General features: G+C 33.7%; 4 protein-coding genes and 1 long non-coding RNA gene across 10 annotated transcripts; 3 read left to right on the top strand and 2 right to left on the bottom strand.

Moving 5' to 3' along the window:
* The first annotated feature begins 24538 nt into the window (after positions 1–24538).
* On the top strand, positions 24539–26697 carry LOC108661527 (uncharacterized). The gene is made up of 3 exons (XR_001927373.2): positions 24539–24668; positions 24973–25053; positions 26406–26697. It is a non-coding gene; the product is annotated as an uncharacterized LOC108661527 (long non-coding RNA).
* A 5304-nt stretch (positions 26698–32001) lies between these two features.
* On the top strand, positions 32002–36345 carry LOC18601505 (uncharacterized). Its single transcript, XM_018120468.2, has 5 exons — positions 32002–32574; positions 32668–33878; positions 34896–35312; positions 35532–35767; positions 35853–36345. Exons 1-5 carry the CDS (start codon positions 32405–32407, stop codon positions 36105–36107), a joined length of 2289 nt encoding a protein of 762 aa, XP_017975957.1. The 5' UTR covers positions 32002–32404; the 3' UTR covers positions 36108–36345.
* A 1749-nt stretch (positions 36346–38094) lies between these two features.
* On the top strand, positions 38095–39651 carry LOC18601504 (large ribosomal subunit protein eL34). The gene is made up of 4 exons (XM_018118772.2): positions 38095–38264; positions 38348–38427; positions 39145–39254; positions 39367–39651. Exons 1-4 carry the CDS (start codon positions 38186–38188, stop codon positions 39458–39460), a joined length of 363 nt encoding a protein of 120 aa, XP_017974261.1. The 5' UTR covers positions 38095–38185; the 3' UTR covers positions 39461–39651.
* Positions 39652–58494: 18843 nt separating this feature from the next.
* Positions 58495–61468, bottom strand: LOC18601503 (uncharacterized). Of its 6 annotated transcripts, XM_088805256.1 has the most exons (9): positions 61215–61468; positions 60788–60859; positions 60512–60580; positions 60089–60334; positions 59899–59982; positions 59702–59767; positions 59317–59382; positions 58826–59125; positions 58495–58709 (listed from the first exon to the last, which is right to left on the bottom strand). In XM_088805256.1, exons 1-9 carry the CDS (start codon positions 61296–61298, stop codon positions 58599–58601), a joined length of 1098 nt encoding a protein of 365 aa, XP_088661382.1. In that variant the 5' UTR covers positions 61299–61468; the 3' UTR covers positions 58495–58598. The 6 variants fall into 6 exon arrangements, with proteins under 6 accessions (XP_088661382.1, XP_017974836.2, XP_088661379.1 ...); XM_018119347.2 differs by having other exon boundaries at positions 58495–59125; positions 61215–61467; XM_088805253.1 differs by lacking the exon at positions 59317–59382 and having other exon boundaries at positions 58495–59125; positions 61215–61467.
* A 2716-nt stretch (positions 61469–64184) lies between these two features.
* On the bottom strand, positions 64185–69628 carry LOC108661577 (uncharacterized). Its single transcript, XM_018119010.1, has 3 exons — positions 68761–69628; positions 68543–68691; positions 64185–64829 (listed from the first exon to the last, which is right to left on the bottom strand). Exons 1-3 carry the CDS (start codon positions 69626–69628, stop codon positions 64185–64187), a joined length of 1662 nt encoding a protein of 553 aa, XP_017974499.1.
* Between the last annotated feature and the right edge of the window lie 2461 nt (positions 69629–72089).

The raw sequence follows: 72089 nt of genomic DNA, 5'->3' as shown, positions 1-72089 counted from the left end.
CGCTTGATTCTTTGATGTCGGCCAACATCGTGAGACTACCATGGCATGTGGGATCCGGTGGAGCGAGGCTCCCGGAGGTTATTACGTGGTAGCGATACCACAAATTTTATTTGATTTCCTACTCGAGACAAAAATCTCTTTGGGTTTTTAGACTCTTATTTCTTGCATGGTGAAAACAAAATTTTACAGTTTCTAGTAACTCCCTTGGTTTTATTGTTATATGAATTTTATCCTTGCGTGCGAGGAGATTTGGGAACTGTGTATAAACCTGGTTACTATTTGGTTTCGCGGGAGCTTGCCTAACTTTATTGATTTGATTTGAGTATTACCTGAGATAATTCGACTGCAGAGATCATTTACTAACACGAGGTTTAAAATGATTATTCACTGATTTAGTTTGAAAATGGTTATTAACTTTCTCGCTGCACAGAAGTTTACTTACTTGATTTGATATACATTATGGTTGATTACGACTTACAAGAGATTTTTGATATTTATATATATATATATATATATATAAGGCACAAATCTCTGTTTGAACTACATATTTTTATCTACTCTTGCAATTTTTATTATTCAAAATCTCTACCTTATTGCTTGTTTCCCATCTACGTCATACTCACGAAGCCGATGATCACTGAGTCTATGAGACTCACACCCCTCATTTTCCCCTTTTGCAGACAAAGATCGACCTAGCATGTAATCATCGGTGCATTCGGTCCACCACAAATAGGTAAAGGCATCTCATAGCATTTTATCCCGAGTCGCTCCGCTGTTAGAGATTGAGTTGCTGTAGACACTAAAATTACAAATAAAAAATGGAGAGTGCCCCCTCCAGAGCCCAGAAATCGGGTATAAAGGGGAGGGGGATCCGAGCAACCCAGGGGGGGGAAGAAAATAGCAACAAGGAACCTGCAACAAAAAATTCCAGCAGCCACACCAAAAAATCCACAAAAGAAATCGGAGGATCTGGCGCAAGGGGAAGGAGCACCGAACGGAGGAAGAGAGAGAGGAGCGGCGGCTGGCGCGGCACCAGATCTGGAAATGACGCAGTGCCAGCGACAGTGAGGATCCACGCCGCAAGGAGGAGCTCGCCGGCGGAGAAGGAACCAGACCATCGATGCCGCCAGATCTGTCGCTGGAAGGAAGAGCCGATCCAGGACAGCTGCGATGCCACCGGTTGGGGGAGAGCCGACTTGACCCACGCCGCAATGAGGAGCTCGCCGGTGGAGAAGGAACCAGACCATCGACGCCGCCAGATCTGCCGCTGGAAGGAAGAGCCGATCCAGGACAGCTGCGACGTCACCGGTTGGGGAAGCCGACCGTAAGAGTTCGCCGGCGTGAGATTTCCTGCAGGTTGACAGCCAAGGGGGAGTTCGCCGGCGTGAGGAGGGGAAATCCGACAGAGGAAAAGTGTAGAGAGAAGTCAGAGAGTTTATAGGTAGAGAGAGAAAGTGAAAGGGAGAAATGGGAGGAAAAGGAAGAATAGGGGGGTTTTATAGTTAGTGCTTAAAGCTAAACGGTGTCGTTTTGGGGAATACGTTTGGGCAGCTCAAGGACATTCAAAACGACTGCGTTTTGGCTCAGGAAGGCTGAATACTTGGGGCATGCTCACGGGCTTTCTGCCGGACTGATGCGTACTGGGCTAAGTCGGGCTTGAATCTTGGGTAAGTTTTAAATATTGGGCTTTTGTTGGTGTTGGTTATGATTATTTTTATATATGTAGCCTTTTGTTAGTAAGATAATGGGAACATAGTATAATAAACATGATTATGTAAATATAAAATAAAAAAATCAAAAATCAAAATCAATTAAGATCATTAAAATAGAAAACATAAAAAATAGGTAGATAACAAAAACAATAATAATAAAATAATAATATAAATGAATGAAACAAATGGTAGGCTAAAAGATTAAATTAAGAAATTAAAAATTATTAGGTTAAGCGTTAAAATAATAAAATAGGTATGAGAATCAATATTAGAAAGTTAACTCTTTTAAAAATATATATGATTAATAAAATAATAGCCGATGATGGGATAATCGATCGGGAGGCGAGAAGTCGCAATCCCGGGCCGATATTCCTTAGGTTCAGAATCCGAATCAAGGCTCCACCAGTACGATGGGAGGGCCTCGGTTTCAAGGTTCCGAAATTCTTAATAAGTGAAAAGTTTGACTATACCAAAAAAATTACTTGATAAAAATAATAAATAAATAATAATAATTCGAACATATAATAAATAATTAATTTGAAAATATAATATACATGACATTAAATAAATGAAAATAAATAAATATATAATAGTAAAAAATAACTAATTCAAAATTAAATATTGAGCATTAAGTGGCATAAACTATAAGAAATGTAAAAATAAAGATAAAAAAAAAAAATAATAAATATATATATATATATAAAATAAGATCTTAAGCATTAGGTTTGAATAAAAATCGCTTATGAAAAATATAATAATAATAAAAATATAAAAATACATAAAAATCGTACGATAAAAAAATATATAATTTTTACTCACTAAAATAACATAGAATTATAAACAATTTGTCTAACTATAAGTGAAAAACAAAGAACTTAGAACAAAAAAAGGTAAAGTATAAAAATAATAATAATAATAAATAATAGGAAATATGATAATGAAATATATAATAAAATAAAAATAATTAATAATAACAAAAAATATAGATAATTGCATTAGCATAGCATATATGTATTACATCATGCATATCATTGCACATAAATATTTCTGTTTTCGAGTCTAAGCCCCGATGATGGGATCTTTCGGGGATCCTGCGAAGGCGGGTATTTCTCGAAAAGTTCCTTAGGTGAAAAAATGTCCTCGGGTCCCACCAGTATGATGGGAGGGCTCGAGAACCATCTTTAATAAAAGGCTTTTGCCCGAATTAGGTTCATTATACATAAAACATTATTTTAAAAAGAAAACGTACGATGACCCCGAAGACGGGAATTATTCGTCGAATTTGCGAAGGCGAGTTTCTCGGACAATTCCCTAGGTGACAGAATATCCCGAGTCCCACCAGTATGATGGGCGGATTCGAAAAATATCCTCGATAAAAGGTTATTTGTCCGGCATTTTTATCTCACGCCATGCATTTCATCTCGCCACTCATTTGCGTTCTATTTTAGGTTAAATAATAAAAATAATAATTAAGGAAATCTAGTGAAATTAAAAATTAAAGCCCAATAGGATAATCTAAAAATGGTACCGTTCATGGAACGGGCGTCCGAGGGGTGCTAATCATTCCCCGGGCATAACCGTACTCCCGAACCTAGATCCAGAAAATTGTAGACCGGTTTAAGGTTCTTTTCAGTGGGCTTAAAATTAATTTAAGTTTGCATCGATTAGAATCGAGTCAATAGGTGGCCAATCACACCTAATAAAAAAAAGGATTGGTGGCGACTCCTAGTTTAATTTTTTAGTGAGTTTTCACATTCACGTCTAGCGGTCGGGTTCCCGGACCTGCACGTTACGACAGCTGGCGACTCCACTGGGGAAAAAAGAGAGTCGAGCCATTAAAAAAAATAGGTTATCCAAGGCTTTAAATAATCCACTGTTTCCTTAATAATTAATGATTTGTACTGCATATTTTGTTTGGTACACTAGTTTATTTCGCGTTTATTACTTTATTGCTTCTAATACTTGCGGGGATTTAGGGTAGAGGGATGTGAGATTGTTACTTTGAACTCATGATTTCCTTCACACACACAGCACATTTTACATTCATGCATAAACCCTCCACCCGGGTTATGTCCTTTTTAGGAGGGAGTTTAGTAGCTACGCTCTCGTGAGGTGATAACCTCCGCACGGGCTAGTGAAGACTCCCACTCAAATCGAACCTAGTCCGTTTGAAGCCTGTAATGGGTGAGGACCGGGGTGCCTTACTAGTCCGTGTGGACGACAGTGAGGAACGATTTGGGAACCTTAGCTCTGTTTATAAACCCCGCTCAGCATATAGAGTACCGAGAGCAGCTTAACCTTAGAAAGGGCCATACCCGTAAGGACATACCTTATAAATAGGTACACATGAAGGAATTTCTTCCACTCCCTCTATTTTAAATTATGCCCCGAGATAATAAAGTATCTTGGAGTAGACAATAATACCCATGATATTGCTTGTTATTCTCTCATTATTTTTAAACATTCCATTATTTCTTTTTACCATACTAACTTAAGTTTATTTGCTTGTCATGCGCATGTTACATGTTCATTTGCATACATCGAAATTGCATATAGGAGAAATATTGGCTACACAACATTCAACCTAAGAGATCCCAGTTATACCCATGGCATCGTCATCAGCAGGCCCGCTCAACATATACAGAAATGACTATGAGATAGAGTTACAGATGAGGCAGATTCAACAAGAAAAAGGAGATTGTTTGACCCAAGGACATATCTCAATTTTACCCGAGAGAATTCACTTGGATCTTCAGCAGAATGACTTTACAGAGATGGTAGGAATTTGGGAACAATGGAGACGTGCTCACCGAGACAATTTTCAGAACAAGTATGGACACATTGCATGGCTCCTATATGTACCAGTCGATGACCAGATGCTCCGAGCCATTGTCCAGTTTTGGGATCCCTCATATCGTTGCTTTGTCTTTAACAAGGTGGACATGACCCCTACCATAGAAGAATACTCCTCTCTGCTCCGGATAGACCATATGCAGCCTGACAAGATCTATTGGAGGGCCCAGAAGACGGGACACCGACGAAAGTTGGCCAAGTTGTTAGGAATGACTACGGTGGAAGTGGATCAGCATTTGAAGAAGAAAGGAGACACAGAATGCCTTCCGTGGAGTTTCTTGAACGGATATATTAAAAAACACATGGAGGATGAACAAGGTCTCTTGGCTTTTGCGATGGCAATTTACGGCTTAGTGGTCTTCCCGAAGGTTCTAGGTCATGTGGAGGTATCAGTCATAGACTTCTTTGATCAGGTGACAAGGAGCATCAACCCGGCCCCATCCATCTTAGCTGAAACCTTCAGATCCTTGAATTTCTGTCGACGCAAAGGTGAGGGACGATTCATTGGATGTGCTCAACTCCTAACCATATGGATCAGAAGCCACTTCGAATGCAAAGAGAGCAAATTTCGAAAGCTTTATCTGTCTGCGAGTTGTCCTATCCTTGAGTTCTGCGAAAGTGAATGGCCCGACTACAAAAGGAAAGAAGAGTGGGTCGCAAGGCTCCAGAGGTTAATGAGCATTGAAGTGACTTGGAGAGCTCCATGGATGCCACGAATGCAAGTAATGTATAAATGTGGGGATAAGCCATGGGTACCACTGATGGGACCTTGGGGAGCCATCAGCTATGCCCCAATAATGGTACGGAGACAGTTCGGATCTGAGCAGTTCGTGCCCATGACTCACCAGCTCGACCAGTTAGAGTTTACATATGGAGAGCCAGAGACGCTAAAGAGAATTGAGGAAATTGCTCAGGACTGGAAGAAAACTTGCCGAGTAGATCAGGGAAGGGTTACTGATGAAGTCACCACAGGATATCATACTTGGCATGACCAAAGGGTGAAAAATGTCATACATCCCCCGAAGAATCCATCCAAACATCCCGTAAACCCAGAACCTCAAGACGTCCCGTTAGAGAGTGAGTTAACGAGGAAAAGACTTGAAAAGGAGATGATGAATATGAAGCGAAGACATGAGGATGAGCTAGAAGAAGTAAAGAAAGAGACTTCAAGAAAGGTACAGGTGGCTTTTAAAGAGCGGGATGAGTGGCAAAGCAAGTTTGAGGAAGTGAGCGTGGCAAATTCTTCTCTGTTGGCCAGAATACAAGAACTCCAAAGTGCCAACAATGCTTTGCAGCACGAGGTACGAAGACAAGGACAAACCATCCAAGAGTTGAAAAATGACTGCGACATGTTGGAAACTGCCATGGAGGGCTATAAGGCACAGTATGAAGCAATAAGGCAAGAATATTTCCAAATGAGGGAAAGAAACAATGCATGCACACAAAGCCTTCAAAGGAAAGAAGCTGAAATGCAATGGATACTGAGACAGATGAGAGAAGTGGCATTTAGAGCTCGAGTAATGGCAGACAAGACCGAAGAACTCAGGCGAGAGATCCTTCCCAAGGATGAATTGAGTGAGCGTTTGATCAGTCACCTCAAGATGGTTAGGGACCAATATGACAAAGTCGGTTTTTCTTTTTGATAGTTATGGATGGTTTCAGACAATGATGTAATTGGATATTTAAGTTTTATGGATGCGGATTTTCTTATGGTTAATGTTGGATGGCCAATATTTTTCCTATTCAAATACATTTCATTTGCATCATAATGCATGATTCAGATAAAAATAATAAATAATAATGCACTCAATATAAAATTCTAACTTATTCCTTGAACTAATAGAACAAAATTCCAGAAAAACAAATTCTCCACAGATACAACACAAGAGCCCGTTCTAAGATCATGGGGGACGAGCATTCAGAGAGGATGGATAAGATTGAGAAGAAGCAAGAAGAAATCATGGGTCAGTTATCAAAAATTTTGGAGTTAATATCTACAGATAAAGGAAAGAAAGCGGCAGGGAGTTCTGGTACACTAGAAGACGTTCAACAGACAGAAACCAATACAGACCCCGTGTATCCACCAGGATTTACACCTCCACCTGCAAGGAACTCTTCTATTCCCATGCCATCCGTGGGTCAATATCCATTTTTTGGGATGCCAATAGGACCACCACCGACTTATGCTCAACAAAGGCCAATTGGAGGGGCAAGTCCTTCAGATCCCATCTCTATACCTGATTTGGATGATCCAAAGGAACAAGAGAAGCTCAAATGTGGATCCGTTGAATCGAAAGATAATCCCGATACTCATAAAAAATTTGACCTTTTTGAGGAAAGACTGTGCATGGTAGAAGGAATGGGAATGTATTGTTCTATGGATGCAATTGAGCTTTGTCTGGTTCCAGATGTGGTTATACCCCCAAAGTTCAAAGTTTCAGACTTTGAGAAGTATGATGGAACCAAGTGCCCGGTCACACATATCACCATGTATTGTAGAAGGATGGCTGCATATGCTCATGATGACAAACTCTTGATACATTGCTTCCAAGATAGCCTTACTGGTGCTGCAGCAAAATGGTACGTCCAACTGGACCGCAATCGAATCCACACGTGGAAAGACCTTGCTCGGGCGTTTGTAGCTCAGTATAAGCACGTTACAGATATGGCTCCGGATCGCCTTTCTTTACAAAACATGGAGAAGAAAACCACTGAAAGCTTCAAAGAATACGCTCAAAGATGGAGGAATGTGGCCTCTCAAGTTCAGCCACCATTGACTGAGAAAGAAACCACTGTAATGTTTGTTAACACCTTGCGAGCCCCTTACTATGAACGATTGGTTGGTAGTGCCACAAAGAACTTTGCTGATATGGTGATTTCGGGAGAAATGATAGAAACTGCCATTAAGCAAGGGAAGATAGAAGGAGGTGATATGGCAAACACAAGGAAAGGGGGAACTTTCAAGAGGAAAGAAGGAGAAGCCCAAGCCATTACTTCAGGACAACACCAAGGAGGAACATACAACCCTTACCAGCCATACCTACCATACCCCTATTACCCAGCTGTGCATAACACTTCACAAAGCCCATACCCATACCCGCCTATGCCAAATGCCTTCCCTAACCCGTACCCATATAATCCCATCCAACGGACACCTTACCCACCTGCTTCCACACCTGTTACAGCTTCAACCACACAACAAACAACACCTTCAAACAACCATACTACCGGTGAATCAAGAGGATGGTGAAACAAGCAAGAGAAAGTGCAGTTTGACCCAATCCCAATCCCTTATGCTGAACTCTTCACTCAGTTAGTTGCAAACCATCTAGTAGCACCCTTATACATAGAGCCATTAAAACCTCCGTTCCCGAGATGGTATGACACTTCCGCCCATTGTGATTATCATTATGGAATCGAAGGTCACTCGATTGAGAATTGCACGGCATTCAAGCATAAGGTGCAAGGGTTGATCAAGGCAGGAATCCTGAACTTTGAAAAAAAGACAGAACAGAATGTTAACAACAACCCACTGCCAAATCATGCTGGGGCAGGGGTAAATGCGATCGAAAGGGAGGTGTATGTCAAAAGGAACATTCGGGAAGTGGAAACCTCCATGGAGAAAGTATTTGAAGCCTTGGTAAAAGCCGATATGCTCGAGGTGTGGCCTGAATGTCCTAATGTGAATGACTCACGAGATATCCAAAGACTATGTTGCTTGTATCACAAAGGATGTGTGGGACATTCAATCCAAGATTGTAGTTCTTTCCGGAAGGAAGTGCAAAGAATGATGGACGAATCAAAGATCGAGTTTTATACGAAAGCTTCAGAGTCAACAGTAAACATGATATCCAAGGAGTCCACTCACCCAATGAAGATAAAACCTTTGACCATTTTCTACGAACCAAAAGGAGAGTTTGTGGAGGACAAAAACCGTGCCAAGATGATCATCGAAGTCCCTAAACCCTTCCCCTACAAAGACAACAAAGTTGTCCCATGGAACTACAACTGCAATGTACAAGTTTCGGAAGCGAAGAAATGGATAGCTGAATCTCAAGATGATGCTGCCAATATAACTGGTGTTGGAGGGATTACCCGCAGCGGACGCTGCTATTCACCGGAAGCATTCGAGAATCTCAAGAATGAGAAGGGAGAGGAAAAAGAGCAAAGTCTTAGAGAAGAAAAGGTACAACCTTCGGAATCGACAGATGGCTCAAAAAGATCGGTGACAGAAAAAGAAGCTGTCGAGTTCCTCAAGTTCATCAAACATAGTGAGTACAATGTAGTTGAGCAATTGAACCGGATGCCCGCTCGTATTTCACTACTATCTTTGCTCCTCAGCTCAGAACCACATAGGAACTCTCTGATGAAGATTCTGAACCAAGCATATGTGGATCATGATATCTCAGTTGAAAATTTGGACTACATTGTTGGGAACATTTCGGTGGGTAACATAATATCCTTTAGCGATGAAGAAATCCCTTCTGGAGGTAGAGGAAATTACAAAGCCTTGCACATCACCACCAAGTGTAAAGGTTGTACCGTCACAAAGGTACTGCTTGACAACGGATCGTCCTTAAATGTGATGCCCATGAGGACCTTGGCCCGTTTACCCATCAACATGTCCTACATGCGAAAGAGTCAGATGATCGTAAGAGCTTTCGATGGAACAAGGAGAGAAGTAGTAGGGGACATTGAGATACCGGTAGAAATTGGCCCATGTACCTTTACCATTGAATTCCAGGTTATGGATATTGCTCCTTCATACAATTATTTGTTGGGAAGACCTTGGATACACATGGCTGGGGCCATACCTTCATCTCTTCATCAGAAGGTCAAGTTCATCGTGGAAGGGAAGATTGTCTGTGTTAACGGGAAAGAGGACTTACTCATAAGCAAGCCAGCAGATACGCCTTATGTGGAAGCGGCGGAAGAAGTGCCTGAATGTTCCTTTCGATCCTTCGAGTTCGTTAACACCACGTATGTGGGAGAAGGAACCACACCGCCTATTCCGAGGCTTTCCAAAACCACCAAGATGATTGTCAGTCAGATATTAGGAAAAGGATACCGAGTGGGGGCAGGATTGGGAAAAGAACTGCATGGCATTAGAAGTCCCATGCGTACTACCAAAAATGAAGAAAGGTTTGGCCTGAGGTACAAGCCAACTAAGAAGGAAAGAGAAGAAATGATAGCCGAAAGAAGAAAGGAAAGGTTGGCTCGCTTTAAGGGGCACGAGTTGGAAATCCAAGGAATGACATACCCTCATCTTTACAAGACATTCCGATCTGGAGGTTGCATCTTTCCTGAATCACTCACCGTTGGGAACCGAGAATCAGTGTCAGCTTTAGGAGGGACCTTTTCTGATTTATCAATATGTGCAACGGAGGAAGGTGAAGAACAGCCAGGAAGTGTGGATGAGATTCCTACTACATACCTTGGGCCACCGAATCTAAAGCTGAGCAACTGGACCACCATGAGTTTACCAGTCACTTGTGATTCAATTTCAAAGTAATGCAAACTAAACATCCATGCTTATGCCCAAAAGCATTGGAATTTTATGTATCGGGCTTTTTATCACTTATCATTTTAATAAATTGACATGCGTAGTGCATTTCTCATATCTCTTCTCATAATTAATCATTTCCATTAGTGTCTTTTCATCCCTTTATTTTAACTATTTACCTATACACTAGCTCTACATATTTCAATTTCCCTTTACCTTCCAGGATTCTAAATAATGAATGCGAAGATGATAATGACAGTAGTTTTGAAGTTGATTTTGAAAAAGGTACAAGTGTCAGTGAACTTGACAATACAGAAAACGTGGAGGATTATGATTTAACTCCGGACTTGTTAAGACTAGTAGAACAGGAGGGGAAACAAATTGTCCCATATCAAGAGACACTTGAAACGATTAATTTGGGAGATGAAGAAGATAAGAAAGAAGTTAGAATTGGTATGACGTTGGTGTCAATGGAAAAAGAAAAACTAATAAAGCTACTCCATGAATATGTAGATGTGTTTGCATGGTCTTATCAAGATATGCCAGGACTCAATACAGACATTGTAGCCCATAAACTGCCTTTGAAGCCTGAATGCAAACCGATTAAGCAAAAGTTGAGAAGAATGAAACCTGAAATGCTTTTGAAAATTAAAGAAGAGGTGAAAAAGCAGTTCGATGCAAGATTCTTGGAAGTGGCTAAATACCCTGAATGGGTCGCAAATATTGTCCCAGTTCCTAAGAAAGACGGGAAAGTGAGAATGTGTGTGGATTATCGAGACCTAAATAGAGCTAGCCCAAAAGATAATTTTCCTCTTCCCCACATTGACACCCTTGTTGACAATACTGCCCGCCATTCCATGTTTTCCTTTATGGATGGCTTTTCAGGATATAACCAAATTAAGATGGCACCAGAGGATAGAGAGAAAACTACCTTCATAACTATGTGGGGGACCTTTTGTTATAAGGTAATGCCATTTGGTTTGAAGAATGCCGGGGCAACTTATCAGCGAGCTATGGTGACTCTCTTCCATGATATGATGCACAAAGAGGTTGAGGTGTATGTGGACGATATGATTGTAAAAGCTCGCAAAACAGAGGACCATGCGACCAATCTTGAAAGATTATTTAAGAGGTTACGAAAATTTCAGCTCATATTAAATCCGGCAAAGTGCACTTTTTGAGTCACTTCAGGAAAGCTACTGGGTTTCATCGTCAGTGAAAGAGGAATAGAAGTTGACCCGGATAAGGTTCAAGCAATTCGTGATTTGCCTCCTCCCAAGACGCAAAAAGAAGTTAGAGGATTTTTGGGGAGATTAAATTATATAGCCCGGTTCATATCACAACTCACACTCAAATGTGACCCGATCTTCAAACTCCTTCGCAAACATAATCCAGGGACGTGGAATGAGGAGTGCCAAGTTGCTTTTAACAAAGTTAAAGAATATTTGTTGAGTCCGCCAGTATTGGCACCACCTGTGGTCGGGAGACCCCTCCTCTTATACTTAACGGTAAATGAAGGATCCATGGGATGTGTGTTAGGACAACATGATGAAACTGGTAGGAAAGAAAGGGCAGTTTACTATTTGAGCAAGAAATTCACTGAATACGAGTCCAAGTATTCCTCGTTGGAAAAGATGTGTTGTGCTTTAGCATGGACGGCGCATCGACTCAGGCATTACATGCTATATCATACCACTTGGCTCATTGCAAAGTTGGACCCGATTAAATACATCTTCGAGAAACCTTCCTTATCAGGAAGAGTGGCAAGATGGCAAGTGTTATTGTCTGAATATGATATTGTATATGTGTCCCAGAAAGCTATCAAAGGAAGTGCAATCGCAGATTTTCTTGCAGAAAGGGTGGAAGAAGATTATGAACCAATGGAGTTTGAGTTTCCAGATGAGGACTTGATGTCAATATGTCAAACAAGTGGGGAGGAATCAGAGAAAGAGAATTGGAAGATGTTTTTCGACGGAGCTTTGAATGCCTTGGGGCATGGCATAGGGGTCGTGTTAGTGTCACCAGAAGGAGATCATTATCTCGTCATAGCTAAACTCAACTTCTATTGCACCAATAATGTAGCTGAATATGAAGCTTGTGTCATGGGCATTCAAGCAGCAATCGAGAGGAAAATTCACATTTTGGAAGTGTATGGGGACTCTGCTTTGGTTATTTATCAGTTGCGAGGAGAATGGGAGACACGTGACTCAAAGTTAGTTCGGTATCACAAGTATGTATCAAAGCTGATTGAAAATTTTGATGAAATCTGCTTCAATCATTTGCCCCGAGAGGAGAACCAAATGGCCGATGCATTAGCCACGCTAGCGGCAATGTTCAAAGTTGGTACCGATGTCAAGATCCAACCCATCATGATTAATCTTCGAGAGTGCCCCGCACACTGCTCTAGTGTAGAAGAAGAAATAGATGGGAAACCGTGGTACCATGATATTGTGCATTATCTCAAATTTTAGCAGTACCCGGATCAAAGCTCGGAAAATGATAAGAAAACCGTTAGAAGGTTGGCAATGAATTTCTTCTTGGATGGGAACATCTTATACAAGAGAAGTAGGGATCAAACGCTTTTGAGATGCGTAGATTCAACCGAAGCTCGGAGAATAGTTGAGGAAGTTCACGAAGGAGTTTGTGGAGCACATGCAAGTGGACATAAGTTGGCGAGACAGGTCATGAGGGCAGGGTATTACTGGCTCACGTTGGAAAAGGATTGTATAGACTTCGCTCGAAAGTGTCACAAGTGTCAGATATATGCGGACCGAATCCACACCCCTGCTAATTCACTGCATGTATTGGCATCACCATGGCCATTCTCAATGTGGGGCATGGATGTGATTGGGTTGATAACCCCGAAGGCGTCAAATGGGCATCGGTTTATCCTGGTGGCAATTGACTACTTCACTAAGTGGGTAGAAGCAGCATCTTATGCCAATGTGACCCAGAAAGTGGTATGTAAGTTCATCCAAAAGGAAATAATATGCCGCTATGGTCTCCCAGAAAGGATCATCACGGATAACGCTAGTAACCTCAATGGTTCGATGATGAAAGAGGTTTGTGCCAAGTTCAAGATCAAGCATCACAATTCAACACCTTATCGCCCAAAGATGAATGGAGCAGTGGAAGCAGCCAACAAGAACATCAAAAGGATAATTGAAAAGATGACAGATATATACAAAGATTGGCATGAGAAGTTACCTTTTGCTTTGCATGCTTATCGCACAACAGTCCGAACTTCCACGGGAGCTACACCGTTCTCTTTGGTGTATGGGATGGAAGCAGTTTTGCCAATTGAAGTGGAAATTCCTTCCCTTCGGGTCCTTAAAGAAGTACAGTTGGAAGAAGCCGAATGGGTTAATGCTCGTTATGAGCAATTGAATCTCATAGAAGAAAAAAGGTTGACAGCACTTTGCCATGGGCAGTTATATCAAAAGAGAATGATGAGGGCGTATGACAAGAAGGCACACTCTCGACAGTTCCGAGAAGGAGAATTAGTATTGAAAAGAATTCTCCCGAACCAGCATGATCCTCGTGGGAAATGGACACCGAATTGGGAAGGACCATTCGTGGTGAAGAAAGCTTTTTCAGGAGGAGCACTAATTTTGGCGGAGATGGATGGAAGGGAGTTTTCCAACCCAGTGAATGCCGATGCTGTCAAGAAATATTTTGCATAAAAAAAAATAAATAAATAAAAAAAAGAAAGAAGAAAATTTTCAAGTTGAAAACCTGAAAAGGCAGCTTGAATTTGGGAGATGTGATTAGGGCGAAAACCCGAAAGGGCGGTCTAGACACAAAAAAGGGCCAAATACTACAAAAGCTTAACACAGAAAGGGTGAAGATCATGATCCGAGATGTTCATGCAAAAGACAAGGGAGCTGACAAATATGCCTATTTCGGGATAAAATTTTGAGGCTACTGTTAATATCTATCGAAACAGTCATTAAGAAAGGATTGTATCCCTTTTGTATTAATCAATTTTCCCTTGTTCCTTGTCATTATACTTGATTGTAGAAACTTCACTTTTTTCTAATGAAAAATAGCCTTTCACTCCCAACAATGCCCTCATTTCCATTCTGCCAAAAGAGGAGATATGAGTACATTGCATTGCATTTGCCATAAAATTAGAATGATACTTAATAAAGAGCATGATAAAGTAAGAAACGTTTGCAACATTTTGAAAAAAGGATCGTAATTGACAGGGAATGAAATGGAGTCTAAGAAGAGAAAGAAAGGAATGGAATTAGCAATAGAATGGAGCACAGTAAAAATGTGAAGAGTGATTGGACCATGCATATGGTAGAAGAAGAAAACAGTTATGAGCAATGAATTGAGGAAGACGAGAGATTGGAAATGAGATCGATTCATCCCCCATTGATCAAAGAAAAGGCTCTAAAAACACTAAAAAGGGAAACTGGTGAAGATGAATTGACATGTTCAAAGTTTTAAAACAATTGAAAAAGAGAGAAATTTATCTCTAAAATCATATGAATTTCAGATGAGGAATTGGTTATTTTTCACCATTTCAAAAAAATGAAAAAAGTTTCGTTGCCTCAGTTTTGAGGAGTTTGTTTTAAAGTCTCGTTGCCTCATTTTTGAGGAGTTCAGTTTTAAAATCTCATTGCCTCATTTTTGAGGAGTTCATTTTTAAAGTCTCGTTGCCTCATTTTTGAGGACTTCATTTTTAAAGTCTTGTCGCCTCAGTTTTGAGGAATTTATTTAAAATAAAAAATATAAAAAATATAAAATAATAATAATAATAAAAAATATAAAAAATATATATATATATAAAATAATAATAATAATAAAATAAAATAAAATAAAAAAAATATATATATATAATAATAAAAAGTTGATAAGGGAATTAAAGAATTTAGTCAAATACAGTGTCTACGTCTTTGCACTATTTCGAATTTTCGAAATGCTCAAAGAGGGGCAGCTGTAGACACTAAAATTACAAATAAAAAACGGAGTAAAAAATATGTATATAATAAAATTTTAAAAAGAATAATAATAATGAAAAAATGAAAAATGAAAAAAAAAAGGAGAGAGGTACGACTGGCAGGGTGCGGACGCACCCTGCTAGGCACCTCTCTCACCTGCCAAACGCGAATTTTTCGCGTCTGGCAGGGTAGTGGAATTGCCCCCTGATGCCCGGGGACAAGGCAATGGAGAGTGCCCCCTCCAGAGCCCAGAAATCGGGTATAAAGGGGAGGGGGATCCGAGCAACCCAAGGGGGGGAAGAAAATAGCAACAAGGAACCTGCAACAAAAAATTCCAGCAGCCACACCAAAAAATCCACAAAAGAAATCGGAGGATCTGGCGCAAGGGGAAGGAGCACCGAACGGAGGAAGAGAGAGAGAAGCGGCGGCTGGCGCGGCACCAGATCTGGAAATGACGCAGTGCCAGCGACAGTGAGGATCCACGCCGCAAGGAGGAGCTCACCGGCGAAGAAGGAACCAGACCATCGACGCCGTCAGATCTGCCGCTGGAAGGAAGAGCCGATCCAGGACAGCTGCGATGCCACCGGTTGGGGGAGAGCCGACTTGACCCACGCCGCAAGGAGGAGCTCGCCGGCGGAGAAGGAACCAGACCATCGACGCCGCCAGATCTGCCGCTGGAAGGAAGAGCCGATCCAGGACAGCTGCGACGTCACCGGTTGGGGAAGTCGACCGTAAGAGTTCGTCGGCGTGAGATTTCCTGCAGGTTGACAGCCAAGGGGGAGTTCGCCGGCGTGAGGAGGGGAAATCCGACAGAGGAAAAGTGTAGAGAGAAGTCAGAGAGTTTATAGGTAGAGAGAGAAAATGAAAGGGAGAAATGGGAGGAAAAGGAAGAATAGGGGGGTTTTATAGTTAGTGCTTAAAGCTAAACGGTGTCGTTTTGGGGAATACGTTTGGGCAGCTCAAGGACATTCAAAACGACTGCGTTTTGGCTCAGGAAGGCTGAATACTTGGGGCATGCTCACGGGCTTTCTGCCGGACTGATGCGTACTGGGCTAAGTCGGGCTTGAATCTTGGGTAAGTTTTAAATATTGGGCTTTTGTTGGTGTTGGTTATGATTATTTTTATATATGTAGCATTTTGTTAGTAAGATAATGGGAACATAGTATAATAAACATGATTATGTAAATATAAAATAAAAAAATCAAAAATCAAAATCAATTAAGATCATTAAAATAGAAAACATAAAAAATAGGTAGATAACAAAAACAATAATAATAAAATAATAATATAAATGAATGAAACAAATGGTAGGCTAAAAGATTAAATTAAGAAATTAAAAATTATTAGGTTAAGCGTTAAAATAATAAAATAGGTATGAGAATCAATATTAGAAAGTTAACTCTTTTAAAAATATATATGATTAATAAAATAATAGCCGATGATGGGATAATCGATCGGGAGGCGAGAAGTCGCAATCCCGGGCCGATATTCCTTAGGTTCAGAATCCGAATCAAGGCTCCACCAGTACGATGGGAGGGCTTCGGTTTCAAGGTTCCGAAATTCTTAATAAGTGAAAAGTTTGACTATACCAAAAAAATTACTTGATAAAAATAATAAATAAATAATAAATAATAAATAAATAATAAATAATAATAATTCGAACATATAATAAATAATTAATTTGAAAATATAATATACATGACATTAAATAAATGAAAATAAATAAATATATAATAGTAAAAAATAACTAATTCAAAATTAAATATTGAGCATTAAGTGGCATAAACTATAAGAAATGTAAAAATAAAGATAAAAAAAATAATAATAATAAATATATATATATATATATGAAATAAGATCTTAAGCATTAGGTTTGAATAAAAATCGCTTATGAAAAATATAATAATAATAAAAATATAAAAATACATAAAAATCGTACGATAAAAAAATATATAATTTTTACTCACTAAAATAACATAGAATTATAAACAATTTGTCTAACTATAAGTGAAAAACAAAGAACTTAGAACAAAAAAAGGTAAAGTATAAAAATAATAATAATAATAAGAAATAATAATAGGAAATATGATAATGAAATATATAATAAAATAAAAATAATTAATAATAACAAAAAATATAGATAATTGCATTAGCATAGCATATATGTATTACATCATGCATATCATTGCACATAAATATTTCTGTTTTCGAGTCTAAGCCCCGATGATGGGATCTTTCAAGGATCCTGCGAAGGCGGGTATTTCTCGAAAAGTTCTTTAGGTGAAAAGATGTCCTCGGGTCCCACCAGTATGATGGGAGGGCTCGAGAACCATCTTTAATAAAAGGCTTTTGCCCGAATTAGGTTCATTATACACAAAACATTATTTTAAAAAGAAAACGTACGATGACCCCGAAGACGGGAATTATTCGTCGAATTTGCGAAGGCGAGTTTCTCGGACAATTCCCTAGGTGACAGAATATCCCGAGTCCCACCAGTATGATGGGCGGATTCGGAAAATATCCTCGATAAAAGGTTATTTGTCCGGCTTTTTTATCTCACGCCATGCATTTCATCTCGCCACTCATTTGCGTTCTATTTTAGGTTAAATAATAAAAATAATAATTAAGGAAATCTAGTGAAATTAAAAATTAAAGCCCAATAGGATAATCTAAAAATGGTACCGTTCATGGAACGGGCGTCCAAGGGGTGCTAATCCTTCCCCGGGCATAACCGTACTCCCGAACCTAGATCCAGAAAATTGTAGACCGGTTTAAGGTTCTCTTCGGTGGGCTTAAAATTAATTTAAGTTTGCATCGATTAGAATCGAGTCAATAGGTGGCCAATCACACCTAATAAAAAAAAGGATTGGTGGCGACTCCTAGTTTAATTTTTTAGTGAGTTTTCACATTCACGTCTAGCGGTCGGGTTCCCGGACCCGCACGTTACGACAGTTGCAATACTTTAGTTTTACTATGTAAACAAATATTAGTTTTGATATAAACGAAAATTTAAGATTTTTGAACTCAATGTATTTAATTGTGATGTCATGACTTAAAGTCAAAATTTAATGGCTATGCTTATTGTTAAATTCAAGTTATAAATATATATGGTTCAAACATTAATACGGTTCAGTAAAAGAGTACAATGAGTTATTGAAAAATTTCTTTTAGGCTTGTTCGGGACTTGACGAGATCTCCCGGAGGTCTCGGACGTCGGTAGCGATCGAGGAGAGGTTGTTACAAGGTTAATAGGTGCTAGAGCCATAAATAAGTTACTGGTAATTATAATTTAAAGAAATTACGCAAGTAAAGAATAAAGGCAACTTTGGTAAAAATGTGTCAAGATATAAGTTAGTTGAATAAGGATTCATGATTGAAGGAAAAAGAGAAGTAGAAATGATGTACACTAAAAATATTGAGTTTGGATTGTTTCTAGGAAGTGCAAAAGTAAGGGTAGTGTACTGTGGTGGCATGTCGGAGGAAATAACGAGCGACCGATAAATAGAAATAGCTAGATACGCCTCCGAACTAATAGCAATGTGATATCCTGCTATCGTAAGGTGAGTGAACTTACATTTAAAAGGTTTTTGAACAAGAGCATTTGGGTTGAAGGAAATGCTAGAATATCTTTGATTGACTCTTTTAAAAATTATGCATGGGAACAAGCTTTTTTTTTTCACATGTGATACTTTTACGTGGTTAAATGTGTAATGTGCTGAGTTACACACTTGGAATACAATGTTGATTAGCCAATTGAATTGTGGCATGTGATGCATTGGGAATCTGGAAATGTCCTAAACTATTGGCATAATGATTAATGTTATTCTCCTTAAGAGTTGGACTATGCAACTATGTCTATGACTAGTAAAATAATGAACTATGTGAGATATAGTACTATGCAAAGATTCTTGTTACATGTTATTATGTGTGCTATTCTTTGAAATATAATGTTGATTGATTAATGTAACCGCGCGTGTGCGGTGTGGGAGTGCACATGCCGGTGATGATGGGTGATTCCAGCTATGTGCAGTGTGGGAGTGCACATGAGCTGATGACCGATGGGTGATGATTCCAACCATGTGCAGTGTGGGAGTGCACATGAGCTGATGATCGAAGGATGATGATTCCAGTTATGTGCGGTGTGGGAGTGCACATGAGCTGATGACCGGTGGTTGTATACATGTTTACACATACCATAGAAATGCTAGATAAAATATTATGTGATTGCATTGAATGTTGAAAGTTGAACTCCCAAAATGTTTTAAAATGAGTTGAAAAACAGCACGGCATCGAGTTTTGTTCATAATATACAAAATTGCATTGTTTTTAAATGAGTGCATCATGTTTTCAAAAAACTCTTCGTATCGTTTGCTTGTTCCCTTCTTATGTTCACTCACTGGGTTTATGCTCACTCTTTTTAACTTCATGTTTTCATATTCCAAGGTAGTTGGGACCTAGATTGAAGTGTCCATTTGTATTCACCATTTGGTAGGTACCATGGCATCTAGTAGCGGTGCCCATGCCTAGAGTCACTCTACTGATGTCAAGGTCTTTTGCATGTGTATATAGTTGCTTAAATGTAAATTGTGAGATTATTGTGCACTCTGTATGTTTGATTTGATTAACCATGTCATGTAGGGTTGATGAATGATATTTTGGAAACATTATATATATACATATATACATATATACATATGTATATATGTATATATGTATATATACACTTGGTTCTCACGGTTTAATTTCGAAAGAATATTTATTAAAAATTATGAGTTTTAGATCTTAAAGAAAAAGAGGCTTGCTTTGGCGTGGTGGGCTATGCCTATTGGGCCCTTGCGCCGGTCATGGCCTAGGAATTTGGCTGCAACAGTTATGCTTTAACCTTTAAAAGACAATGACTTTGTGAGGTTATACTTATTCCTCTCAAAAAAGCAAGTTTGTGTGAAGGTTATGCTTGCTCCTTGAAAAAACGTTTATTAGTGAATTTAAACTCCTTATGCTATCAAGGGAGAAGACGTAGGCAGCTAAGGTCGAACCTCTATAAAAATCTAGCTAAGTACTTTTTGATTTTCTGCATATTTACTTTCAACTCATACTTTGTTTTTGTTTCCACTGTAATATTTTAAAATATTCTCACTACTCTGTTTTAAATAGGGAATTTTCACTTGATAACCAATTCATTTCCTTCTTGGTTACTTTGCCTTAAGCTTATTTCATCTAACATAATACATGTAAGAAAATCCCTCTTGATGATTGAATCTAACCCTTCATTGATTTATATGTATATAATTACACACACACACACACACACACACATAGAAAATCAGTGTAAGTGCTTGTTGTTATAATTTCTCTATCCACGTAAGTATACGTATCGAATAGATAATATAATGGTAAGCAGAGTGTCGATCTCACAAAAAATTAATCTAAAATTTTACTAAATACTAAAATTAGAATAATTTAATCTTATCTAAATAATCAAAAATAGATAATTAATTAAACTAGAAATTAATTAACAAAAACTAAATAATAATTAAAAATCAAAGCAAGAATATAATTGGATAAAAAATCAATTTAAACAAGCCTAGGATTACAATATCTCTCGCACTTCATCTAAATCTTACCTCTCTTTCTTAACTCATTCCAATGGATTAAACTACTAACCCAGAGTCTTCAATTATTTATAAGGCTCTCTCGATACTCTTATAAAAATATCTATTTTAATCAAAACACTAGATCTCTATGTGTATTGAAATTAATACAGACTTATTAAGTTTAGGTTTTAATACTAGCTACATACGGCATATAGGTATATCTCAATCCTAAACACAAATTTATTCATCCAAGCAAATAAATGTGATCATATGCTATTCTAATTTTAGTCTACACTAAACTCCATTTCTCAAGTTATGCTTAAGTTTCTAGATCAATTTAATTGTTGGCTAGACAATTAAAAGTATTAAGAATAAATTGGGACAAACAATTCAATTCCATTGAAAATAAGAAAGAAAGAGATTAAAAATTTAGACTACATGTGAGTTCAATTGTAATCTTAGAAAAAGAAATTAGCTACTTATAATTGCAATAATAAATAAAAACATATGAAGTTTAGCCATCAAGAGTAACAAGAAAAATAAAAGCTAAGGAAGAAGAAAATATTCAAATATTGCAACCTTGATCTTCAATCTTCAGCTTCAACTTCTAACTTCTTAAATCTCTCTTAAGGATTGTCTTCTTACGGCTAACTTCTTCTCAAGATATCTATTTATACTCGAAATTTAAACTAATTTTTCCTAAATTAAACTACTTTAACCTAATGGCTCTTACTGCACCCGAACATTTAGCTCATTAGTTGATGTATAATCCTCTTGTCTAAAGAACAAGATTCGAATCTCCCTATAATACCCCATACTTTAATATGGTGGCTAATTGTGAAACCCCAACCTCCATAGATGTGTGACTAAAGGTAGACTATTGAGTGCATCAAATTTACATATTTAATAGGAGATTAAATACCTAATTAGTCTAAATTGGACTAGATTTAGGATTAAATTTAGGTATTTTTATTTATTTTATTAGTTTAGTTTAATTTATGTTTAAATGTTTATTTTGAGTTAATGATGCTAGTTTTACATTATTTATAATTATTTTATGTTTTTATAAGAGTAGGATCAAAAATAATTTCAATTGGTGAAGAAAAGTGCATAATTAACCGTTGCTCTATTTGCATATGTTTCAGTCTTTTAAGCATATCTCCCACTACAAAAGTCCAAATGACATGATTTTGGACCATTAGAAAGCTAAGAGGTAGATCTACAACTTTGGTGTTTACACTTTGCCCAGTTCTGATCGGAAAGTGGTCAAAATCTTTGTCAAAATGAAGGCACTGCACTAGAAGAACCAAAAAGGGGGCATTTTTGTAAATTATGTGAAACTTTGATTGACTTTAGGATAAATATCTCATTTCTTCCAAGACCTTCTCCTCACTTCCAGCAGCTTCTTCTTCTTCTTCCCATCCTTTTCCCTCACTAAACATTTTCCCCCTTCCATGGAAAAGAAACCTTAAAGCCTCCATAACTTTCTCGAATTAACTCTGATTCTCATGTTTTTGTACACTTTTTCATAGGGTTTTTCATACTCTTTCGCTTTTACACCTCAAGAACCCTCAAAAGCTCTTCCTCTATACTTTCTCTCACTAGTTGAACATTTTGAGAGAGAGAGAGAGAGATAGACTTTCCTTGATAGCTTGAAGAACTCTTGAAAAGAATTCCACTATAAAGCCACTAAGGTGAGTAATGAGTTAGATTTGATTTTTGAGTTGTTGATGATGGCCAATAATTAGGTTTATGGGTTGATTTATTGTTGAAGTTTATTTAATCATGTTTGGTGTGAACAATGACTACTTAAATGGTAATTAGAAGCTAGTTAGGAATAACTAGTAAAACTTGATTTAAGAAACAACTTTTAGAATAGTATTTATGTAAATTGAGTTAGTGTGATACTATTGTGTGTGATAGGTTCCAATGAGACTCCACATCTCCATTCGGAGCATTAGATGCAGTTAGAGTCAATCAAAGCATCAACAAAGACACTGTGAGTGAACTTGCATTAAAATGTTTTGGAATAAATGATTATATGCTTGATTGAACTACTTGAAATATTTTATTGGTTTTTCTTTAAAATTTGCATGGGAACAAGCACTTGATGAAACGTTTTTATGTTGTGAAATATGAATATGATGAACTCATGTGTTCCTATATTATGTGGATATGTGTGTTACGCTTTGAGTGATAATGTTGTATAATAGCTATAACCGTGCACGTGCGGTGTGGGAGTGCACGTGACTGTGCCGGTGGTGTGTGGTGTAGGGAGTGCACGTGACTGTGCCGGTGGTGTGTGGTGTAGGGAGTGCACATGATGATATTACCTTGTGTGTATAGGGAGTGCACATGATGATATTGCCTTGTGTGTGTAGGGAGTGCACATGAGTTGAGTAAGGCAGCGGTGGTGTACATGTATATATATATGTATATATGCTATAGACAAGTTATGAAAATAAAAATGTGATTGTACTATATGCTATAAAATGCCTTTTCGCTACAGCGAGAAACCCTCTGTTTTGCTTGTCTTGATTGGATATTTGATGTAGTTTTCACTCTTTTCAACTCCATTGTGGATTATAAATCCTTCACCTTAAGGGATTAAATAATCAATGGTTGAATTAAGGGCTTTACAAGAAATTAAACTAAATTGCATTGTTTTTAAAATAAGTGCATCATGTTTTCAAAATCTTTCCGTATCGTTTGCTTGTTCCCTTCCTAAGTTCACTCACTGAGTTTATACTCATTATTTCAACTTCATGTTTTAGTTTTCAAGTTCGAAGGTAGTTGGATTCCTAGGCCAAGGTGCTTCTTCTTATCTATTTTTCGGTAGGTCGCCTAGAGTCACTCCATTGACGGTTAAGGTCTTTGTATATGCACATATATATTTAATGTGAATTGTTAAGATACATTTGACAAACTATTTATGTATATTTTAATTTATGATGCTAGTGCGAGTATTTACTTGGGTTCTACGAATTGTCTTCGAAGAAATTAGCATTCGAACACTATTAAGTATAGATCTTAAAGAAATATGAATGATAGATGGACTAATGTACAAATTCATATAGGAAGGCTTGCTTGGGACTAGTGGGCTATGCCTATTGGGTCCTTGCGCCGGTCATGGCCCGAGATTGGCCTGTGACCCTCCCTTTCCTCAATTATTAAAAAAAAAAAACCTAATAGCTCTTAATATGGGCTTAGAATAAGTGTAGAGCCCATATAACTTAAGTTAGCTCGCAACCTTGCCTTTCTCACGTCAATTTCTTCGAAACTTCCTCTTCAACGTCGCGGCACTCACTTGGCTTCATGTCTTCTCTTGCCAACTGCTACACTCTGTCAACTTTCAATGCGTTTCTCCATTTTCAAAGTCGAATTGGGCAAAGTGATCAACATGAAAGTTATAGTTCTGTTAGCTTTCCAATGACCTAAGAATTGCATCATTTGGACATCTGGAGTGAAAGTTATGCTCAAAATATCGCAACATGTATGAAAAAGGCCTTGGCTCTTTAAATATCTTTTTTCACCAAATTGAGCCTTATTCTTTTAGTATCTTACAAAAATATAAAAATTAATAAATAATAATTAAAATAAAATAAATAAATATAAAATTAGCATAAAATAAAATAAATTATTAAAAATAAACTAACAAAAAATAACTAAAAATAAATAAATCTTAATCTAAACTCAAAAACTTAATTAACTTTTCAAAACAAAATTAAAACAAAATAATTTTATAAAATAAAATTTATCAGTGCATACATGTAATAAAAGCTCTTTTAATATAGTTATTTCAAAGACAGTTAATTCAATTAACTGATCTTCAAATTTTTTACCCGAATCAAACTAACAAAATTAATTTAACTAAATTTTTTAACTAATTTATTCAAATTAATTAAAATCATATTAATTAATTTGATAATTAATTTCTCTCTCTTCGCCCCACTTTCTCTTTTCTTATCTCGCCCGGCTGTTTTCTTCACTCTTTCACCTTTTCTCCTCATTTTCTTAAATTTCCAGCATCACCTTCCATATTCCAGACTTTATTAAGGTAATAAACCTTAAATTTTGGTCTTTAAAATCCTGAAATTTCATATTTAGATTTTCTCTCTCTAAAATTTCAACTCTCTTTCTCTTCTATGCTTGGGTTTAAATTGATTTTTCTTTTACAAGCTCACCAAGGTAAGTTAAAATGAAATTTGGGTGATTAAGACTATGGGTTTTCATTTTGGAAGAGATTTATGGGCTGAACTTAGGTTTAAGAAGAAATTTAGGTAGGGTTTGTTTGGGTAGTTCAATAATTCCGAAAATGTTGAGTTAAATTGTGTTTAATGGTGATTGTTGGCCAATTATAGGTTCTATTGAAGCTCCAAGACTCAATATTGAGTGAGGTCTTGGGGGATTGGAAGTGATATAAGAAAGGTGTCCTTTGTATTGTAAGTGGATTTGCATTTTAAAACAATTTTAATAGTTATATGCATAAATGTTTACTTACCAAATCTCTAATTGAAGTATTTTGTCTAAATGTTGATTTCAAATATGTGGTTATGAGAAATTTATGATTTTGAACCAAAACGTCTTTAAATGTGTTTCCTAATGATATTATGGTACGTATATATATGGATATCTATGCTATATTTTTTGAATGCATAGGGAACAAGCATTTTCAATGTTTTCTTACTTCAAATGAAATTGAAATGGAATGGTGTATGGGTCACATGATGATTGACCTTGAATATGTTAATTGCAAATGTGCTTGGTTTATGATAGAGTTAATGTTTGAGAATGTACTAGCAAATAGTGAATGTGTTGCTCATGTTTGAAATGTGAAAAGGTGTTCATTGCCAATATGGTATAATGTGCATGTTTGAATAATGTGCTTGATGATATTTGATCATGGACAACCATGTGTGAGGTGAAGGGCTCGTCTGTCATGGTATTGATAATGGTGGATAGCCATGTGCAAGGTGTAGGGTACATGTCTATCGTGATATTGTGGACAGCATGTGTGAGGTGAATGGCACATGTGTGTTGGGTTGATGATGATGTTGGCGGAGGATAGCCATGTGTGAGGTGAAGGGCACATGTCTATCATGATAATGTTGTTATGTGCTTGTTGAATGTGCTTTAATAAGGAAAGGTTTCCTAAGTATAGATTGAACCAATGACTATGTTCCTTACTTGAATTGTTTCAATGATTTGGAAGATTTGAGTGAATGATGTTTATGATGTTTACATTTCTTAATTGATGTTAGAATTATGAACTCTTGATTTTTAAAAGGCTTATTTCACTTGATTTGTGTCAAAAGTTTGTGGGTTTTAAGTAAGATATGTTTATTGAATGATTGAGTGTTAAAAATGTGTAATTTGGCAAGTCCAGAAGCATTTTAGACAAAAAAGATCGATCCCTGCAAGGGAGGGATCAATCCTCGGAATGCAGAATGCTGCCAGATACTCTTTGCCTCAAAAGGATCAATCCCTTCCTTAGAGGGATTGATCCCTGCAGTGAAATTTGTAAAATACTATGATTTTAAAACATTTTTCACTTGGATTTGTTTTGATACTTCAAAGTAAGTTTCCAATAGGTTTTAATACCTTTGAAATACTTCTAAATGACTTGTAAATGTATGGCTTACATGTATTATGCAATATATTAATTTATTTTAATATGCATATTTTAAATAAAGACATTGTTTATTCAAAAACTTGTGCTTTACCTTGTTCCCCTCCTACATCCATTCACTGAGTTATATATTCTTACGTTTCAAATTTATATTTTGGTTTTCAGATCCGTAACTTGTTGGATCATCACTCTTAGAGAGGTCTCCATCTATTCTCTTGGTAGGTTCCAGTTAAAGGCATCTGGTAGACATTGCTAAATACTTAGTGTCCACTCCATTATCTGTGTCAAATTATATTTTGTATTTGTGAGGTGTTGGAACAGACTATGATTTAGCTAAGGATTGACGTATGATTATAAATATATAAGTTGTGCATTCGATTTTCACTTTGAGACACGAATTATATATGATGAAATACATGTATATGAGTTGAAATATATACTCATTATAAAATGTTTATGATGTGTGTATGTTACTTATGATCATGAGACTTACTTGGGTCTAATTTGGCCTGCCTATTTAAGCCCTTATGTGGATCATGTCTTGGGATTGGGTCGTAATAATTTGGTATTTGGTAATATAGATTATATAGTAGAAAATAACAACAAAAAGGTAATGACTATTACAGATTTGACAATACGTGACTAATATATATATATATATATATAATTTTTTGATAAACTTTGTAAAAACAAATAAAATGATAAAAATATATAAAATAACGATTGAAATATCATTTAGTAACTTTCTTATAAACTAACAGTTGAGCCTAAACATTTAGTTAATTTTTTATCATTTATTTTTTTTCAGGTGCATTTTGTAGTTCGAAAGAAATAATATTTTCACACTTTGTACCCTTTGACTAAAAAAGGCAGAATTATCTAAACAAAATCCTTTGTTTTTCCATTCACACTTTTTCATCTTCCCACCACGTTTTTGGTCCCAATTCGATTCCATCCATAACTTTTCATGTTCCCGGTTTTGTCTGTCACCCAGAACCCATAATTTGAAACTGTGGCCCTTCCAAGGGCTAGCCCAGAAGGAATGTGGGAAGCCCTTGGAAATAGAAAGTCATAGTATTTGACCCAATCTTATTGGGGTGTTTGGCGAAATCATTGGGCTCACTTGAACTCCGGTATTGAGATTTCTTTTCTGTCTTTACATAAAATTTGATGAGGAGAGCCAAAACTAAAGAGATTTATAGGATTGCAAAACCTCACGAAGAGAGTCTGCTCCAGGCCAGGCCCTATAGGCTATAGAATCTTATCACAAGAAAGTCTCATAATTGCACTTATTTCACATCAACTGATATTAAAGATTAGTGATTGCAAAAATAACTTTTGGATAATCATTAAACACTAAAGATTAGTCCCATTCTTTACTTGATTAACTCAATTATGTTTATAGGTAACTCTAATAAGTGCAAAACGAAGTGATATGTTGCTTTAAAAAGCCACAAAGGTTATAAGATATGCATATAAAAGTTTATATACCATCTTTGACTAGACAATAAAAGATTGTGTCCGCTTCCTAAATTTGATCTTCTTCTTAATTTGCTTGGAAAAGCATCAAATTTATGGATTTTAAAACCCAAAGGGTCTCAATGATTCATAATTTTGTTTGAACACACAATATTTAGTCATCTTAGAATAAGATTCAATATCTTGTTTGTCCTTCAAATGTTCAAGTCAAGCAACTTAAGAAAATGGGTTGCTTCCAACAATGCCCAATTTTTTCTTTTTCCTTTGAAGACTTGTATCATGAAAAGTCTCCCAAAAAAAAACTAAGAATCTAGAAGAGTGAGTGATTTGACCAAAGTGTGGCATGGGTCAAAATCGGTGGGTCAGGGCAGGTCCTCTCTCAGTATCAAAAACATCAAACACCACAGGAACCCAGAGACGAGGCTTCAGAAGTATTGTTGTTGAAAAACCCAAGAAGAAACTTCCAAATTCATTTTTCTTGCTGGCATATATTTTTGACTTTTGTTCACGTAGATTTTTGTTTTCCTCCTTAAAAAAGCGTGTGGAACCTGTCCCCATTGGCCGACACGGTTTTAGGAGTGCGTATTTGTTTAAATAATAAATATTTGTGTTTCATTACTTAAAGAATTAAACTTCGATCGATTTCTTCAAAAGTTCTTTGTAAAGTTATTTAAACTATGAAAAACGTCTAATTGACAAGCCAAGAAAAAAAAATTAAATTAGGGGTTTTTTATTATTATTTTTTAAAGAATCACAGAACAAGGAGATGGAAATTCAAAACTCCTATGCTAACGTTGCGAGGCCAAAAGCTTTATCATTCAATCCGAAATTACTTGAGCCTATAGTCTTAATATTCGAACCATCATAATTGCTAGTTTAACATTCAGAGCTATGCTATCTGATCTCCTAGCCCAAACTTGACAGACAAGGAACTTAGACTAGCTTATTAGAGTAGTTATTCTCAAGGCAGATGGCAGCTGATCCTTACGATTCGAAAACATGTATTATTTTTATATAAATGAAAGTGAAGGTAACGATCTTCACTAAGAAGAAACAAAGTAGTTCACAAGTTTCCTCACTCTTCCTTCTGGATTATTTCTTCCCTTCTCTCCCCTCATCTGTTTTTAATATTTCTTCAATAAATAAATAAAAGTCATTATGTCTCGAGAAAGGATTTTACACATCAATTTTCATCTTAAATTTGACATGTGATTGTAGCTAGTCATTTTTTTAAAAAAATGGGAATTTAATCTTATACTTTTTAAGTAATAAGATTATGTACTAATTAATAAGTCAAATGTTCGAATGCATAGTTAATCCATTTTAATACATCAATTGTTTTTTTGAAATAATACTTTACTTTGTTTTTATATATTAGTAGTAAGGTTATAGTTATGGATTGAATAACTATATTCCATTTATAAATAATTGTTTCTTGATTTTGATGAAATTTTATGAAAAATATATCATGTGAGATCATTAATTAAAGATCAGTTTTCCTAAAGAATTAAAATGTTGGCTGCTTAAACTAAAAATGTCTTAATTATATTCCTTGCAATGACCTCTTCAGGGCCACACTCAATTTTAACGTTTTTTTAATTTATATCATTATTTATATTTATATTTTTTATACTATTTATTCATATATTTTAAGTTTCTATACATTTATTTTTTCAAATTTTTACTAACCATCAACCATATTCTTTTTCTTTTTTTTATGTCATATATGAGTTCCATCTTTTACTTATCATGTTTATTATTTTTTTTGTTATGTAGATTTTATTTTTCATAATTTTAATTTTTAAAAACTAATAAATTATTATGTAATTATTAAATATAAGTTGTAGTGTTACATTGTTACTTATAATTTCATTAATGTATCATTGTTTAATTAATTCTTATTATGTAAAAAGAAATTATCTTGAGTATATCTTTTTTATATGCTTTACGTTTTATATTTAGTTAAAAGTAAATTATTTTGAATATATAGACTTTACACAATTCTAATTATATAAGAAGAAATTATTAATCTTGTATATCATATTTAACTATTTACATTTTATGCATTATAGTTTTATATAGGTTGAAAATAATTGACAAATTTTTTAAAAGAAAATATGCAAATCGTCCAAATGATTCTTTTATACTTGAGCTATCAAGTCCCAATGCTTCAACTCATGAATAAAAGTAATGTGAATCAAAATATCTAACACTCAATACTAAAGAATGGATTTTTTCAATACGTAATTTTTAATTGATAAATTTGAATTCAGAAAATATAGTCAAGTACAATTTTCTTAAAAAACTATTGTAAATCTTTCTTTTTTTTTATTTACATGTTATATAAAATTATTTTTTATTATCAATCTTTTGATTATTGATTAAATTCAATATATTAATTTTTAAAATTTTTAATCTTTGTTTCTTTATCTCTGGCCCCCTCAATAAATGTTTGTTAGCTTCACCCCTAGAGCTCTTATTTTTAAAGATAAATTCTAAGTAATAAAAGAAGTAAAAAAGTAAATAATATACTCACAGAAATCATTAGTAAACTGATTTAGACTTTAACATTAACTAATATCTGGTCACTTAATTTCATCAATCAAACTAAGGAACATCAAACATCAAATAGCACAAGTAAAGAAGTAAACATGCAACAATGTTGTCTTGTCAAACTAAATTAATAGTAGTGTTTGATATAGAATGTGATTTTCAAATGCTTTAATTGCTGTTCGCCATATTCAGCTTGTCTTTAATGAGGTTATGAAACAGATATTTCCCACAATTTACATTTGAAAACAACATCAAATTTCTCTAGTATATAATCGTAATGGAGTAATCAACATTCTTGTGATTCATATTTTACCTATTCAAAATGCTCTTTCATTTTCTTTTATAGCTAATTTTTATAGTTTAATTAAAGTCAATGGTGGCTTTCCAAGTCAATCTGCATGAAAGAGATATTGCCAGTGAGAAATTCTTTTGTATAATAGTCCAATTTAGCCAAAAGAAAGCTAAATTATAGAGTAATCAGGTTAGGTTAAAGTAGTAATCATGTCTCAAGCAGTAATACATTGACATTCATTTCAAAAAGTTTTTGAGCATATTGTGTTTGAAGATCTATTGATGTGATTTGACCGCTGTTGGAGGGATTTGGTTTTGTGTCTAATTCTACATATGTTTGACCTACACATTTTCCAACCATGTACATTACTTGTGTGCATATTGTAGCTTACCTCTAAATGTAATAATGCCTCTTCTCATGCTGGGTTTATACGTGTGTGTGTCCTTACTAAAAGAAATTACATTGATTTTGGAACCCGTATCAGAATTTATCTTGTTAATGAGTACTTTCAAAACTGTACTCCTTGAACTTTTTCATTAGCAAAATTGCTATGTGGCTTTAGTTGTGAAAGGTTAAAGGGATTGATTGGGGGTAGGTTTTGAAGGCAAATCTTGCTGAGGAAAAGTATTTACATGAGCAAACTCATCCTATTTTATGATGTATGTTGATCATGCATACTGTATGTTCGTGTGTGGTAAAAGTGAGAAAGAAGGCACAAACTGAATGCCTTGTAAAAGGATCTTTCATGAGGTATTGGAACATGGATAGAGGTTTAATGAGAATTGAGCAAGGGAGGGTAAGAAAAACTTTGTTATGAAGAAATTGCATACTTGAAAACATCTAGGAAGAGACTTTAATTCCATCTTAAAAAGGCCAATGAATTCAACCAAGGTGTTTCTTGTTACTTTATTTTCCTTTGTTTTGGTTCATCTAAACCCCCTAAGTTCAACCCTTTCCCTATTTATTAGAGTGACTTATAGCAAGCTTTCGCCATAAGTAGCATGTGATTTTAACCCCTAAACACATCTTTAATGAAAAAAAACAAAATTGCGTTCTTTCCTCTCTCTTTTACTATTCTTTTTTTTTTTGAAAAAAAATTCTCCCTTTTATTCCTGTGATATTTATACCTCTATTTTTGTTAATTTATTGGAAACTTCTTGGCCTAATTTGATGGGTGATCGTAATTCCTCCACCGACTTGGAAAACAAAGCCTAACACCCAATTCTTGTAAAAATGGGCCTTAATTTTTCCTATTACTTAGTCAAAAAAATTCTCCCAACTAATTATATCTTTCCTAACCTAAACTTTAAAGTTCAACCCTTAAAAAAAAAAACAAAACAAAACAAAAATCAATAAAATAAATAAAGGCGTAAACATTCAATTTAACCCAATTTTTATTCTCTCTCCGACTCGCAAACTTTGCACACTAAATACAAGGCAAAAACCGACCTATCAACTAAATCAAAATCTTCTCTCCAAAATCTCTCATATAACGGTCCTCAGAATTCCAAGGCTTTAAGCAACCAAAGATTAGCTCAAACAACACCTTAGTAGCTGACATGTTCTTTTCTTCCCTCCCCTTGTTACTATTATTTTTCATTAAGTTAAACCTCACTAAATTAGGTCAGATTTCAACTTCTTTTGATCCTAATTTTTCATGCAAAATCTTGAATTTCATCATGTTTTTGGGGCTTGGGTTTCTTTGTTTTACAGGTGAAAGGTCTTTTTTTAATCAAAATTTTCAAAGTTAAAATCAGAGTTCCAATGAACTTCTACCGCTCTGTTTCTTGCTCTGTTCTTTTTGCTTCAACTTGAAAAAAGAGGTTGATGGGTTATATTGATGGGTACCCAGAAGAAGTTTTTGATCAATACCCATTTTATTTGGAAGAATACGAGTTCTTTTAAGGTGTTTCTCTTTCAAAAAATGCTTCCTTTTGGTGGGTCGTTCTTGGTCTCCATCTCTGCCCTGTTTTTCTTTCTGTTTGATTTCTTCAGCAAACTTTTCTCCAGGTAAAGCGATTTTGACTTCACTTTGGTTTTTTAAACAATGAAACTCATTCTCCTTTCTTGAATTATTATTTTTTAATTTTTTTCTTCTTTCAGGATTCAAATAAATAAGCTTTCTCAATCAAACAATCAGATTCATATTGAGCCACAGGAAGAAACAGAGGAAACCAAAACTGACGCTAATGAATTTAAGGAGACAGAGAGTGACGTGGTTGAAGAAAAGGAGTCACCAAAGTTCTTTTTCAAGTTTCAGTTTCAAACTCAGACTTTTGAAGAATTTAGCAGGAAGTTTAGAGGAGATGAGAGTTATAATGTTGGCCTGGAATCTATTCCTTCTACAAGCACAAACAAGTATGAGTTCAAGTCGGGGCAGGATTTCAGCTGTATTTTTGAGAAGCCAGAGGATTTGACCTTTTGTGTCAGAAAATTTTATGCTAATTCAGAAAATGGGTTCTTGTCAGAAAAGGATTTCATGGAACGAAATTTGAAGGATGAAGCAGTCCCTGAAGAAGTAACAGAGAAGGAAGAAAAAGTGCCAGAGAAGACTCTGCTTGAAGCAGAACAAAGTGCAGAAACGGTTTGTGAAGAAGAAGCTGTTGGTGAGGAGAATAATTTGCCAATTCAACAAGAAGTTTCAGGGAATTTTCAGTTCTTTTCTGAGAAAGACTTCACTATTTCGGAGACTGAGACGGATTCGATCACTTCTAGTCCTGAGTATATGAGTCAATTTATTGGTTCAACTAGTGATGGATTTTTATCAGATAGAGATTTTGAAGAAGATTTTGAGGCTGATTGTTCAAGGAACATTGGTAAAGATGTGGGAGAATTAACCAAGGAAGATTTTGACACGCAGGAAGCTGACGATTTTGATAAGGAAGATAGAGATATAATGGAAGAGCTTAGAAACTTAGAAGAGTCTCAAAAATGGAATGAGGACTCCAAGCAAGAAGAAGTTAGTGGCAATAACAATGGATCCGGAAATACTTTGGATAATTCACAAAATTCCAATTTAGATAATTCATATGCTTCGGATTCTGATGATTCAAATGGATTGGAAACTTTGTGGGAGCATCAGGATCTGATAGAACAGCTCAAGATGGAGTTGAAAAAGGTTAGAGCCATAGGCCTGCCTACCATCTTAGAAGAATCAGAGTCTCCAAAGATAATGGATGACTTGAAGCCTTGGAAGATTGATGAGAAGTTCCATCATGTAGATAGAATGAGTGAGCTTCACAAATTCTACAAAAGTTACAGAGAAAGAATGCGAAAATTCGATATCCTGAATTACCAGAAGATGTATGCAATAGGTCAGTATCCTTTTACTATTTACTAAACGTTTTTCATTTTGCTGAGCCAAAAAAAAAGGTTTTTCATTCAATAGTAGCATGTAGATAGCTATATTGTTCGAGCATTTGTTTATCTTTTCGTTTATCTGATGTCATGTTTGAAAAATTCTATGTGTAATTATGAACCATCTTCCTGCTTAAGTGCTTATCTTTTTCTAGTTAATCAATCACAATGAAAAACACATTCTACCTTTAGCAGTCTTTTGGAAGTTAGACAAACGGACCCACTAAATCTGCTAAGTTGGGTTAAGCAGAAGCATGAGCCTGCTCGAAGCCTAAGCATTGGTGAAATGATTACACGAAAGTAGGAGGAAGGAGGGATCTATATACTAGTTCATATTACCTTTTGATTTTTTGGGAAGATGCTTCGCCTTTAGGGTTTGAAGGGAGAAAAAGACTTTATGCAAAAACGCGTATAAATGTTCATACTTGCAGGAGTGTTTCTGATGTGTAAGCCCTTTCTGCTAAAGCTTTTTGAATTGTTCTACAAATTTAATTATGAATAATGTAGGAAAGAATACCCTATGTAGATCAAACTACCCCGTTTTTCCTTTATGACAGTATTTTTAGTTAGTTGATGGTGCTATCTACGTCTTTGGTGCTATCCAGCCAACCCTTAGTTTCAGCCTAGTTCCACAATTTCATTTAAGACACCATCCTATTATGGGAATGCTTTACCTAACTCTCAATTACTACCGAATTGTGATAAAAAAATCTGCAGTATGGGTTTAATGCTCCACTAGATCTTTCTCATTGCTGGTTTTTTTGGGTGTAGAAAGTACTTTACAATTTATATGATAGAAAGAAGACAACTTGGAAAGCTATGTTGCATGAAAAATACTTGATAAATAAGTGACTTTTTAGGTTATGATTTATGTATAGGTGGCCAATTACATCTGCTTTATTCCTTTTTCATTAAATTTTGTTTTAAGTTTCATGTAAAGTAATCTGTCCCTCGTGTTTCTTCGCAATGCATAGGCTTTCTTCAGTCAAAGGATCCACTTCAATCAATTTCAAACCACAAATCATCCTCACCTCCAGCAATTACATCTCTTCTCTCCCAGAACCTTAGGCTAGGAAGGCAAAAAAAGTCCAAGCTCGACCCCATGAAAAAGTTCATTGAGGAGCTGCACAGTGATTTGGAAATCGTCTATGTAGGCCAACTGTGTCTTTCTTGGGAAATACTTCATTGGCAATATGAGAAGGCTATTGAAATATGGGAATCTGATCCTTATGGCATACGTCAATACAATGAAGTTGCCGGTGAGTTTCAACAGTTTCAAGTGCTGATGCAAAGATTTATAGAGAATGAACCCTTTGAAGGGCCAAGGGTTCAGAACTATGTTAAAAATCGATGTGTTCTACGCAATCTCCTTCAAGTTCCAGTTATCAGAGGCAAGTACTCTTAATCCTTTAAATGATATATGAAGCATTGTCGATATACTGAGATAGTGACAATATATCCGGTTGTTGCATGTCTCTCAATCCAATTAGGCCCCTTTGAGCTAAGTGGGGCCATTGGCAACCACAACTCATTGAGTGCTTAATTTCTTGATCACGAAGCAAAATTAAGTTTAGGAAACATTAGCTAATACAAGCTTAATTCTCCTGTAGAGGATAGTATGAAGGATAAAAGGAAGGCTAGAAGAAAAGGAAGAGATGATGATGCAATTACAAGTGACATGCTCGTGGAGATCATGGAAGAATCAATAAGAATATTTTGGCGATTTGTTCGAGCTGATAAAGTCGCAAATATTGTGATCCCGCAGAGCAGGAAAGGAACTCAAGTAGAACCCTTAGACCCAGCAGATCTTGAACTTCTAGTAGAAGTTCAAACAAGTCTACAAACGGTTTGTCTTTTAAAAGCTTTTATCAAAGCACCTAAAAATGGTGTACTCTTATTTGTTTTTAACATGTTTTCTATTGGAATTGCAGAAGGATAGGAAGCTTAAAGATATACTAAGAAATGGAAACTGCATATTAAGAAAATTCAGAAAGAATCGAGAGGAGAGTCCAGATCAAGTCCTTTATTTCTTCTCTCAAGTGGATTTGAAATTGGTGGCAAGAGTGTTGAACACGTCAAAAGTAACCAAAGATCAGCTTTTATGGTGCCACAGCAAATTGAGCAAGATTAGTTTTGTTAATAGGAAGATAAATGTAGAACCATCGTTTTTGCTTTTCCCATGTTAATATCTAAGATAATATAGCATTTCCCTATATAGCCATCCTTTTTGTTGCAGCGCCTGTTTCATATGCTCTTCAAAATTTTGGTATATGTAACTTTCATAGGCTTGATCGTGTTGATGACTATTTGACCCAAATACCAGGTTATAACCGGCACAAGGGTTTAAGTAGGTAAGATCCATTATACTCAAGCAAGCTTTACATCATAAACAATATATACACATCATATAACATTTCATAGTGAGTATATGTCTCAACTCGTATGCATATATTTCATCAAATATATTTCATGTCTCAAGTGATAATTAAATTGTCATGTCCCATTTTGTAGTGGGATTGTGACTAGTGCATGAACTCAGACGGGTATAGCTTATTAAGCTCAAATAAGTCTCTTTACATATATTTGTTAAACATTCATTATCATACAATAACACATTCGGTAATTCAATCTACATGCATTCATCCATAAGCGTTGCACGATCGAACCTATATCACGGGCCGAAACTTAAGTCTAACCTTGTGACCTTTATCACAGGTCGCAACTTAAGCCTAATCTCATAAGACTTCAAATTTTAAAAATAAAATTTAAGTTCATAAATCACAGGTTTACATTTTCAACTTAAAAGACATGTTTAATAGTTTGTGAAAGACTTATGTTTATATACCCAAGACACATCCCAACTCTTACTGATGTGAGATCCATGACATTCTATCTCGTGAGATCCGTAACATTCTACCCCACTTAATTATATAACGTTCTTGTTATATTAGTTCTTTACTCATAAAAGAGAGGAACTCTTACACTAGTCCGAGTCTATCTTGACTCTTGTATCTCTCATGAGGGCTAATATCAGTAAAGATCCAAATCTACTCTTGATACCATTTGTCATAGGCCAAAATTTAAGCCTGACCTTATACTATCTTAAACTTTAAAAATAATTCGAATTTATTCTGATATCACTTATCATGGGTCAAAACTTAAACCCAACCTTGTACGATCTTAAATCGATCTTAAATTTTGAAAATAGAGTTTAAGTTGACCTATAAATCACAGGCTCACATACTCAATCTAAAAGATACATTTAACAGGTGATAGAAAATCCATATTTATATACCAAAGACCTATATAATCTCTTACTAATGTAGAATCTGTGACAACCTAAACCATCCAATTACCACTCTTAGGTAACATATATATATGCTAACTTCTGATTACTAGTACTTGTTATCACATGTGTTACATGTGAATACTTTTTTTTTTTAATTTTTAATAATAATTATATATAATTATAAATATTTTTAAAGTATAAGATTTGAAATATAAATAATTTAAATTATATTAATTTATAAATTATTCAATATTGTTAGAATTGAGAAAAATATTTTTAATTAAAATATTTAATACAATTAAAATTTTATTTAAAAATTAGATAAATTTTATTAATATTTATAATAAAAAAATTAAAATGACAATTTGAAAATGAAATTGAACTTTTTTATCTCATTGATAATGGCATTTATTTCTTAATTTAAATTTCAAATTTTATGTGATATTATAACGTACTCTTGTAAGTTTTTCGATATTCAACCGATTGTATAATTATATGTATTGTAAATAGTAAACTATAGAGAAATAAATAATATCAATATAAATTATAGATAAATTGTTTTGAATCTAAAATTTTGAAGCCCCAAAGGAAAAGATATTCTCGAACCCAAACCCATACCCATTTGCAAGAGAAATATTCATATTTAAAGTCTAGCGTCCCCAACCACAATTACTTTGTTTTTTAGAATTACCTTAATTACTTATTAAATACTCAAATAACCATTAAACTAGAAAAAAAGAAGAAGTTGAACCATCAATTATTTTAGCTTTAAAACAGAAAAAACACGTGCATAATCTCAACCGTTGATAAACAAAACCCAAAAATAGATCCGTTAGATCTAGGGCTTCCATCCATAAGAATCGATATTTATGCATCCTCTTCTCCAATTCTAAGCCCTTAGGTCTAGCTCTGTCTCTCGTCTTCCAGTAAACGGAGCAGAGAAAATAAAACCCAAAGCTTTAAAAACCAAAAAAAATGGTTCAGAGACTTACTTACCGTACTCGCCATAGCTATGCTACCAAATCGAACCAACATCGTGTCGTTAAGACCCCTGGTAAGTGTTAATTTCGAAAAGGATGCTCTGTTTTTTTTTCTTTATATATATATGAAAATAATGATTTTTTTTCCTTTTTGAAGGTGGGAAATTGGTTTATCAGACTACTAAGAAGAGAGCAAGTGGGCCTAAGTGTCCTGTTACTGGCAAGAGAATTCAGGGTGTAAGTTCATTTTTTTTTCAAAAAAAAACAATTCATTGTGTTTTTTTTTTGGTTAAGTTGGGTTTTTGGGTTGGAATTTTGAGTTTTTATTGTTGGGTTGATCGAATGAGTATGAAATGTGGGTACCCTATTGTTCTTGTCATTGAGAAATGATGATAGGGGAATAAAAATAATCATTGTCTATCTGTTTATATTCATTTTGTGTTTGCTTAACGAAATTTGTGTTCCGAATTAAGCATAAATTTTGATCCTTTGAGTTATTTGAGATCATCGTTTAGATCTAAGTGTTGTAAAATGGGCAATAATGATCATTAGTTGTTTCCATGTTTCTATTTTTGTTTAAACTTATTGCCGTTGCTGATAGTGTACTGTGGATATCATTCCATTTTGACGGATTTAAATATGAAAGTAAACCTTGTTGGTCAAAAAATGTATTAATTTGTGATTACTTTGATCGTCCCTAATGTTGCACTTTCATAAATGGTGGAACCCTCAAAGGCATTTTACTTGAAAGCAATGGACAAACTGTGGAACTGTATAGTAGCATACTTATTGATATTAAGTGGATATATAAAACCTTTTCAATGTATATAGAAAGTATTATTTTGTCTCATTCAAGTAGTCTATTTTGGTTTTAGTGAAACACGTGATTAATCAGATTCTAGTTGTGAAGTTTTGAGCATTCTCTCAGATTTTTCTGATATGGCTTCTATGCAGATTCCTCACTTGAGACCTGCTGAATACAAGAGGTCTAGATTGCCTAGGAACCGCAGGACTGTGAATCGTGCCTATGGTGGTGTTTTGTCTGGAACTGCTGTTAGAGAGAGGTACTATTATGTGGATTATTTGATAGCTGTTAAATGGATGCTACCGTTGTTTTTTGTTCATTGAGATTGATGCAAATATAATTCTTGTCTTTCTGTGTTACATCTTTCTAAGGATAATTCGCGCCTTCTTGGTGGAAGAGCAAAAAATTGTGAAGAAGGTTCTGAAGATCCAAAAAACAAAGGAAAAGCAAGCCTCAAAGAGCTAGGATTCTAGATGTTGGTGAAGCTAAATTGTGTTTGGGTTGTTATATCCACCTGAGAGAAATTTTGGTTGTTATTTTGGTGATGATGAAATGTGGAACTGAGCTTCAATGTTTTTCTTTTTGTTTGTTCGAAACTGATTAATTTGCTGCTTGTTCACTTGACGACAAATCAATTGCAAATTTTGTTTTAGTAATGGTTTATGTTGAGTTGGTTTCTTTTCCATTTAGCCTTAATATTTGTTATTTTTGTATCCTCGTTAGTTTCTAAGAAAGTAAAAATTCAGCTGGTCTGAGTTTACTTGGTGTCTGTTAAAAGGTGTTCACAGTTGGGAAATATCTCAACTGCTTGTAGGTAGGTTTCATATACTTGAAGTTGGATTGTGTATGCTTCCCTGCCTGCTATAAATTCATCCATAAAAACTAGTTTCAACTTCTTTTTACATTATCTCAGAAAATGGAATAGGTGATTGTTTTTAGGCCATGAAGGACCATATTAAATAAATTTCTCAATCAGGATAATAGAAAGAGCTAGAAAATATATTGCTGCTTATGCCTAGATTGCTGATAGATTAAAATTTTTAGCGTTTGATATTGTTATTTCACCCGGGAAGATAAAGAAGAATCAATTAAAATTTGGAAGGTTAGTTAATTCAGTCTTGTACTTCACGGTGACAATACGGCTGTTTATCCACATGACAGTCCCAGCGGTGGACATTTTTACATGATATCTGAGAATATTAAAAGAAGCTCCAACTGAAAAACTGTCAAAGATCAATCTGGCTCATCAGAATTTAGGCTTACTTTAAAGAAAAAGCCCAATCAGAATTTTGGCATCTGTTTCCTCTCAAAAAAGCCCAAACCTCTTAGTCTGAAGAAACAGTGATAGTGTGTCACGAATGGTATTCGAACCCATGCCCTTTCGGACCAGTACCTGAAACTGGCGCCTTAGACCAACTCGGCGATCTTGAACAGTTAACTTCGGGTTAAATGTTGCTAGATGGCCAATTCTTAAACTGTTGCTAGAATTAGAGTTTCGATAAGTACCATTTACCGTCCATAATTTTGTCCTCTCATTTAGTAAAGAACTAGAACAAGATCCGCCCTAGGCAGGGTGTGTAAAATTTAATAAACAATTGTATAAAAATTTTAACAAAAAATTATATAAAAAATTAAAGTTAGTGATTGGTAAGAATTATTTATTATTTGTGATAATTTTTAATATCTTAATTTTTGTAGATTGTTTTAAAGAAAAAAGTTTTATATTGAGGGTAAAAAAAGAAAATGAAACAATTTTTTTTAAAAAAAAACTGAAACAATAAAAGATATACAAATGAACAGAATTCATTACATAATATACAAAAAATGTGTCAATTGACTAATGAGAGCATAATCTTATCCAAAAAATTTGAACAACATTACGGCGGATGTAAGTTTTTTGTTAAAGTAGCTAAAGCCTGTTTAATAATAGTCTTAATGTGCTACACAATGTACAACCAAAAATCAATTGCTACTGTTTAAGGTTGCTTATAACAAATGTACATACTGAAAAATTAACGTAGTGCAGGAATGTTTCATTTTTGTATAGCGCGTCATTGTTTGTACACCTTGGGCCTTGAAATGAGCAAAACCAAAAGAAAAAAAAATAATTAAGAAATAATAGCTAAAATTTGGGGAAAAATCAAAGAGAAAAACAAAATATTGGAAGCAAAGACGCTAACCCTAGGCTAATTGGCCTTTTTTCGATGTCAGTGCTCTGACAATGATTCTATAGTCTATAAAGAGAAGGGTCGTAAGAAGAAAGTCTAACAAGGAAAAGGAGACGGAGAACTAATCTCATATAGCATAGTGTGGAGAAGAGCTTTCGATTGGATAACTCCATTGAAAAATTACCTTGAATTGACCCTTATCGAATGAACGTAGTATTTCTTATCATGAGATAAGTTAAACTTACCTTTACATGAAGAGATACATCGATCAATCATCAGTATTTTTTATCATGACATATTTTTTATCATGACATAAGTGCGTAGATCATGAACAAAATAAAAACAGAATATTTGCAGTTGAATAAATAACAAATAAAGAAGCAAAGAATGCATACCTTCGATGTTAATAAAAAGAACAATATGAAGACCAAACCAAGAATTAATAATCGATAAAAACATGAAGAATAAAATGCTAAAAAAGAGGTAAACAAAAAACTACAAATAATATTCAAATAATGATACTGCTGTTTGTGAGCAGAAAATAACTGCAGAAGAAACTTATGGTGCATAGGATTAACAAAAGAAGGAATATATTCAACAATCATCAACATTTCTCATCATGATATAAGCACACACATTGTGAATGAAATAAACAAGAAATGTTTATAAATTAACAAATAAGTAGTGAAGAAAAGAATAATAGATAATAATTTGAGAAAATTATGAAAAATAACATTCATCATAAGTTCAATTCAAAAATATCATTTTTTATAATTTTAACTATTTTTGATTAATTTTTGACATGACTTGACAATAATACTCTTTAAATAATTTCAGACAAATCAAATTTGGTTTCAGTTTTCTCTTTCTCGCCATCCAAATAAAAATTTCAAAATTAAATATCGATTTCTCTCTCTGCTCAAATATGTCTATTTCACCATCCAATTCGCAGAGATGATATCAAGTTCTTTCTTATTTTGTTTTATTTTTTTGGATGGTGGATCTTGGGGTTTTGAAGGGCGATGAGAAGTGATTTTGCTCTTTGCAGACAGTGATTTTGCTCAGGGAGAAAGAACAGCTAAAACATGTTTGATGGGTTTTATGGTGGTTCACGATTTTGTTGTGTTTGTGATTGGGATGATTTGTAAGCATGTTTGTTAGGGATTTTAAATTTTTTTATGAGATTTTGAGTTGAAATTGTTCATGAAATATTTTATAAAGAGAGTATATTTTGTTTTTGTATAAAGAGAGTGAGCAAGGCCTCCTGATAAGGATGTATTTTCTCTTACTTTCGAGGGTTATGGAGTTTTGTAACTTATCTTTTATGAAATGCACAATTTCATGGCTTAGCAAAATAAAAAAAATATGTGTTTTAAGTTCTTGAGTTTATTGGTTTATTCATAAAACCCCAAAATTGAGTTTACTAATTTTTAGGTATTGCGTGACTTAATCATTGTGTGACAGTTTTTAGGCATTACATGATTGGTTTTAGGTATTACATGACTAGTGTTTAGACATTGCGTGACTGATTTTTAAGCAATGCCTAAGTCACACAATGCCTTACTAACTAGTCACACAATGCCTTACTAATAAGTCACGCAATGTCTTACTAACAAGTCACGTAATGCCTATTAGTTAGTCACGCAATGCCTTATCAAAAACTAGTCACGTAATGCTTTATCAAAAACTAGTCACGCAATGATTTATCAGAAACTAGTCACGCAATGCCTTATCAAAAATTGGTCACGTAATATCTTATCAAAAACTAGTCACGCAATGCCTAAAGTTAGTCACGCAATGCCTATCGATTAGTCATGCAATGCCTTATCAGAAACTAGTCACGCAATGCTTTATAAAAAACTAACCACACAATGTCCAAAGTCAGTCACGCAATGCCTATCAACTAGTCACGCAATACCTTATCAGAAACTAGTTGCGCAATGCCTTATCAAAAATTAGTCACGCAATACCCAAAGTCAGTCACACAATATCCAAAGTCAGTCACGTAATGCCTAAAATCTAGTATTGTAATTCCCAAAAATTACCAAAACTACTGAATTTCATTTAACAAGATCAACAACTTCAAACGATACACCATATTTCATTTAACAACATAATTAACGAATATGAATGCTCAAAATGTTCAAAAGTTTTTCTTCATGTATAAAAAATTACTGTAAAATGCTTAAAAATACTCAAAACGCTCATAGATTTTCTTCGTGTATCAAAAACTACTCCAAAATACTCAAAATGTTTAAATGTTTTTCTTTCTGATAATGAATACTTCAGAGATGAATAGTCTAGTGAGGAAAGCTCGAAAAATATGAGTCAGTTTGAGGCGCAAATCTAAACATACTTGACCCGTTAATAGGTTTTGGGTTGAGACGCGGAGCCAAATAAATGGGTCGATTTAATTAAAGGTAATTTTGTCTAAATTTTAATTCTTTTAACTAAAAACACTTAAAATTATAAGAAAGTCTATTATTAAAAACACGTTATGTATAAAACCCATTTAAAAAAAGAACCTAATAATTTACTATTTATTTTAGTAAGAAAAGTAACGAAGAAAGACAGAAAATCTTTATAATTAAACAAATAAGCACTAAGAAAGAAATAATGAATAATAATCAATTCCTGTAAAATATCGAATCAAAATCAAGGAATCCATTCATTTCCTATAGATACTGTTTACTTTAATAAGAAATATAACGAGAAAGACGAAGAAAACGTTTATAAAGGTCGAAAATATAAAAAATAAAATGATATAAAACATCTCAAGAGCGAGAAAAAAAAAATAGATTAAACATGAAGAACAAAAACCGAAAAGATAAACAGAATCACTAAATTTAGTACAATAAAAAAAGAAGAAAAAAGTTTGATTAAAAGACATTAAACTCGATGCAAATGTAAGAAGAAAACAGCAAATAGATTCAAGCAATGTCGGTGCCTACCCTGACAAAAAACCCGACCAAGTTAATTCATTTGAAGGTGAAAAGCCAAACTCACACTGATGTAGATTCCAATATCAAAAAGTAAGGATTTCATTAGCAAAAATCCAAAGATACCATGAAAGAAACAGAGCAAAAGATAGACAAAATTATGAATGAGAGGAAACCTTTGACGAAACTTTAAGAAAACACACATTTTGAAAGATAGTATCAAAAGGAGGATCTAACTCATGAGTACAAAAGAGTCTGAACGATACCCGTCATAACCTCTAAAATAAGATAACATCAAATTATGTATTGCTGAGAACTAGGGAAGAAATAAATGACAAGGAAAAACAAAATTAAAGAATTGAATACAAAAAAGAACATTGCATGAAACATAGGAACATAGGAACAAAAAGGTCAAAATAATTCAAACAATGCCCCTAAAATATCCAATGAAAAATCAAGAAACCCATTCATTTCATACAAATCTATTGATAACATATCATAAGATAGCCGAACGTAAGATAACATAAAGAAACAATCATATAAAAGATATAACATGAAATAAGATGGGATAAACTCATATTATACAACACTAAGAAGCAGGAAGAAAAGAAATACAACAGCAAAACAAAATTAACAAATTCAATACATGAAAAAACAAAAAACAACATGTCATCAAGCACATTAAGTTGACACAAATATAAGAACAAAAGAGTAAAAAAATTGCAAGAACAGAGTTGTGATTCCGAGCGTAAAACCAAGAAACCCATTCATTCGAAGCAAAAAATATTTTTCATGCAAATCCATTCGCTGCATAGAACAATGAAGCAAAAAAAAAAAAAAAAAATCAAACCTTCATCCTCTGTCACAGATCCTCACATTCTTCTTGTTAAGCCAACACTACGCTAATAAAAATACAATAAAGGTGCTAACCAAACATCACAATAATAAACAATGTTGTGAGGGGTTTTCTAATCAATAACTTCCTCTTCATCTGGATAGAAAGTATATCTGTACAATTAAATTATGATGACTATTTAAACTATAAAATAGCATTTAAGCAAAGGATCTAGGAGAATTGGTACACAAAGTAAAAGAATACAACTGCCACTTCGGCCTGGTGAGAACAACGCTAAGAGAACTGATACACCATCAAAGCTCAAGCAGTTAACTGAAATCAATGAATCAAAAAGGGGGAAAAAAAAGGATGAAAATGACAAAGACACACCCAATCAAATGCAAGAAAAAGGTTTTAAGTATGCCATGAGAAACTCACTCGATGCTAGTATCATCTAACAATTTCTAAAAAGCCAAGGAAATTCCCTTAGTAGCTTTTGTAGAGTCTAATTGCTTGAAGTATAAGGAGGTATTGCAGGAATTCATAATTCAGATAACTTTAAATGAGTTCAAAAAAGACCTTAAACAATCTTAAGAAAATCCTCAAATTGAAAGGATTTCTTTTAATACGGGTAGGAAAATAAGTTTGTTCAGACCAAATTACCTTTTATATGGGTATAAAAAGAATTCATCATTTTAGTGATTTATATCAATATTAGAAATTTTGAAATAACAACAAAAGATAAAACCTCCAAGATAATTGTTACCTCTGATGATTTCCAAAAATAAAAAATAAAAAGTATTACCTGTTAGATGTCAACATCATTAGGCATGTCAATAGGAATATCAACTGGCATGCAAGAAACCTCAAGCAAAATGCCCCTGCTGATCTTGGCATTTGAGGTTTTCTTTATGCCTGAGAAGTAAAGGATCAAGAATCATGGAAATTAACATAATCTTGAATAATTTATGACAAAAATAAAGAGTTCTAAAATTGAAATCTATAGAAACAATTACAACATAGAGAAAAAAAAGTCTCAAAAATCTTTGAGGACTACAAGATTTCCAAATTTCTAAATCTAAAAGGATCCTGATCATAGAAAGCCTTAAAAAGTAATAGCAAGAGGTTCAAAACGTATTAAATTATATCAATAGGGATCCGCCTTTGAACTCCAACATGTAAAAGTTCAACATGTAAAAGTTCAACATTTCTAACGGATTTCCAACGAAAAAGTCCGTTGAAAGTTTTGTCGGTACAAGCCTTGTGGGTAATAGTTTCCGTTGGAAATTTTCAACGGAAAATTCTGTTAGAAATTCGTTGGAAATTCGTTGGAAATTTCCAACAGAAATTCTGCTGCAAATCCGTTGAAAATTTGAAATTTTGTCAATTTTTTTTAGAAATCCGTTGGAAATTTCCAACAGAATTTTCGTTGAAAATTATATTTCCAACAGAAAAATCTGTTGGAATTTTTTCCGCTGGAAAAATTATTTCCAACGGAAATTTCCGTTGCAAATTCTATTTCCAACGGAAAAACATGTGGCATTTCCAACGGAAATTTCCGTTGGAAAAATATTACCAACGGAAATTTCCGTTGGAAAAATATTACCAACGGAATTTTCTGTTGGAAATATTTTGACCTATTATTTTTATAATAAATTTTCAGAAAAAATTACCATTTTTGTTTCCGATACTAAATTTAATTCCGCATACAACTGTAAAATATATAAAAGAAAAACACATTACAAAATTGAGATTCAAGTCCTAACATCTAATTAGAAATTATCCTTAACACACAATATATAAAATAGTTTGATACATATGAATATTAAACATAACATCCTTAAAAAGTATCCAAGTGTTTGCACTGAAAATTATACATCATGTGAGGGAATTTTTTAATTACCCGTATAATTTTAAAATTACTACTCTAAGCCTAACCCTATTACATTTTTACTACCTTCTAATTACCCTAAATCTATTTAAAAACCCGATTATATTAAAATATTATTAAAATCTTCTTCATACAATTTCTCAAAGTATACCCGAGTCCGTATACATATACAATAATATTTCTCTACGTATTTCATAAAATTAACCACTAATTAAATTTTCTTCTACAAAAATATTAAAATTTAAATTTAAATAATCAAAAACAACAATCTTAAACATAAAATTAAATAACTAAAAACAAATATCTGGGGAACCGGACAACATCATTCTCACTCAAAAATCAAGTTTGAAAGTACTAATTGCAATTTACGTTAATGGAAAACTATCGAGTAAACTAATGACAACATCGACATTGGCATGTTCCATTAATTCTTAGGGTATCATTTTTCAGTAACAGACAATACTAATATCATTAAGATATTAACAGACAACAATAGCAACACATCAACTCCAAAAAATTGTCTGAAGCAATCAATAAACTAGTATCATTTTTCAGTAACAGACAACACTAATTGAAGCATTGAATCTTGTTTGCATAACAATTATTAAGAATGAACCTAGTTTAACAAAATTCTATACCAAAATCTCAACTGGGGAAGAACAATGGCGTAGGGCTTGGGACGACACAGAGGCAACCGGCAGGGAGTGGTTGTGGCTGGGCGGTTGGGGAGAAAAGAAAGATGAATCGATGAAGGAGCCGAGTGTGGTGTGGTAGGCCGGCAGCTAGGGAAGAACAACGGTGTCGGGCTTGGGGTTACACCCACGCAGCCGGTAGGGCCTGGCTGAGGCTGCCCGGTTGGAGAGAAAAGGCAGATGAACCGATGAAGTACTCGAGCAAACTATTCTAATCGGCAGCTGACGAGCATGGCCTGGTAGGCCGGCAGTTAGGGAAGAACAACGGTGTCAGGCTTGGGGCGATACCCATGCAGCCGGCAAGGCCTGGTTGTGGCTGCTCGGTTGGAGAGAAAAGGCAGATGAACCGATGAAGTACCCGAGCTTGGAATGGTAGGTCGGCAGCTGACGAGCGTGGCGTGGTCAGTCGGCAGCTGGGGTCAGGGAAGAACAGCAGATGAAGGACTCGACTGAATGAGGCAAGGAACGACTACCAATTAGAAGAGAAGAAAGAAAGGAAAAAGAAGGGTCGAGGGGTGGCTAGGGTTTTTAATTTTTATTCATTTTTTAATTTTTTTAACATCAATTACTATTACATAAACATTTAACATTTGGATTAATGTACAAAAAACACATTTTGTTATATAAATTTTATAAGTATTAAAATTATCATTTTTATAATATTAATATAAAATAAAAAATAAATATATATTAAAAGTATTATAGTGTATATACAAAATAGTAATTATGTTTTTTTAAATAAATCGAATTTATATAAAACATAGTTATTAAAAGACCTTATAATTTAATTAATAATAATAAATTTATTGATTATATGAATTTGTCCTTATTTACATGAAATTTAAAAAAATAGCTAAGTAAAAAAAACTATTCTAATCTCACAACTTCTTTTTAAATAATTAAGTTTATATATTATAAATTTATATAAACAAAAGTATATATGTTTTTTAGTAATTACTTTATAATACAATAGTAATTATATTTTTTATAAATAAACATAATACATAATATAAAGTGTATGTTTTAAAAGACATTACAAGTTTTATATTATAAAGTATATATATTAAAAGTATTATAGTGTATATACGAAAGCTGTAATTATATTCTTTTAAAATTAACCCAATGTATATAAAGTATAAATATTAAAAGATATTACAATTTAATTAATAATTATAATTTTATTAATTATATGAATTTGCCCTTAGTTACATGAAATTTTAAAAAAATAGTTAAGTTTCAAAACTATTCTAATCTCACAACTTTTTTTTAGATAATTAACTTCATATATTGTAAATTTATATAAACAAAGGTATATATATTATTTAGTAATTCATTTATATAATAGTAATTATATTCTTTATAAATAAACATAATAGATAATAGAAAGTGTATGTGTTAAAAGACATTACAAGTTATAGTAACTATAAAGTGTGTGTGTGTATATATATATATATATATATATATGTATGTATATATATATATATATATATGTATGTATGATTTGGATCCTATTACATTAATAATTATAATCATCTAAAAGAAATTTACTATAATCTTACATAAATTATATATTAATATATATATATATAGACCCTTATTTAATATATCTCATATATATATATATTCAGTTATAAAGATATTTCAATTAAAAAATATAACTTCTACTTTAATTTTAATACAATTATTAATCGATTTTTTCTTAAATCATACTTGTTTATCTATCTATATATATATATATATATATATATATATATATATATATATATAAATTTATATATATTTTCTATAGATCTCGGTCATATTTGCATGAATACATAGATATAATAAAATGATATTTTTTAAGCACAAATATTAATAAGTTTATTATAAAACTTCAATCTTAATTTACATATATTAGCTAATTACAATTAAAACATAAATAAAGTAATATATATTTTTTATATGATTTTTATATCTTTTCATGGTTTTTTATAAAATACAAAATTTTACATTGTTATTTTTTACAATTTTAGAATAATATAACATTACCCCAATTTGGTATTATTAATAAATATTGTATGATTCATTAAAGTATAAAAAATTATACAAAATTACTCAAAGGAAAACATATTTAAACAGAGCCCAAAATTTTAAACATATAACTATGTATTTGCTTTTAGTAATATCTAATTCTTTAAAAATAATAAATAAAATGTTAAAAATTTTAAATTTTAGAATTGAAAAAATTATGATTATTTCCAACGAAAAATTCCTTTGGAAAGTTTAACAAGTCATTAACACTTTGATGCACTAAAAGTTACTTTCCAACGAAAAATTTCGTTGGAAATTCCGTTGGAAAGTTACTTTTTACAATATATCATTGATTCTTTATCTTTTCCAACGAAATTTCCAACGAAAAATTTCGTTGCAAACTGTAAATATTACACATGTTTTTTTTTTTAAAGTTTAATGTTCCAAAGGATTTCCAATGGGAAATTTCGTTGGAAAAGATAAAGATAACATAGGAAAAGTTTAGGGTTCCAACAAAAATTTTCGTTGGAATAATACACAGTAACACGTGTGTCCTGAAGATGAAATTTTCAACAGATTTTCAACGAAAATTTTCGTTGGAAATCCGTTGGAAATATTAAACAGTAATATGTGTGTGTTGTACAGGTCAAATTTTCAACGAAAAATTTTGTTGAAAAATTTCCAGTAGAAATCCGTTGGAAATCCGTCGGAACAAGCATTTAAAAATTTTAATTAAATTTCATTGGAAATCCGTTGCAAATACAATGTTTTTTTGTAGTGAACAATGGCACTTTCTGGAGCAATCCCAAGAACACCACAAGGAGCAAAAACCCTAGCTAATCAAGTACTTGACCTTTAATGGTAGTACAAACGATTGCACTTGAACCTTCAACAAAAGAGGAAGTTTTTAACTATACTTTGTGCTAGCAAAGAGGACAATAATTGTCTTTTTCTTCTTTTTCACAATCTTAGCCGAACCTCTTTTGAAAATTGCTTTATAAGCAATTTTCTCTTTCACACAAAGGGAGTGGTGGCAATGAAAGAAAATGTTTTCCTTTTTCTGACAAAAACTACATTTTCTTCAATTGTGAAAAACTCTCATATGGAAAATAGTTAAAAGGTGACTTATATAGTTAGGTTAAAATAACTTCAATTTTGCAATTAAGCTCTCAATATTATAACACATTATAATATTGAGCCCATTACTTAATTAAACTCTTTTAATTAAGTCCTTCGAAATTAAAATCAATATTAATTTCCTTTATATTTTGCAATCAAGGTCTTATAATTCTAATTATTTATAATTATGGTAAAAACTTAATTAAACTATTTTCATTAAGTTTATAGAAGTTAATTACCTAGCATGTTATTTAAGTCTAACTTAAATCGTCATTCTTTCAATTTAATTCAAATGCAATCATTGTATGTGACCCATTAGGTTCCTAACATGTTGGCAATGGAATTGATTAATGACTTGATTGATTAATATAAATTTTAGTCAATTAATTTATAATCAATTCCATAGACCAAGATTGACATCTAGCAATGCATCATGGCCACCAAATTGTTGGGAGAGTCAAAGGGTTCTTTGACAACCTTTCAGTGCACAATCTATCAGTGTAATTCATTCCCTCATCATATATCCCGGAGATGATAAGAGCTTGGTACAGTGTCTACTTTTATTGACCTCCATATTTGTTCCTGCAATTATAGCATTAGCTTTATAGAGAGTTATGAAACCTTTTTCATAATCTCCATGTCGCTTTGGCCAAGGACTTCAATAAGCTAACGTTAACCAAGAACTGATAGGATATGTCCTCTAAAACACTTGAGGTGATGATTCCTATTTTGACCACTCATTTGCCTTCACATGCTTCATACAATACCCAAAAGCATCATGTTTTGGCATCCTTGGTTAGGCATTCGTAAAGATGAAATCAAAACATAGCACTCCACACATAAGATAACCTGGTGTCTCAAGTTTAGGGAGTATTTACACAACTGACATATGAGAAGTGTTGCATAGACACTAGAGTGTATTACCAAATGCACTTCTCATGGTAGGTCATGTTCAGTGAACTTACTCTTCTAGTCAAGCACTTATATTCTAATTCCAAGTATCTCTATACTTCAATTTATGAGATCGATTGCTTACTTCCAAAGTAAGGAACATAGAATATACCAGTCTCTAAGAATCATTGATGTCCAATCTCAATGATACATTGACCAGGAACATTTTGAGATTATGCTTTGATGCATAGGAATCTCATAACTGCAATGTAAAACCCGACCCTATAAATACATGTCATGACATACATGCATTGAGTAGCATGTTATTACGCTAGAAAAGCACCTAAGAATAGACGAAACCTGATATTGTACCTAACGGTACACTTAAATTGATTTAACCTCGAACTAGTTCAAATAGGAATTGTAGGATTAAATTTAATATTTTATAGTCCAGGAATGACTAAAAATGATTGTTCGGAGTTCGAGGGTTCATTTGGGGTAAAATTAGAAATTTTGATATTCAAGGGCAAAATCGTCATTTTGCCACCTAAGATAATAATTTGATCATGGAGTGAAATTTTTGACCAAGATTAACTATTTGGAGTATAATTTAATGATAGGAAGTGAAAAAGTTTAATTCTGGTGATTTCTGGAGTATAGGGGCAAAATCGTAATTTTGCCACTCACGGACAAAATTTGAGATTTTGAGAGAATTTAGATCAAATTTGACAAATTGGAGAATGGTATGAGTATAAGGGATGAAAAATATGTCTATGGGAAATTTTTCAATTTTTTGGGCAAAAATGTAATTTTTCACTTTTACGGGGGCAAAAGTGTAAATTTAAAAAATTACTCCACCGAGACTTTGGATAAGTCTGAGAATTTTATCTAAGCTATGGATATGTGGGACAAGTGTATGGTGAAAATTTGGAAACAAATGGATGAAATTTTAAAAATGGACCAATGGAAAAGTGACACGTGGCATTTTTTTAATGAAATAATATTATTTTAATGAAAAGTCAGCCCATTTAAACCCAAATTTTGAGTGCTGGCCGGCCATAAGGAAGAACAAGAGAGGAAATAGAGAGGAAAGGAAGAAAAAAAGAAAAACCAAAGAGAAACAAGAAAATTCAAAGGGAAATTCGCGTTTTTCGCCCGTTTACGCGTCTAACGGTAAGATTTTTCGATTTTAGCTTGATTTCTACCTTTCCTATGTCTTTATTTCCATTTAGCATGCTTGAGGAGAGAGATTAAAAAGTGATATCAAGGTCTGGACGAAATTCTAGGGGAGAGAAATTGAAATTTTTAGGTTTTGATTTTTAGTTAAATTGATAGTTTTAGTTAGTTAAATGTGTTTAGAAATTAAATTGGGCAAGAAATCATTAAATTTTCACAATACCCACTCTTGGCTGGATGCTCAATGCTGTACAATGATGATGAATTGATTTTATTCTAAGGAAAATGAAGAGAAAATGATGAAAAACGATTAAACGTGATAGAAAAACAAAGTAGAAAATTAACCGACTTAATGTCCCATTTTTGGCCGAATTTTTCAAGGAAGGGAGTGAGCTGATTTTGTTGTTTTTAGAAGGTTATTGGCTGATATTTAATGGTTAGAAATGTTGGAGAGAGAATGGGATGATTTAGAGCTAAAATGGAGCGCGTTAGCAATTTATCGAGCAAAGTGCCAAAAATAGGTTAATACCGCGTTTAAGCCGTTTTAGGCTATTGCATTTCATACCATGCATTAGTATAGGATTTAAGTTAATTATATAGTGATTTAGCATCAATGTGATGAATTGTGTAAATTTTTGTAATGTGTCTAGGAGGAGAGCCTTCTGGAAAAGGCAAAGAAGTCGTACCCGATGAGTAGTGATCGGGGCGCTTAGAAAGCTTTTAGTTTGTACAAACGGTGAGTAAACTTATTATTATTGTAAATTATCTAGAGTTTATTTTAAATACCCTTTATGTATTTTATGAAATGAGAACGAGATTAAAACGGGATTTTTGATGTTTTAGGAATAAATGTGACAAATAAAAATATATTGTATTGATTATGAAATTGAGTAATTGAAGGCTACAAATTGACTTGAAAAATATATATTTTCCTAGGAATGACTTATGAGAAATGAGTATATGTGGCTATATTTTGTGAATGCATTGGGAAATTTTATGTAAGTTGTTTTACTATGGAGGCTGGATAAATAAATAAAAGTCACGTTATACTGTCAAAATTTTATTAAAATTGGTGGGTTAGTCACTGCAGTGACGGGTTTTCGTGGACTGCCTATTAGAGGGGCACGGTAAACCCAGTTATATAGTTACTCTGGTTGTAGAGGCGAGGAGGGTAACTCCTGGGGTAGTATTAGAGCTCACTTCACGTCGAACCCCCACGTGAATGTGTAACTCGGCCAACGCCAAGGAACGGCTAGTTTTTAAAAATAAAAATGTGTTTCATGTGTGAATATTTTAACACCCTTGGCGGACTCGGTTAGATGCCTCGGCCAAGGTATCCCCGAGGATTAGTTTTGGCTTGAGCCTTGTTTTAATAAAAGCCATAAGCCTTAACAATTGTTTTGGTAAATTACAAATATTTTATGGTTTAAGAAATAAATTGAAAACATTATGAAATGGGTTGAAATTTATTGTTTAAACTTGCCTCCATTTTACTCGCCTTTAGATATTTATGATAATGTCTGTTTACTCATTGGGATTTTATAATCTCACCACCCTCCTTTCCACCCATTTCAGGTTCAGTATAGACTGTAGATAGCTGATTTCATCGAGGACTACCATTGGATCTGTATTATCTAAATCGTAGGTTCACAGTCCTCTTTACTTTTGTTTAGTCGGGGGCCCTCTTGTTATTGTAAATTAAATTAAATATTTTGGCTTACTGTATTTCAGTATGTATACATTTATTTAGCTTTTACGCTATAAAAATTATTCACGTATAACTCTATAAATATTGTTTTATAAGAAAATAGAATATTTTCCTTAATATTTCTTTTATTTTCTTATTATATTCAAATAACCGTAATTTCGTTTTAAATGAAGATTTTAGACTTTTAAACTCATTTTGAATATGAATTATGTGTTTTGTACTTGTATATTACGTTTTAGCCAGTTTCGAAATTTTTGAGAAAAAAATGATCAAAATACCCCTGTGTGGCGAAAATTTTATTTTGATTGTTTTTGATCTAAAATAGTATATATTCTTTAAAAACTCAATATCTAACAATGATTGCTCACAGGAAAGGAAAGAAACTGATATATAAGCCTTGCGGGGTTTCGGTTGGCATTCCGGATAATGAGTGTCAATCGGGACGTCGCGACGATTGTCATGGGCCTAAGGGAGGTTCCGGGTCGTGACATGCAACCCATTACAGTTTCCTTGCAAGGCATAGTAATCTCATGGATTTAATCTAATTAGACTTATAACTCATTATAATTAATGTCTTATTGATGAAAGAAAAACCTCTAATCATTCAACATGAATGATACTGTTGCATGATTGAAATCAAGCCTCAACCAATCCCAATTGGCTGCAGGGCTCATCCCAACAAATTTTGACCAACCATAAAAAAACATACTTGACAAAACAAAGATAAGAACCTCAATCAACCAAGAAATAGAAAAGCTACCATCAGTGCGAAAAAGAAAAGCAACACAAAAACCACATGTGAAAAGGATCGCCGAAGACACGTGTCTGCCGACAACTATTGAATAGCGAAAAAAAAAAAAAAAAGCTCCAAGTGGTCACTGGTGAAAGAATGATTAGTTGGCGGATCAACTAAGGAGACAAAGAGAAAAGTAAAAGCCCTAAGCGACTGATGAGATTACGAGTGGCATTAGGTTAAATTAGTTAATTCAGTTAAGGAATATCATTAACCGATTTAATTGACTTTTCTAAAAAAATTAATCGAACAAAATCAATCTAACAACTTTAACCGTCTTCAAATTAACCGACTTTAGTCAGTTAAATCGATTTTAATGATCTAATTGAATTTTTTAAACTTTTTTCTATTTTTAATTTATTTAATAATATATTAATAATGTATTTTATTTTACTATATATTACAATATTACTTATAATTTTACTAATATACTAATATAGTATTTTATTAATATGTAATTTTTGACTAATTATACTTGTTATATAGTATATATAGTGTATTAATAAGTATACTATTTATAGTGTATTAAGATATATATTATATAATGTATAACTATAAACAATATATATTGTATTAATATTTATTGTATATAATTATATAGTATACATGTATATTGTATTGATATATATTTTGTGCTATATAACTATATACTAATACAATGTATTGTGTTTTAATATATTACTATATATAGTTAATATTTGCTTATATAGTACATAAGTATACTAAGAAGTCATGTAACATGTATACTATATAATAGTATATTGTTATATATAATAGTAAATTGTTATTGACTAATTAGTATATTAACAAATATACTATATAATATATAATATATTGTTATATATTATAAAATAGTTAATTATTAATATAATTTATATTACTATAAGATACTAATATCGATATAAGTTACTTTAGTAATATAAGTTATACTATAGTAACATTAATATATTAATATATATTAATGAATTAATATATTAAATTATTAATATTAGTTATATTACTATAGTACACTAATATTAATAATTTAATATAATTTACTATACTAGTATAAGTTATACTATCATAATATAGTTTATTAATAATTTATAAAAAAATACTTTACTATTGTCTATTGTACTCTATATAGTATAGACTATATATTGTATATTAATAAACATACTGTATATAGTATAATATATAAATAACTTAAGATAAAAATAAGTTAATATAATAAGTTATATTAATAACTTAATGTCATCGTATAGTTTTCATTATATTTTGTATTAATTTTACATTAATTTTTGTATGGTTATATTTATATATATTTAATAATATTAATGTCTAAATAAAGTGTATTTTATTTTTATTTTTGATGATTAAATCTAAGTCATTTATTCATATACAAGAATAGAAAAAATGTGTGAGTTAATACATGTAAGAAAATCCCTCTTGATGATTAAATCTAGTCTTTCTTTCATATATATATATATATATATATATATATATATATGTATGTATGTATATATAGAAAATCAATGTGAGTGCATACATGCAATAAAAACCTTTAAATATACTTAATTTCAAAGTTAGTTAATTCGGTTAACCGATTTCAAAATTTTTTAATCAACCCGAATTAATAAAACCAATTTAACCATATTTTTTAACTAATTTATCGAAATTAACCAAATTAACCGAAACCGAATTAACCGAATTTGTCAGTTAATTTGGTTTTGATCGAATTTTGCTCGCCCCTAGATGAGAGGGAAGAAAAAAGAAAAAAAAAACTTAAGGTTCAAAATTACCCTCCCATTTAAAGCAAACAATGGAAAAACCAGAATTTTCCTCTGCAAATAACCAAATACCAAACATCCAACTATTAGACTAAAAATCCAAAAATACCTTTAGAAACTCGAAAATGACAACAGTACCACCTGTCGAGCCCTGAAGAGGGTCTGTATGTTAAAATCATTTTATATAAAAAATAGATAAGCATTACAATTATGAAGAGCATAAATATGAAGATTTAATAGGGAACTAATCTACCTTAAAGTGATTAAAATTTTTAACAGCTAGTTTGCCTAGGAATTGATGGAAAATAAACACGTTGTGACAAATTTGATGAACCTGAATTAAAAGTAATATATCCATACAAAAAGGAGATTGTCAAAAATAAGGATGTCAACGGGTAAAATACTCGTCAATTTTGAGATTCACGAACTCGAACTCGATTAAAAAATAAAGTACATGAACTCGATAATTATTCTGAATATTTTTTAAATTTACTACCTTAACTCGAATCCTAATATATACTCACTACCAAATAATTATCCAAATCCATTTAAAAACCTGATTATGTAAAAAAAAATATTAAAATACTCTTCATAGATACCCAATTATCCATACCCGTATCTATATACAATAATATTTTCATTCATATTTCATATAATTCACCAATAATTAAATTTATAAAAGCACATAAATAATAAAATTTAAATTTAAATAATCAAAAATAAATATTTCAAATATCAACTTAAATAACTAAAAACAAATATTCAAACAACAACTTAAACATTACAAGTTTAATTAACTATATGAGTTTGTCCATGAAATTTAAAAAAATAACTATATTCTAAAATTATTCTAATCTTACAATTTCTTTTAGGTATATATTTTATAAGTTTATATACACAATAGTATATATTATAAACAATAATTTTATAAGTTTTAATTTCTGTAACATTAACACAAAATAGAAAGTAAACATATTTATATTTAAAGTATATATACTAAAAGTGTATATATATAATAGTAATTGTATTCTTTATAAATTAACACAATATATAAAATATATGTATTAAAAGATATCACAAGTTAATTAATAATCATAGTTTTGTGAATTAATTTAATTAATAATATAAGTTTGTCTTTAATTACATAAAATTAAAAAAAAATCTATAATCGGGTTCGGGTATCGGGTACTCAAGTGATTGTACCCGAACCCGATATGGATAGTAAAATTATTACTCGAACCCAATTACAGGTACCATAATCCTATATAACCGATTGATTATCTGCAAGTATCCTGTAACAGGATATCCATTGACATCTCTAGTCAAAAAGAATAAAAAAAGGAAATCAAATTGCTCATAACAAACTTTAATGCTAATATTATCCCTTGTAGGAGATGTACTTTCAACCTCTAACTAAAATCAAGTTGAGCTCTTACATCGTAGTAATTTAAAGCTGTGTAATCTATTGTAATGTAGTACAATTTGTTCCAATGATTCACAACAATCGATTTAGAAACAGTATTTGTACTTTATTTTTGATAAAATGACTGGAGAGTACTTTCAATAAGTATAACCTGAATATACATCCTGTTGTAAAGCAGGCAAGAGAAAATTAGGAGCAGTATAAAACCATGACTGGATAGTTTCCACAAAGAAGCCATACATGGCCAGCCAATGAGCAACAGAATTTGCCTCCTGCCCGACATGCAAAAATTTGCAATTCCTGAAAGTTGCAACAATTCCTTTAACCTCATTCAACAATTGATGATAAGGAAAAGCAAGCCAGCTATTACCAGGCTTCTGCAACTCCGTAATGACAAACAAAGAATCAGACCTAACCTCTACCTCCTGTAACTTCATCCAATCAGCTAACCTCAAACCCTCCTTGATAGCACTAATTTCTGCAACTATAGCCTCCTCACATGCTGCTAGCTTCCCCGAAGAAGCTGCCAGAAAATAGCCTTCTTGGGTTCTTATCACTGCCCCAAAACCTGCCTGGTGAGAGGAAGCTGAGAATGCCCCTGCACAATTAATCTTGAGAACCGCAGCTGAAGGAGGAGACCAATACCCTGGCCATTGTATTTGTGGCTCGAATGTGACGTTAAAATGATCCAAACTGCTTCTCGGATAATATGGCATCTGAAAAATTAATAGCATTAAATTTTCTTTAAGTGTTCAATTTGGTTAAAATGAATTTGTTGATGATCCAAAGATTTACAGAAGAAAGCTACAAGCATCCACCAAGGAAAATTCAGAAACATGAAACAAGGATACAACTGACAGTAGTACCAGACAGAGCAACTTTCACTTGAACAATATGTAGTTCTCACCATTCTACGCTGCCTATTCACTTGGACATCCCATGATCCAGAAGCACCAGTATTTGAAGCGTTTGCCTGCATCGATGCGGGTCAGTGCCTGCTATTGGTGATTCAGGCAGAAAATTGGGAATTCAGGCTGTCTTTTTAATTTCCTAAGTCCTAGAGTTTATGAATCAAGTGTTTGATAATCTCAATGTTTCAGACAGTATGGAAGCCTTAACCGCACCATCAAATATGAGAATAGAATCATTCTTGTTGATTGTGAAGTCAAGTTGATTCAATAAAAATAATTTTGGAGGGGAATTCTTTCAAAGCCATTTGTTCAATTAGCAAATGCATTGATCTAATAAATTGGAGGCTTTTTTTTAACCTCTATTTATGATTTGCCTGGTACCTTATGTAACACTGTGCTGTATGCACTACTGCGTAAATGCTGCCCCCCTCTGTCTCTGTTGATTCCCTTTATTGAACATGACAAGTTGATGAGTGTGAATTCTGTATTGGTATACAGAAAGTTCTTCCATTCAAAAAATTTAAGCAAGCAAAGCATATGCTGTATTTAGTACTAATTGAGCGAATGTATATCATTACCCTAAGCCACTCAGGAGGGTAAAGGTGTCGATTTGCTGGAACATCATCACGCGCCAGAAAAGCTCTTCGACTAAAAGTGTCCTCCTGCATCAGGCCAACTTAAAAACTTTAATCAATGGTGTAGGTGAAAACAGAAGCTTCAAATATCTACTCACTTTGCATGAAGAGTTGAGAAGAAAGAAGCTCTGACCGATGCAGGACTACTGGATCTAGAACCAACACTTTGGATTGCACAGCGTGAAAGCGATTCAGCTCTTTTCATCGAGCTGCAAGCGTTTGATCGGAAGTCAGTGGTGTTGGTTCTATAACTTGGAATTGCACAACGTGAAAGCACGTCAGCAGTTGTCATCGAGCTGGAAGCGTCTGATCGGGAGTCAAAGGTGTTTGTTCGAGAGCTTGGAAGCGACTCACAACTTCCTGTACGTGAAATATTTCCCTGTATCAAGTCAAATTAGTTATTATTCTTAAATTATTGGTAAAAATATGATTTCTAGGGAGTTTTTCTTAAGGTTTCCTCTGTGCTAGACGTTTTGCGTTAAGATGTCATTTCGTTTATGATTGTTTATATTCTACAACCATTTGGAGGAATGTGCTCCAAAGAAGAAGCTCTCACCATGCTGGAAGCATTAGATCTGCTCTGTTTGTAGTAAGACGCATCGGACATGAAACTTGAATTCCTTCCCTGCATCCAGAGCAGTTGGCTCCAAATATTGTAAATTCGTGGTGAAAATGAGGTTTAAGTGATACTCTCTTAAATGTTACAAGGTCTCCCAATCCCCCAAATCTAACATAAATTATAAGATTTAATTTCATCACCCACGCATATTGATCCACTTATCCCTCTTAATGGTTCTGTCATTATATAAATTGTTTGGAGGCATGTTCTCACCATGCTGGAAGCATTTGACACCGTATCAAAGCTTGAGGGTGTTGCTGTAGTTACTGCGTACGATTCTTTACCCTGCATCAAGTCAAGCAATTACTACCTGCTGTAAATTTGTGGTGAATATATTGGCATGGAAAGGTTCTATCTACATATATGAAAAAAGAAAGAAGCCAGCCATTATCAAGTATCAAGCTACATAATTAAGAAGGTTTAAAGTGCTTCTGGATTATTTCACTCTCAATAATAGCTAAATCTCTGTAATATATGCTTCTTCTTCTTCCTCTTGAAATCTAGATTTAGTTGAACTAAAAGTTATGAATTAACTTGAGTTAATTTCATAAGGTAAGGCCGTTTTATTTTCTTAAATTCATATCCTACCATCAATCTATCGAATATATAAAACATTTGATCAGTTACAAGAAGCTCTCACCCTTCTAGGCCGCCGACTCTCCTGAGGATGAACATGATGAGAACCCCATCCAGAATTTATCTTACCCGAAGGCTTTCCTCCCATATATATGATAAACCAAGTAACCAATTCAAGTTACTGCTTGTTATGGATGGCTGGAAGTGAAACTATATAAGGGGATTCAGGAGGTTTCCCCTGTATATGGACTAATTTCCCAGTTCTTTAGAGGTTCAAAATCAAGAGATCATCTCTTTCAATATTAACATTCTAATCATCAGGCATATTGGACTTTGATTGCTGGGTTGACATTTCCAGAACATATAAAATTATTTTTGATGAGCTGTTGCTATGTGCCCGGCAATATTTAATTCTGGTCAGGATACTTATCTAGACCAAATCAAAGAAGTGAATTTGCTCTGCAAATGTGAAAAACGGTAAATATGTAAAAAAATAAAAATAAAGTAAAGAACTAGTCTACATTGGATTTTTTAAACAGACCATGCTAGTCCATAGAGAAAAAAGAAGATCCTAGAAATAGCAAAAGAATCTGATTTTGCAAGTCGAACCCATGGAGGCTAAAGTCAGCGGCATCGCGAAGGGCAATTTGATGTCTGGTTGAGAGGTGAAACAGATGAAATACAATTATAGGTGGCTAAAGGTCGAGCCGCGCCGAGTTGGTACTTCTAAATCTTAAACAGGACCCGGACCACTCATTTAAATTATATTTGTTGTATATTTTTTAAAATATATTTTATCATTAAATTAAATAACAAAAATTAATTTATTAATATAATAATATTTTCAGGTTGGATGGAACCAAACGTAAGCCTAAAAACATATAAACGGACTTACTCAACCTGTCAATACTTCTAAGCACAACGTATAATGTGGCGGGTTTGAGAAAATCATTCTGCATTTGCAAAAGTCAAATCTTTTGAACATTATCTGGTGATCAAGGTGTTTAAAAATTGGTTTACATGAAATGCTACATATTTACATGACTCTAATCCAAAAAATTGTTGAAGATAAAAGTTAGATCCCAATTTAAAATTAGGATATAGCATATTTTACGTGAAAGACTTGGATAGTCGCCTTCAGATTTTCAAATGGCTTGGTGCAATGTGGACACAATGCCTGACGGAAGCAAGGCTTGGACGATGGCTTTTTTCACAATAATTTGTTCAATCTGGCTCCACAGAAATGAGATGGTTTTCCGTGACAAAGTTTGGGATAGTGAACAGATTTTTAACATGATTAAGCTAAGAGCCGCTTGGTGGCACAAAGTTAGCATTAGTTTGTCATAGTATTCAATTATGGATGGGGTGTAATGCCCTAATTGCGCCGTCGAACCACAAAAGAGGAAAGTAACAAGAACTGCAACCACTTGGGAACACCCATCGGAAGGTGTGAAGAATCTGCCATTTCATAGAGTCGAAGAACCAATAACAGAGAATGGGAAAATATGCTGCATCTATATTTCTCAAAATGAAATAATCAGAAGCCAGCTATTTATATTACTGGTATAGTTTGTAATTCTAAACAATACATAAGGCTAAAAATGTAAAAGAACTGTAAAACCAAATTATTTACAATAAATAAATTTTATACTCTTCACTCCCCCTCAAGATGAGTATTATGTATGTTAATAATACTCATCTTGCGTAATAGAGAATGAAATGGTCCAGGTTGTAAAGCTTTGGTGAAAAGATCTACAAGCTGGGACTTGGTAGGAATGTAAGATGGATCAATTTGACCTACAGCTACCTTCTCTCAAATGAAATGGCAATCCATCTCAATATGTTTTGTGCGCTAATGAAATATGGGATTCCGACAAATATGAAGAGCTGATTGATTGTCACAAAATAATTTCACTGCACATGAATGTTCAATACTGAAGTCCATAAGTAAATGCAGTAACCAAATCACTTCACAACAAGTTGCTGCCATTGCTCTATATTTAGCTTTAGTAGAACTCCTTGCTACCACACTCTGCTTTTTAGCTTTCCAACTTATCAATGAGTTTCCTAGCAATATACCAAAACCAGTAACTGATCTTCTAGTATCTGGGCAACCAACCCAATCACTATCACTATATGCTTGTAGGCATAAATCAGAATCACTAAAAAATAAAATGCCTTGACCACGAGCTGTTTTAAGATATCGTATTACTCTGAAAGCTGCTTGTAAATGAGCCTCACTTGGCTTGTCCATATACTGAGAGAGTATGTGAACAGTATATGAAGTATCTGGTCTTGTAAAAGTAAGATACAATAGTCTTCCAACCAGTTGTCTATACATAGTACTATCTTTCAATTGTTCTTCATCTGTGGCCTTTGTCAACTTATGATGATATTCAATCGGTGTAGACACTGGTTTAGATCCCAATAAACCATATTCTGTTAAGATGTCCAGAGTATACTGCCTTTGACAAAGAAAAATTCCCTTACTGGATTTTGCCACTTCTAAGCGAAGAAAATACTTAAGTTTCCTTAAGTCCTTACGCTTGAAATTAGAACTCAAATAGCCCTTAACATCATTAGTAAGATCCATTGAAGTACTACCAATTACAATATCGTCCACATAAACCAACAATGCAATGAATTCCCCTGTTTGAGTAGTCTTGGTAAACAAAGAATAGTCTGCTTTGGATTGTTGAAAACCATAAGCTAGTAAACAAGTGGTAAATTTTGAATTCCACTGTCGTGATGCTTCTTTAAGTCCATACAATGACTTATTCAACTTGCACACCATCTTACACCCGGTAGGACACTCCCTTTTAAAACAATACCCCTGTGGTAACTTTATGAAAACAGTTTCATTTAAATCCCCATTCAAGAAAGCATTATTAAGCTGAGTAAAAAACCAGTCTTTAATAGCTACCAATGCTAAAAATAGCCGAATAATGGTATGTTTCACCACAGGACTGAATGTCTCTTGATAATCAAATCTTGCCCTTTGATTATAACCTTTGGCTACTAATCGGGCTTTATATCACTCAGCAGAGTCATCAGCATTTAGCTTAACCTTGTAGACCCATTTACATCCAATAGCATGAGAATTAGGAGGTAAAGGTACCACTGTCCATGTCCCATTTGCCTCTAAAGCATCTAATTCAGATTGCATAGCCTCCCTCCATTGAACATGTTTTACAGCTTGATGATAATAGGTGGGTTCAAGTATATGAGACAAAGCTACTGTAAAAACTTTATGATCGGGTGAGAGTTGATTACTAGACAAATATTTGGTGATGGGATATTTGGTAACAAAATTGGCTTGTGTAGGAAAGGTACAATGATAAGCCTCAAGGTATTTTGGTGGGTGTCTTTGTCTAGTACTTTTTCTAATATTAGATGGTGAATTATGTAGATGTGGTTCTTCAGCAGGTAGAATTGTAGGTTCACTCAACTCAGGCAAATTAGCATTTAAATCATGCAAATCCATTTTGAAAATAGAAGCAGAAGTATCAACAACAGAATCAAAAGAATTATCAGCAACAGGAACAGAACTATTGTCAGATATTGGTTGAGAAGGAATATCAACAAAATGTGTATCTGGAACAACTAAAAGGTGGGTAGGTAAAGAAGCATCATGTGAAGAAGACAAATCAGAAACAGAACGTGAAGTTGATTGATGTTGCTGGAAAGGAAATAAAGCTTGTAACCTTTAATACCTAATGGATATCCCAAAAAAATACATTTTCTAGCCCTAGGTTCAAACTTTTTTCTTTTGTGTGATAAAGTTGATGCAAAACATAAAGAACCAAATACTATAAGATGTGAATATGAAGGTGGTTTATGAAAAGTTTTTCAAATGGAGTTTGATCATGTAAAACCAGTGTGGACACCCTATTTATTATATGAGCAGCAACCAAAATTGCATCACCCCAAAATTTTAAAGGAAGATTAGCTTGAAATAAAAGTGATCTAGCTACAACTAGAAGATGCTGATGCTTTCTTTCAACAATACTGTTTTGTTGGGGGGTCTTAACACAAGAAAGTTGGTGCATAATTCCCTTAGAACTAAAAAAATTAGTGAGATTAAATTCTGAACCATTATTTGACCTTATTTGTTTGATTGAAACATAAAATTGATTCAAAATCAGATTATAAAATGCAGGTAAAATCATGGAAACTTCTGACTTGTATTTCATTAAAAATACCCATGTAAACCTAGTGTATTCATCAACAATAGTAAGGAAAAACCTATGTCTTGAAATTGTAGAAACTTCATATGGTCCCCAAATATCAACATTTATTAGTTCAAAAACAAATGTAACAGAAGGTACATGAATTGGAAAAGGAAGCCTTTTCTGTTTAGCAAGAAGACATACATCACAAAAAAAAATTTCTGTACAAGAAACATGTGAGACCTTGACCTTTATAGACTCGTAGATAGAAATATACGCGATACCCCTAATCAGGGGTAATTTCATCATTTTCTCAATAAGCCCATAAAAGTAAGTTTTAAACAATATTATGGCTTAAGTAGGCCTAAAGCATAAATGAATGATGAAAATATGGGTGAAATGACAAGAAAATAAAATTTTTGATGATTTTCATGTTCTAGGGGCAAAACGATAATTTTACGAGTTTACGGGGGCAAAGTTGGAATTTTAAAATTTTACACCACCTAACACTTGTCATGCCCATGGATTTAAGCCATTAACATTTTACATTGTGGATAATTGAAACATTTTATGTGGTGGAGAGAGATTGCTTAATAGATAAGTATTACACATGGACCAATGGAAACATGCCATGTGTCAAGCTTGGATCATTCTAGAATTTCCTTGTAAAATCTATTTAAAACTCTCTTAGTCTCACCCATATGGTTGGCCAAAGCATGAAGTGAAGAGGAAAGGAAAGAATACAAACCCTAGGTGAGAAAATTGAGGAAAAAGTGTGGGATTCCAAGGAATTAAGCAAGGTCAAGTGAAAATTCTTTATTTTTACTTAAGATTTACAATACCCATGCTTTATTTTCTTATTTCTATGGTTGAGAAACATGATTTCATAGTGAATAAGTGGTAGGCAAAATGGGTATGGAGAGAGAATGATCTTGGATTGGTTTGATTTTTAGGTATGTTAGTGTTTTTAGGTGATTAATGATGTGTAGCATGAAAACAAGTGAAGAAAACCACCAAAGGTTTGGTGCCCATCAATAGCTGAATTCTCTAAGTGAATAATGAGGAAGAAGGGGATGTTATTCTAGGTGATTTGATTAAGAAATAATAGTTTTTGGTGTAGGAATTAATGAATAATGGTGAGAAAATTAAGTAGGAAAAATCACGGAGTTAGTGTACCATTGTTGGCCAAAGTTCCAAGAAGAAAAATGAAGGTAAATTTTGCCTAATTGTGTGTTAATTAGTTTGTACTTGGTGAATTGAGGGATTGGAAAAGAAATGGAGCAAGTTGAAGTGAAATTAAACGCATTGGCCAATTTATCAGATGAAAAATCGACTTAGGCCAATACCGGGTCTAGTGGCTACCCATGCATTTTTCATTTCATATCATATATATATATATATCGAGCCTGAAATAGCTTACGACCGTTAGACATAATTTAATTGGAATATGTGTCATGGATTATGGCTAGGTGGTAAGCCATTGGATAGGGTAAAAGACTGTACTCACGAATTGAAAATAGGAGTACTTCTACTCCTAATACCGGTGAGTGGACTTGCATTTCAAAACTTGTTTTGGAGATATAATGTATTTGTCAAACATTTGAATGGATTATCCAGCTGTTCATAAAAACAAGTGCCTTGGGAACAAGCTTTTGATAGATTGTCTTCATCTTGTGACATGTGACTATTATTGATTCATGCACTACCACATTGTGTTGATATATATATATGAATACATTATTGTGTAATAATATTGACTTGGCTATGTGAGAGTAGGGAGTGCGCATAAGTCGATGATGACTCGGTTATGTGCGAGGAGGGAGTGCGCATAACCCGGTGATGACCTAGTTATGTGCGAGTAGCGAGTGCGCATAACCCGGTGATGACCTAGCCATGTGCGAGTAGGGAGTGCGCATGAGCTGGGAATGATGATGATGGGATGGTGTGTATGATAATTATGATGGGATGGTGTGCATGATGATTATGGGTATATGGTTGTAAATGCAAATATGTGAGCATTTGATTTGTTGAAATTTGGGAGTTTACATGTGTTATATGTTGCTATTGTTATTTTAGCAAGATGGTTTGTTTTAAGGGAAAATGAGACTTTTTCCTTGATGTTTTGAAACTCGCTATAGTGAGAAACTCTCAAGTTTGAGGGCCTTCACCAAACTTGGTTCTCGCTACAATGAGAATGAAGTTCGTTGCAGCGAGAAACTTTATGTTCATTTTGGCTAACTTGTGGGTTTTGCTATATTTTTCGATTCTTTGGTTCCGTAGTTGAGTATGGATCTTTTAAGTAATTTACTTATGAGGGGTTTTTCTAAAAACGAGAACAAATTGCATTGTTTTGAGAAAATGAGTGCATCATGATTTCGATAAACATTTCTTATGGTATGCTTGTTCCCTTCTTCTTCACTCACTGAGTTTATGCTCACCGCTTTCAACTTCATGTTTTCATATTAAGAGACAGTCGGTAACTAGGACGAGGTGTCCTCGTGGGCTTGTATCCATCTTTTGGTAGGTGTCTCGACATTCAGTAGCTGTACATTCGTTCGAGTCTCTCCGTTGGACATCGATTCTCCTTTTGTTGTGTATAGACGAACCTAATGTGAATTATTAAGATACATGTGTAGACAGTGTATATAAACTTGTTTGGTATGCCAGTATGAAGTGGCAATGCTTAATATTATTTTGATTCTAAGTTATGATATATGACTTAGTAGTTTATGATGGAATGATGAACATGTGAGATTGATAGGCTTGCTTGGGCTTAATGGCCTACGTCCATTGGGCCCATGCGCCAGTCATGACCTAAAAATTTCGGTCGTGACAAAACACTAGGAAAATGTTGATGAATCTATTTTATTTTCTTGGGTGGAATGTGCCCTAATCTAAAGTGCCACAAATCAAAAACATTAGACAAACTATTACAAGAATTAACAGAATGAAAAATTGTATTTCTGTCCTTTTGAAACTGTGCAACTAGTTGTGCATCCAACTCCTTTTGTAAGAGATATAAGCCATCCCTCACTCTAGCACCCCCAGTCACTTTCTAGGAAACTAGATCCTGTATAATGCAATATGAATCAGTAAAAAATAAATGTTGTTTTTGACACTTTGCTAACTTGTTAACAGAAATCAGGTTGAATTTAAAACTCGATACACACAAAACATTCTCTAAAATCAAATCTCCTAATTTTGCAGTGCCCATATGGGATACCAAGACATTCATTTTGTTTGGCAATTGAACAAAAACATCATGAACTTTCCTATATGCAGTAAAATTTTTAAGATTACAAGCTATATGATCAGTAACACTAGTATCAAGTATCCAGGCATCACTATTCAGAAATGAACTCATTGAAGCAACTATACTATTTGCAAAGGAATATGAACAGGAATCATTAAAAGAATGATAAACATGATTGAAAGACTTACCTGCCACGGTTGAATTTACCAAAGCAGTCTTACTTTGCTGACTGGATGTTGTAGGAGTATCATATTGATTGATTGATGGTTGTTCATTGATGAGAGACAGCAGCTTATGAATTTGATCCTTAGAAAGGCTGATTTGAGACATTAAACCGTTGATACCCTCATATTCAGCTTCATCAGACTTGGCCACAGAAGTCACATTGTTGGCAGAATAATATTGACTCCTTTTATTATTACCATTAGATTTGTTCTTGTTGAACTTAACATCTGCAGGAAATCCAATCAGTCGATAACACTTCTCCTTTAAGTGCCCCTTCTTTCCACAATGTGAGCATAAGAAATCAGATTTTCCCTTTGATTTTTCACTAGCAACTACTGACATAGCAGCAGTCTCACTTAATGGTTGAACCGTGACATGGAAATTCCTCTGATTTTCTTCCTTTAAAACAAGATTATATGCCTTATCCAAAGATGGAAAAGGCTTCATCATTATAATTTGTGATCTTAGAGCAGAAAAGCTATCATTCAATCCATTTAAGAATCGAAAGATATTATCCTTAGCCATCTGATCAACAAATTCCTGAAAACCTCCACAAGTACACTTAGGTAGGGGGCGAACACTACGCAACTCTTCCCAAACAGAATTCAACTCAATAAAATACAGATCAACTGATCTACTTCCTTGAGTAATGCCATTAAGTGTGTGCTGCAAATTACAAATTCTAACACCATCTGGCAATGAAAACCTACATTTTAGGGTTTCCCAGATTTGAGCCACATTACTCATATAGAAAACAATGGAAGCAATTAATGGTGTTAAAGATTCAAGCAACCAGGCAACAATCAGATTATTGCATTTTATCCACGGCATATACAATTTGTCAGTAACTAAGGGTTGAGGAATCGTACCATCAATAAACCCTAGCTTATTGCGTATGGACAAGGCAAGATAAAATGACCTACTCCATGCTGAGTAATTTGTTGAAGTAAGCTTTGGAGTAATGGAGACTGAACCGTGATGATCTGAGTGATGCACAAAGTAAGCCGAGTGTGGATCGTCCAAAGGAGAACCCCCATGTGCTGACTCGGTCGTATCAATTCACATCAAGAAGATATTTTTCTCACAAGAATTAAACCACAAAAAAAATTAAATCGTCAAAAAAATCCTCAAGAAATACAGATCTGAGCAAAAAGAATCAACCCCTAGCAACAGTCGATTCCTAACCAAATCTGCAAGAAATAAGAAGGATTAGATCAAGAATCTGGAATGATTGATCTGACAAACTAATTCACACACAAAACCCCAAATAATCTACCAAAAAACACGACGAAGAATCGATTCTCCTAATGGCTGAATCGTCGATCGCAATCCTTGAGATAAACACTGTTACTGTATAATAAGGAGAAATATGAATGGGCCTACAAGAAATCAAAGAAAAATAGTTCAGGAACCCCAGATCGGGGCTCTGATACCATGTGAAGAATCTATCATTTCATAGAATCGAAGAACTAAGAACAGAGAATGAAAAAATATTCTGCATCTATATTTCTCAAAATGAAATAGTCAGCAGCCAGCTATTTATATTGCTGGTATAGTTTGTAATTCTAAACAATACATAAGGCTAAAAATGTAAAAGAACTGTAAAACCAAATTATTTACAATAAATAAATTTTATACTCTTCAGAAGGGTTGATGAAATTTAATATTGATAGGTCGTTAAGAGGAAAGCCAACGTAAGTAGGCATCGATGGTGTCTTACGAGATAATAATGGCTTGGTTAAGATTATGTTCTTAAAAGCTGTTGGTATTATGGATTCCAATGTGGTAGAATTGTTAGCTATTAAAGAAGCATTTGTAATTTTTACAGTGCCTAAGTGCGTTAACACTAATTAGCTTATGGTGGAGAAGGATTCATCCAACGTGGTTGGTTGGGTAAAAAATCCAAGAGAATGAATGCCCATATGTTAATCATTGAAAACGTTGTGGCTCAAATTCCCAAATGGCAAATCCAACATACGTTGCGTGAAGCAAACGAGTAGGTTGTCTCTTTAGCAAAAGAGGGAGTTCGAAGTGCCCATGATATGATGATGGTAATGGAGTAACACTAGTAGCATGGTGGACGATAGGGTGAGAGGTTTATTGCTCATTTGATGGTGTTCTTTCCATCTTGTTCACTGAATTTTCGTAAGTTTTCGTTTGTTTTCAATCACTTAGAGATACTAATAGCTTGGTCTTGGCCAAAAGTAGTCTTGTGTTTTGTTTGTGCTTTAGGTTATCTTAGTTGGAGAGATTGGTTAGTGGGCTCTAAGGGAAAGACTAGGTACATTGTTAAAACTAGTAAGAAAAAAGTGTGGAAATAAAGAAAATAGAAAAAGTCAAGACCAAAAAAAAAGAAAAGAAAAAACAATAAACAAATGGAAATGAAGGAATTGATGGGAATGTGAAATTGTGGCTTTTGATAGTTGGGTATTACGATTGTTCCTTTGTTTGGTTGCCATTATTGTGGGATTGGTTCTAAGGTGTAGGAGTACTAGACTTGGCAATTTTGAACACGATACGTTAACACGACACGAGTTAAACAGGCTTTGGGTTTAGTTTTAACGTGTTTCGTGTCTAATCGTGTTTGACACGTTAACACATGAAAATTTTCATGTCTTAATGTGTCAAACACGATAAACACATTTAAAACACGTTTAAACATGTTTACTTAATTGTGTTATCATGTTTAATCGTGTTATCGTGTTTAAACGTATATACGTGACACATTTATTAACCTATTAAAAATTAATAGTTAAAAACTATTTTAACCATTTAAATAATTATTTTAATAAGTTTTTTTTAATTTTATAAAAGGTATAATGTAATTATATATGCTCAACCATAATTTTAAGTTTTGGTGATTATTTGATGTTATTATTATTTTTGTTTTGTTATAATTACTTTTATAATTATAGATTTTAAATTTAAATAACAAAATTATATTTAATTGTAAATGTTTTTATTTAATCGTTTTAAATGTGTTAATCCTGTCGTGTCGTATATTGACACGTTTAATAAATGTGTTAATCGTGTCGTGTCGTGTTACATCTGTATTAAATGTATACGTGTTTTAAATTTAAGACACGGATATTAAACGTGTCGTGTTCATATTTAGTCTTAACGTGTTTTGTGTCTAATCGTGTCTGACACGTTTATGACACTTTAACACGAATTGCCAAGTTTAAGGAGTACTGGGGCTAGTGAGAGAGTAGGGGCATTCAATGGAGTTAAAGATTGAAAGAGATGGTGGTAGGGTGGCTGAACTAAAAGGGGGAAGGATTTACTAATAGGG

Source organism: Theobroma cacao, chromosome 4 (assembly GCF_053813885.1).
Source record: "Theobroma cacao isolate CCN51 chromosome 4, ASM5381388v1, whole genome shotgun sequence".
In the NCBI taxonomy this organism is placed as follows: Eukaryota; Viridiplantae; Streptophyta; class Magnoliopsida; order Malvales; family Malvaceae; genus Theobroma; species Theobroma cacao.
This window is presented reverse-complemented; position numbering and strand designations above follow the sequence as displayed.

Bases quoted from the DNA above. Each gene is read 5' to 3' on its own strand.
- LOC18601505 (XM_018120468.2), top strand. From the start codon at position 32,405: ATGGGTACCCAGAAGAAGTTTTTGATCAATACCCATTTTATTTGGAAG. The intron at 32,575-32,667 runs GTAAAGCGATTT...TTCTTCTTTCAG, and splicing joins TTCAGCAAACTTTTCTCCAG to GATTCAAATAAATAAGCTTT. The intron at 35,768-35,852 runs GTTTGTCTTTTA...TTGGAATTGCAG, and splicing joins TTCAAACAAGTCTACAAACG to AAGGATAGGAAGCTTAAAGA.
- LOC18601504 (XM_018118772.2), top strand. From the start codon at position 38,186: ATGGTTCAGAGACTTACTTACCGTACTCGCCATAGCTATGCTACCAAA. The intron at 38,265-38,347 runs GTAAGTGTTAAT...TCCTTTTTGAAG, and splicing joins TCGTGTCGTTAAGACCCCTG to GTGGGAAATTGGTTTATCAG. The intron at 38,428-39,144 runs GTAAGTTCATTT...GCTTCTATGCAG, and splicing joins CTGGCAAGAGAATTCAGGGT to ATTCCTCACTTGAGACCTGC.
- LOC108661577 (XM_018119010.1), bottom strand. From the start codon at position 69,628: ATGCCGTGGATAAAATGCAATAATCTGATTGTTGCCTGGTTGCTTGAA. The intron at 68,692-68,760 runs GTAAGTCTTTCA...CAAATAGTATAG, and splicing joins GGTAAATTCAACCGTGGCAG to TTGCTTCAATGAGTTCATTT. The intron at 64,830-68,542 runs GTATCCCATATG...TTTCCTTTCCAG, and splicing joins CAAACAAAATGAATGTCTTG to CAACATCAATCAACTTCACG.
- LOC18601503 (XM_018119347.2), bottom strand. From the start codon at position 61,298: ATGGGAGGAAAGCCTTCGGGTAAGATAAATTCTGGATGGGGTTCTCAT. The intron at 59,383-59,701 runs GTACCAGGCAAA...GCATCGATGCAG, and splicing joins ACAGCACAGTGTTACATAAG to GCAAACGCTTCAAATACTGG. The intron at 59,126-59,316 runs GTGAGAACTACA...TTAATTTTTCAG, and splicing joins TGAATAGGCAGCGTAGAATG to ATGCCATATTATCCGAGAAG.